Source organism: Panthera leo, chromosome Y (genome assembly GCF_018350215.1).
Source record: "Panthera leo isolate Ple1 chromosome Y, P.leo_Ple1_pat1.1, whole genome shotgun sequence".
NCBI classification, from domain to species: Eukaryota; Metazoa; Chordata; class Mammalia; order Carnivora; family Felidae; genus Panthera; species Panthera leo.
In genome coordinates this window covers 4978522-5050610 of record NC_056697.1, presented here as the reverse complement: position 1 = coordinate 5050610, position 72089 = coordinate 4978522, and the positions used below count along the sequence as shown (strand labels likewise).

Genomic DNA, 72089 nt, shown 5'->3' with positions numbered 1-72089 from the left:
GTTTAAGACATGAGTTACGGACATCAAGACGCTGGTCATGTTCTCTGCCAGGGTCAATGCAGAAAGAAATGTTGCACATCACTTTCTTACTGACTGCCAACGCATCACACATCTGTGTGCACCCAGCCACGAGTGGCTGCTCGTCTCCTAAGTACGTGGAGTCGGCCTTCACACACTTGAACTGGACGTAGCCTGTGGTGTGCCGTAACCAACAAAACATGGTGGACGGGATGCTCAGCGAGGTCTGGAGAGTAAACCTCAAGGGACCGTGCAGTTTCCACTAGGCACCCTGGGAAGGGAACTCTGACATGAGCTTCTATTGCGGGAGCCAATGGTAGATTGTAGAGAAAAACAGACCATATAAAATAAACACCCAGGCACCCCGTCCAACAGAGAGCGTCAAGTCCCCGTTAACGAATGAGGTTGTATCTTCCTACTCCTCAGCTCCTCTGTCCTCCTCCTGATGGCCTTCCGTCAGTGTAAAATACAATTTTCCCTTTTGATTTTAGCCCCAGCATTTGTATTTTTAGACGATGTGAAATGCACCTACATTTTAAAAAGGATTTGAAACGTACATATAAAAATACCAAGTTTTATGTTATATATCAGCACTGATTGGCACATTTCTTCCCACCTGGGGAATCTATACCTCATTGCAGACGCTCAGTTATGTTTTTTAGATTTCTACTTTATCAACTGTCTTTCTTATGAGTGATCCCCTTTGGAGTAAGTCACTGGTAGATGTAAAGAACAACAGAGTGCCTATCGCTCTCAACACTTGCTTGGGGTTCATCTTTCTTTCGATCTTGCATGAAGACCATCAAAGTAGGCTCTCTTAAACCTGACTTTGACCCAGAAGTTCTGAATTGGGGCTGATGCCAGTGGCTCCCTGGGAAATGATGTAGCTTCTGAGTCCTTGGGACAAGACATGCTTTGCACCACAAAAGGCACCAAAAAAATTGTGCTTCTGAAATACAGGGAAGTGCAGATGCTTCAAAAATGCTCTCCTACGGGCTTACTCCAAATGCATGGCTGCTGTTGTGCAACCCTCCCCTGCCCGCATACTTTCTTGCATCGGGCGAATCACAGAAGGCCAGCTTTGGGATCCAGTGGCATGACTGAGTCAAAGAAAACCCAGGAAGCCTCCATCTGTCTCTTTGACTTGACATTGGGTGTTAAATACAGAGCAGTGTGCCATGTACAATGGACAGATCTTCAACATCCTTTGTCTGTCTTCATATCGGTCCCACACATCTACCACTCCTTTACATATTGGCTAACCACAACAACATTTGAATGACTTGGTTCCTGTCTAAGCTTATATATATGTCAAAATAGGCATAGACTGAGTCACTGCAGTGAAGTGCCTTTGACTGAGGCAGGAGACAGAGACAGCATTGCTGGAGAATGCTGGTTCAAGGTCTGACTAACACGGCACAGGACATGTTCACCTGTAGAACTGCTATTCATTCAAACTAAAGTACAGTCATCTAGATAGAGGAAGGCACAATGGCCCACCTTCACATCCTGATCTCCCACTGTCTGCTGTACCTTCAGAACACACACATCCATTTACAAGACCCTGCCATATTTTGGGTCATCTACCCCTTTTCCCTTTTGATTCCAAATGATTTTCTCATCCTCTCACATCCTTTATATAAGCACATACTTTTTATCTAAATAAATATCTTTTTTCTATCACAAATGTCAACCTAGACTTCATGGGAAACTCTGTTTAATAAGAATATTTAAAGAAAATGACTTAGGCTCTAAAGGAGGCATTAAAAAAACATTTTAAGGGACACCTGGGTGGCTCAGTTGGATATGCATCTGATTTTGGCTCAGGTCATGATCTCACACTTCATGGGTTCGAGCTCCCCGTCGGGCTCTGTGCTGGCAGCTCAGAGCTTGGATCCTGCTTCCAATTCTGTGTATCCCTCTCTCTCTCTCTCTCTCTCTCTCTCTGCCCACCCCCAATCATACCCTGTCCCCCTCTCTCTCTCAAAAATAAATAAGCATTAAAAAAATATTAAACATTCCTGGAATAAGTAGGCAAGCTTACAAATTGACTACTTGGAAAGGAAATATTCATTTGGATAGGGGAGTTTGGGTATCTTTTTAAAATGCAATTAAAACATAACTGCTCTAAATGAACCATAAACAAAAACCACAGTAAAGAGCAAAAATTACAGACTAGCATTTCCTTACCCTCACATCTTGCATTTATCAGTCTGTGCTAACGGGGCATCTCGCATTATTTTAATGTCACAATCTAACATCCTAATCTCTTGGCTTAATTTCACTTTTCATGCTAACATCTAAAAATTTACAACTCATATCAATTCCAGAAGGCATCCTACTTTCTCCATAGCCTAAATTATTAATAAAAATGTCAAGGAAAGAAAACTAGCATCTACCCTTTCTGCAGCTTGACTATTCCTTAAGTCAATACATGCATACTATTGACCCTCAAGTCAGTTTCCCACAGGGTGTACTGTTTTGGAAGCTAATTTGCTCCTATCTGTAGGGAAGCACATGGTGTGGTGACCAAAGCTATTGTCTGGGAGACAAGGGACAGGGTTTTCAGTCCTGATGTTGCCATTGAGGCACCTTTCTTTATCTCTCCTTCACTCTTCAAGCAAAGGAAGGGATGCGGTCAGGACTTCCTATATCTCTTCCATTTCAGCATTCCATGCAAGCGTGTTCTTTTCAAGGTGAGAGACAGGGGGCCCACAACTAGAAATCTAGACAAGCATTTCCCACCCGGGTTGGCACGGCTCGGCAGCTGTCTCCTTTTCATCTGTCTTGATGGCTACATGGGATGAGCTGCTGAAAGAAGAGCCAGAATAAGGATGAGGCCAGAGCATCCACTGTTTGCACACGTTCAATGTTAAGCCCTCCTTGAATTACCTTTTGAAGAAGATAGAAAAGACACTGAGTACTGAGAGAGTCCTTACTCAATTCAGGTGTAAAAGAATCGATGCGGAGATCAAATAGAACTTCCTTGCATGTCCTCTGACCACTGTGATGATAAAATCCCACTGAAGGTAAGCAGTGTCACCCTCCTTGCAGCTGATGAGACAAAACAGGCTTTCAAAGGTTAGGGGACTTGACTAAGAGACTTGCCTCTCTTCAAGTGTCTCAGCTCCTCAGGTTGTACAATTCTCTCCCATATGGTGGGTCCTTCTGAAGGAACACACCTCCTGCAGTCTGCTGCTTCTCAAGATCAAGATTCCCAGAGCTTTCAATGTCACCACAGATAGGTAACTACTCCAATATACCATGGAGTCAACGTCTCCCAGCCTGCAGAGTGCAACCCGGTCATCGCCTCCTTCCCTCCAGATACTGTTCCCTGGGCATGAAGCCTGAGATGCTACTTCAGGTGTCTTTGTGTTCAATTTATATCTTCAACTTATGAAATAATAAGATACTTGAGTTTTGCTTTGATTTTTCTTTTTTTTAAATTCGGTGCCATGGATCCACAATCTGTTTTCTTTTAAAGTTCTCTTAGGGCTGCCAGAGGAAAGGCTGGGATATTCACATCATCAGCATTCATCTTGGAAAAGTAGATGCATAGTTCCAGTCTGTTGGTGTCTTTTGCATGACTTGGTATCTTTCCGATGAGTTGATGGTAGACGGCTTTGGAAATGTTCAAGCATAGCTTTTATCAGATAGCTAACAGTAAACATGAAATTCTCCACAGGGAGCTAGAAAAAAAAAATCTTTACAGAGAAACACAGTCCCGGTTTCTGATCCTAACTCCAATGGACACTGAGCTAAAATGTACTTTGGTCAGCAATGTTTGCGAGCATCTACCCCCCGGATGCCTATGCTTTGTCATGCACAAAGGCATGACCCTTCTTTTCTGAGATGAACTGGGTTCGGCACCGCTTCTGTGTCTGTCCAAGACTTGCTCCCCTCCTCTCTGCAGCCCCGGGACAACCTCTCCCCGGCATCACTGTGAGGCATCTGAGGTCCTAGTGGGTGAAAGACACTTCTCAATGGACTGCAAAGTTTTCTCCTTGGGTTGCAGGCCATCTTGTACTTGGTTTTAAGTATGTCTTTGACCCTTTCCTACTGGATCTTGTGACCTGGTAGTGATTCCAGCTGGCAGGAAGCTATTTAAATCCTGATTCAATTCACTAAGACACCTGTGATCCCCTAAACCTCAGCTCTTGTGAAAATTTTGAACATGCTTCAGATCCTTACACTTGACAAATTGCTACTCATATCAGGACTAAACATCCTGAAATCCAAGACTTCCCCTACTGGTGTGTTGGTCGACTCGTGAACAGCCTTTAGGCTAATCTTTCAGAGAACTATTCCTTCCTTTAATTTAGCTTATCTTTTCTTATCTTGCCTGACGATTTGCTGGGGAAGGAGATTTTAAGCTATATCCTGGAGTACAGGGACCTAACGAAGTCAAACAGAGCCCCCCCACCCCAAAACGGCCCTGGATAATTCCAATAAAAATGTGTCCATCTCTTCTGCCTGAGTAGATTCATGAGCTGGGAGAAGATAATACCAGTTAGATAGTATGGAAAAGTAAAAAGGGATGGTTTGGGGAGAAGGTAGGTGAAAAAGAGGGTCCAGAATATGAAACGGGGCAGAATGAAGGAAATAAAAGCATTCCTAAAGACCATTAATCGGATTCTTCTTAATATTCGTGGAGAGACCCAAATAAAGAATGGAATTCTATTTCATTGACTTTTTGTGCTCAGATTGCACTTCTATAAATAAGGCACCACGATGGCACACACCAAGTAAGCCACATGCTTGGTAGACGTGCACAGGGGCACACACATGCACGGAAGCAGACAGGAAGGAAACAGACGCTGGAACATGGGTGCCAGACTTAATCCTGGGAATCGCAGGACCTTGGCCAGCTTGGCCAGCTGTTTCAGCTCTCTGCTCTCTTCCTTCCCTAGCGAGAAAAGGAACAGGGCACAGAATGAATCTAACGTTACAAGTGCCGCCATGCTATGCCCTTATCAGATTTTCAGTTTCATTGGTAGCAGATAACATGGTACAGACGTCCAAAACACGCCAGAAGGTTAGGGGAATGGGCTAACAGTTTCTCAGGATCCATTTGTTCAGTCACGATAGAGAAGGATAAAAAGTATGCATAAAACACCAACCAAGTGGACGCTGTGTTAAGTTCCTGTTAGTTAATTCTAACGGATTGTTTTGGACCTCCTAGCCTGCTGTCCTCCAAATCTGCAGTCCTGCCTCAGGATCCATGTGGCAACGTCCCGGACTCCCACAAAGACAGCAAAGGGAAAAGTCACTTTGCAGAGCTCTTTACCAGCTACGGTTCTCATGTGGGATGAAAGTGAATAACAGAGTTCTACATACAGAGGTGCAGGATTTCTGTCAGTAATAAATATCAGAAAAAGGAGTGCAGAAAAAGGACCAGGGATTTATAGTTAGCCAGCGTTCATGGCAAGCCAAAAGCAATCACGTAAAATGGCAAGGAAATTGGAAGAAAGTGTTAGGCTATGGAAGTTGATTTAGGCAAAAACTCGGAGAGCAGAGAGAAGTGGTATGCACAGCAACCACGAGGTGTGGACTGGAGGTATGTTACACTGAGGGTAGCTGATTAAGGAACACCTTACATTAGGTGGAGTCCTGATAAAACCGCTTTGTTGTCAAGTATTCATCTCGGCACGTGCCCTTCCTGTTCAAAATCAAGGGACAGCCTTATAGAATACTACACAGGTTTGAAAAGGAAGGAGATTCTGACACTAGGTACAACATGGATGAACCCTGAGAACATTATTCTACATGAAATAAACCGGTCACCACATGACAAAAAGCGATATTAGCACCGTGAATTCGGCTTCTTCATTTTTGTGACAATCTACTCAGCAAAGAGCAGACGTTAGAAACAAAGATTTTATGCTTATAGAGTGAATTCCCTGGTGAATATACTTGACAAACCAAGTAGTCCAGATTAAAAGAAAATGTGTTGGGAAAAGATAATGCATTGGAGAAGCCCCTGGGTGGCTCAGTTGGTGAAGCGTCTGACTCTTGGTTTCAGCTCAGGTCATGATCTCATGGTTTCACGTGTTTGAGCCCCACACCGGGCTCTGCGCTGGCAGTACGGAGCCTGCTTGGGATTCTCTCTCCCTCCCTCTTTCTCTGCTCCTGTCTTTCTCAAATTAAGTAAATGCACTTGTGTGCTCTGTCTTTCTCAAATTAAATAAATGCACTTAAAAAAATCTAATAAAAAAAAAAAGTAAATGTGTTGGAGCCTGAAATAGTGGTTCAAAACAATAATAAGAAAATAAATAAATAAAACCTTCCTTTACTGTCTTTATTACCCACCCGTACCACTTTGTTGTATATATGGATACATAAAATCAAGATGGCCTTAGGGAATGGACTGAGTGGAATTTAAATAAGCAATTTCACAAGTACATTCTGCAAATGAAGGAAACTCGGGATATTAGAGTACTGAGAATTTCCGTGCAAAAGAAACAAACAGGAACCCTTCTTTTTCAACCACATTGTTCTTGACTCCTCTATTTTTCATCCATGTCATTTTCTCAAATTATTTACATGGAAGCTTCACACCGTTCTGAAAACTACCCTGTCGAATTCACTGAGCAAGGGCTGATTGTTGTAAATGGGAATTCGGACTCAAGGTCTTTGGAAGCTCTGTGGAAACCAGGGTAAAATCCCCAGGGTTTGTCCTGAACACCATGGAATATTTAGATTAGGAAACTAGAATGAATGAGTTCTCGGTGAAAATGAGCTGTGAAAGGCTATTTTGCAGCCACCTGAAAAGTCAGTGTTTGCTTTCTAATGGGAAACGGGGTGTTATCTCTCCTTAACCACCAGGGTATTCTTTGGCAATCGTTCCTAAGAAAACTACTTTGTACCATCTTCTTTCTCATTTCTGAGCTACCAGCAGCCTCATCGGCTAATACTGTACACAGTGAGGAGCATGATACAATGTCCCGTGGTAATGGAGAAGAATTTTACCTTTGTAAATATTTCTCGTGAAAACACAATGTGCTAAAATAATGCTAGAAAGTGATTTTAACCGATTATTTGTAACACAAATAATTTGTAACACAGGATGAAGCTAGTTGTGATTTTATATCAGGGTGATCAATCCCATTAGTGAATATCTAATTTTGCAACTGTATTTTGTCCTCCATTTCTATAAAATACATACACCCATGTACAGTTTTATCAATATTAAATTATATTAAATGAACAGTAGTTTTATTAGCTTAGCTGTCACAGAATGGTGGCTCGCATTTTCAAATGTATAATTTATATGTGGGTCATTTCCTGTGATGCTTTTTTTTAATTAAATTTTTTTTCTTTAAATTTTATTAGAGAGAGAGAGAGAGAGACAGAGACAGAGAGACATGAGTAGGGTAGACGGGCAGAGGGAGAGAGAGAGAGAGAATCTTAGGCATGCTCCCTGCTAAGACCTATGTTGAGGGGGCTCAATCCCACGACCTTGGGATCATGACCTGAGCTGAAATCAAGAGTCAGACTCAACTGACTGAGCAACCCAGGTGCCCCTCTGTGACACTCTTAACAGTGAGAGACAGTGGAGGGCAGTGTCTAAAAGGACCCACATGTGTGCCTGGTGTGAACGGTCTTCTCAGACTGTGAGGCCCAGGTATTTGCAAAAATAGTATGGGCAGTGTGAGCTGACTTCCCTGAGGTCAAATATCCAAGACTGGTGATTCAGGCAGTTTGTAAGAACCTGGGTTTTTAAACCATCAGGCCCGTTTCCAACCCAGTGAAGTGTTTCTGATGGAATATGGCAGTAATTCAGAGGACCTGATCTTATCTTCACCGGAATATAAACTTCCATGTGTACTGGGCAGGTGGACATACTTGTCCCGTGAAATCTGCAGTAAGAAGTAAATCCACAAGCAATGAGAGCACGTTCCCTTTGCATCCTGATGAATAAGTCAGTTCAATGGCCAACTGGAGCGGGTGATGGTTAGAAACTTGGGGGGAAGTAAAGGAGCAGTGGCAACACTAACCTAGACAGTTTTGTCTGATTCTGTCCATTTCCATTAATTGGAATAATACCTTACCACATAAACCCAGCACACTCAGGATGCACTCACTGGCCAGAAAAAATAAAAAGGGCACATTAGATCATTTGTAATCTAAACCTATCCCATTCCCTATCTAGTCCATCAAGAATTGGGAAACAGGTTCAATTTTATTGAGCCTCCCATTTCTTTTTAAAGTTTATTTTGAGAGAGACAGAGACAGCGTTGAGGGGGGGAAGGGCAGAGGGAGAGAGAATCCCAAGCAGGTTCCGTGCTGTCAGCACACAGCCAGACACGGGGTTCAAACTCACGAAACCGTGAGATCATGACCTGAGTCTAAACCTAGAGTCAGACACTTAACCGACTGAGCCACCCAGGCACCCCGAGTCTCCCGTTTTTTGAGCTAGAAATCCACATTTTATTATATTGAGAGCAGAAATAGTATATGACATGTAAGTGGAAATAGGCAAGAAAGAGCGCTCAACTTTCTAAAGGCAGTTAGCTGGCTGTGATGTTCACCTAGTGTCTCAACATCACAGGAGAATGTTTTACTGATTTACATTCTTAAAGCATCCCAAATTCCAAAAACATATCTGATTGATCATGTTGTCTGGGGATTGAGATCTCTTCTCTGTGCTACTAGAATAATCCAGAGATCTTTGCAGCTCAAGCATTTGTTAAAAATAGCCTAAACCAAAGAACACACTAAAGAGACACAAGGCTCATTTTTCCAAATGAGGTAAGAAACACGTACCTTTGAACCGGGAAGAAATCTGGTTCAAGCAACAAGAGTTATAGGGCACTTCGGTGGCTCAGTCGGTTGAGCATCTGACTTTGGCTCAGGTCGTGATCTCACAGCTTGTAAGTTCAGGCCCCAAATCAGGCTCATGCTGACAGCCCAGTGCCTGGAGCCTGCTTCAGATTCTGTGTCTCCCTCTCTCTCTGCCCCTCCCCCGCTCATGGTCTCTTTCTCTCTCTCTGTCTCCATCAAAAATAAATAAAACATTAAAAAAGAATAAAAAAAAAAAAAAGCAAGCGTTAAGGTCAGAAAAAGAGAAGGTCTGAGTCAGAGTATCAACTCTGAGTTCAGTATCCACCAAATAGAAAAATGCATAGATGGTATAATCCCCAAGTCAAATGCATCTCTGCAAGTCCTAAAGACACATGATGTAGGGCCTCCCAAAGGAAGGAAGTCCTAGGGCCACGCTGCTCGTGGGTCTGCAGCAGGGTACAAGATTCCAAATTTCTTTTTTTTTTTTTAATTTTTAACATTTATACATTTTTTGCGAGACAGAGCATGAGCGGGAGAGGGGCAGAGAGAGAGGGAGACGCACAATCCAAAGCAGGCTCCAGGCTCTGAGCTGTCAGCACGGGGCCCGATGCAGGGGCTCAAAGTCAGACTGTGAGATTTCAACTTTCTAAAAAACTCCTAGTTGATTCTTATGTAGGTTCAGTACATCACAGGTTGAAAAGGAAAGAGGAAATGGAGACAGGACACACCGCTAGATAAATTAATTCAGAATATCTGCCACCAAAGGTCAGGCATCATTATTTCTATCCATAACTCTATTGAGGTATAGCAGGCAAATAAAACTTGTGTATATTTAAGGTGAACAAAATGACATTTTTCTCTATGTTATACACTGAGATATTTACCACCATCATGCTAAAAAAAACCACACCCATCACCATGACCACAGAACTATTTGTTTTTCCTTTGAGAGAACAATTGAGAACTATTCTCTTAGCAAACATCAAGTATATGATACAGTGTTGCTAACTGCCTTTGCCAGGCTGCACATTAGATCCCCAGGACGTATCCATCCTGCAGGCGTCTGGATTTATAGCAAGATCATCAAGTGATTCTAATGTGCAGCCAAGATTGAGAAACCCTGGTCTAAATAGGTGCTCTCAATTGTTAATGTGCATGTGTGTCACCAGAAGATGTTGTTTAACTGCTGACTGCAGGTTCGGTGAGTGTCAGTCAGGCTCAGGAGTTTGCATTTCCAATAGGCTCAGGCCACACTGAGGCTGCCAGAGGGACACTTAGAGTCACAAGCCTCTGGGAAGAAACTATCTGGCCACACGTGGCATTTAAGGCCTTGTTGATATAGCACTCAGGGTCCTACTAAGCCTCATGCACAGAAGAGTTTTCTCTATCATTTCAAAGATGAAGAGATAGGAGGGGCACCTGGGTGGCTCTGTCAGCTAAGCCTCCGATCTCCGCTCAGGTGATGATCTCAGGGCTTGTGAGGTCGGGCTCTGCACTGACCTTCTCCCTCTTTCTGCCCCTCTCCCGCTCGTGCTGGCTCACTCTCTCCCAAAATCAGTAAATAAACTTAGAAAAAAGAGATGAACGCACAGGAGAAAAGAGTATACAGAAATATGGAAAAATAAACAAATGAATAATATGCACTTACAAAAAGATATCTCATATTTATTATACACAAAAAATACTTATATATTTAGTGTATATTTTACATAACTATATGTAATACTATTCTGAGAAATATATTTTATACAATTATTCTCTGTACATATAAAACATTATATAATATATATTTATAAAAATATGTAAGATAAAAATAAAAAGATGAGTAACTACATTAGTCATTTACAACATTTACTCATTTATTTGAACAAATAAATTAATCGTTGGGTTCGGGGTTTTCAAACCATCTTTTAATTCAAAAGATATAAGTAAAGAGTCATATTTTAAGATATGATTCAGAAAGCCTAATATTAGGTGAAGGAGGCCCTTCTAACTGCCACTCCCTGCCGCTAAATATCCCGGGCCTTGAGTTCTGGAAAGGTCCAAACATTTGTTAACATTTCTCTCCTCAGGAGACTCTTTTGTGAGAGGGAAATTTTAATTTTTTTTTATTTTTTTAATTTTTAAATTTTAAATTTTAAAAAATTTTTAAAATTTTTAATTTTTTTTTTCTAGCTGTGTGGGAGCATTTTTTTCTTTCCTACTGCAAAACGCACCCAGCAGTAGGTAAAGTTCCAGGAAAATCTAACTGTGGGAACGTGCATCCCACCTGGGGAGCTCAGGCAGGAACTCACATCTGTAAGCACAGGCAGGAATGCACATCCACCTGGCGAGCCCAAGCTTCCAGATAACAGGTCACACCGGTGACCTGGCAAACACCCCTGAACTTGCCGGTGCTTTCCAAGGGCTGTGTGCACACGCCCAGCCTGCAGGGCCTGCACACGTGTGCACAGAACCAGACCAGCAGGTTTCTAACTCTCCCTCCAGGTTCCTTTTCTCCCATGTAAAGGAACCATGTTAACACTGCTGCGAAGAAAATCGCAAGCCCAAACTGGCATCACTTGGGTGGAAGCCCCCAGTAAGTAAATCGAGACTTAATATCTAATTTAACTGCGGTCTGAAACCCCCAGAAATGTAATCTTGAAGCAGTGAACTTGGGATTCTCGAAGTCAGTACTAGGAATTGTGCCAACAAACTCCTCCGGATCCCCTGAGGAGGGCCACCTTGCCTAAAACAATGGGTTCTTTGTTGGTAATTTCCCTTTTTCCGGTTCCCTCTCTACCTTTAAAAACCTTAGCCCTTTGGACCTCCCCTCTACCTCCTAGATGGCACTCTGCTTCCCTACGTGCACCCAGAGCAGCTACATACTGAGGACCGCTGGCAACTATTTCAAGCCAATATTGGCTGTTCGTTTATTTCATAAGAAAATGAGGGACAACCACGCAGAAGTAGGGGGCAAAGAGTCTGACGCAATCTGCATTTTCTTATGTGCACACATGGTGTATTTGCAGCTATATCAACTGGGAGTAACGCCCCTCTCCCCAGCAGCACTGAGCATCAAAATCCCCCAGTAGCACTGAGCGTGGAAAAGTCCCTGTTTATATGAAAAAAAGGAAAGGGGCGCCTGAGTGGATCGGTCAGCTGAGCACCCACCTCTTGATTTCTGCTTAGGTCATGATCTCCTGGTTCGTGAGTTCGAGCACTGCGTCGGGCTCTATGCTGACATCGCAGAGCCTGCTCAGGATTCTCTTTCTACTCCTCTCTCTGGCCCTCCTACATGCTCTCTCTCTCTCTCTCTCTCTCAAGATAAACTTAAAAAAAAGGGGGGGTGGGAAGGACAATGCACTCATAATTCTGTGTAAATTGCTGATTCTCTGTGTTGGGAAATAGAAATTCTGAAGAAAACTAAGGATAGGAGGCATGGTAGTCTTTCACTTTAAATGGTTATAAGGTACAAGAGAAGATGAGATGGAATAATAATTTTATATAATGAAACATTCCACATTCTACACATAGTTTAAGATGTAAGTGGGATAGATGTACACGGAGCGGTATGCTTAGAAAATGTGGGAATTTATAGGTGGTAGGTTCCGGAACCAGCAGACTGGTGCTCCAATAGGTCACCCCTATAGAGCTTCAAAGTTTGGTAATCTAAGCAAATTAAGTTAACCTTTCTTAATAAGCCTCTTATGAGGGGTATTTGAAAGAATCTGCAGTGACTTCCGTGTCATAATTGGTTAATAAAATAAACTCCGAAAAATAATTATCAATACAATATTTGTAGACCAATGCACCAACCCTTTACTCTGAAAATTAGGGATTGAAAAGCTGCATTTCAGAGTATGCCTCTCTAGGAATTGTATTTCAGGGAGCCGGGTCACCCTAGGTAAGGAAGCAAAGAGATTCTTTGTGAACATGTACAAGGTATAAATGCATGAAAAATGACAGAGTTAACACAAATAAACTTCCTAATTATACATATATAATGGAAGGATCAGGGAATGGTAAGACCATTATTTAAAAGTTTAATGGTCAAAATGAATAAAGTAGGATTATTCACCCAAATTATTAAATATCCAAGAGTCCATGGTGATATAAATGAAATATTTGATACATAGGTGAGAATACTCAAATCTTCCATGCAGAAGAATTGCAAATAATTGATGTTGTGCTCCAGCCTTAAGTAGGCAGAGAATTACTCCCTACGTCCTTGGTGTCTACTTGCTTCTAAAAAGTACAGTATAGGTGGGCACCTGGGTGGCTCAGTTGGTTAAGTGTCCGACTTCGGCTCAGGTCATGATCTCATGGTTCGTGAGTACAAGCCCCGTGTCAGGCTCTGTCCTGACAGCTCAGAGCCTGGATCCTGCTCCAGATTCTGTGTCCTCCTGCCTTTGTCCCTCCTCTCCTCATGCTCTGTCTCTCAAAAATGGATAAACGTTAAAAAAAATTTTTTGTTAAACTACAGTATGGGTAGAGATAAAAGAAAAAAAAACATAGTATGTTTATAGTGGAGGAACTTGACAAACACAAATAGACAGGTGATGGGGGTGAACATCAACTGTGATAAATCCCATATACATCCTGGATATGTGATAAAAACAACAGTCTGTACCTAGGGTCTGTCTCCCTAAAATGTGTAACCCCAGTCTAATCATGAGAAAAACCTATATCAAATTCAAATTGACACGCATTCAACAAAACACTGCCCAGCACTCCTCAAAGCTGTCAAGACAATCAACAACAAGGAAAGCCCGAAAACCTGTCACAGCCAACACAATCCTAAGAAGACATAACAACTAAATATAGTGCAGAATTTGGACAGGATCCTGGAACAGAAAAAAGACATTAAGGAAAAACTACGGAAATCTGAATAACGTATGGAAATGTATCGATATTGGTTCATTAATTGTGAGAAATGTGCCATATTCTTGTAAGATGTTAATAATAGGGTAAATGGGATGTAGTGCATATGGGAACTCTCTGTGCTATCTTTGTAATTTTTTTCTGTAAACTTAAAAGTATTCTAAAATCTAAAAGCTCACTTTATTTTTTTCCAGCAGTGGAATGTTTTAGTTTTTTCATTTTTATTTATTTTTTTAAAGAATTATTTTTTTTAATATAATTTATTGTCAAGTTAGGTAACATACAGCATATACAGTGTGCTCTTGGCTTTGGGAGTAGATTCTTGCGGTTCATTGCTTATATACAACACCCAGTGCTGATCCCAACAGGTGCCCTCCTCAATGCCCATCACCCATTTTCCCTTCCCCTCCACTTCCCCCATCAACCCTCAGTTTGTTCTCTGTATTTAAGAGTCTCTTACGATTTGCCTCCCTCTCTGTTTGAAACTGTTTTTTCCCCTTCCCTTCCCCCATGGTCTTCTGTTAAGTTTCTCAAGTTCCATATAGGAGTGAAAACATATGGTAACTGTCTTTCTCTGACTGACTTATTTCACTTAGCATAATACCCTCCAGTTCCATCCACGTTGTTGCAAATGGCAAGATCTCATTCTAAAAGCTCACTTTTAAAAAAGCAAGGTTCCTGGGAACTAGATATACCTGTGTATCTGGCAAAATTATTGGTTACAGGGGGGAAGGTAAGTGTACAATGGAGGGATCAGGCTCCCACTGACTTCCTCCAGCGTTACTCTTACAATCTTGGTGGTGGAGAAGGAAGCATCATGGGCCACCAGATGGAATTGAACACCACCACTTAGGAAGATGTCATGACTACGCTAAAACTAAAGCCTGTAGTATTGCCCACAATTAGGAAATGTGGGAGACAGGGCAAGTTACCATACAAGAAGACAATCAGACGAATCCAAAGCACTCTGCTAACAATTTTTTTTCATACATGCCAAGTCAGTATCATGACAAAACGGTGAGGTTGGGATAACAGACGTAGACTTCCAGAAACAACCTTGAATACATTCTGGTTTGAACAAACCTTCCAGAAACCCTCTACATGGAGGCAACTGGGACAATTTAAATATGGCTTGGTGATATTCAGAAAACTATTTTACTGTTAGGTATGTAAAAAGTACTGTGATATGATGGAAGATACTCATTTCTTTTTAAAGATAGCTTTGTGTGGTTTTTGTTTTGTTTTCATTTGATTTTTGTTTTTAAAGATTTTATTTTTAAGCAATCTCTACACCCAGTGTGGGGTGTGTACTCACAAACCTGAGAACAAAAGTCACCCATTCCACTGACTGAGCCAGACAGGCACCCCTAAAAGATAGTTTTGCAATAAAATATAATGATATCTGTAATTTATGTCAAAAAACAAATTTAAAAGTCAAACATAATATGTCGAAAGGACTAAATTGGTGAAATCAAGAGGATGTACATATGGGTGTATGAGTCAGCTTTTGCTATGCACCAACATTCCCAATGCTGAGTGACTTAAGGAAATAATTGTTTATTCTCTCTCATATGTATGTGAGTCATCTGGTGGTCAGTAGGTCTAGGCTGGATACTTCTATTACACAGTCTTTGGAGGGGCCAGTAATCTCAGCCACTTTCTTCTCATGATTGTGTCAAAAGCTGAAGTGGACATACCTCATCACACAAAGAGACTGTAAGCCTCTCTTGCACCCCATTGGCCAAGACAAGTTACATGACCAAGCGCACAAGCAATGGAAAGGGGAAATCTATTTTGCCTCTAGTGGAAAACCTACCAAGTCATAGGGCAAAGAGTATGGATATCGGGGGGAGTGGTTTTACAGGCAACACTGCATGCAGGGTTTTTATTCAATAATGGAGCTTCATTAGATAATACTCTCATTTATTCTATATGCTTAGAAGTTTTCAGGAATCCAACCCCCTATTTTCCTAATAAGAAGATCTCAATAATGTTTTCTTGTATTTGCTACTGTCTCAGATTCTTTCCTAATTGTGCTTAACACGCAGCACACACTGAGTACAAGTTTGTGGAATGCATATACCGATCAAACTGATCACTCTTCTGCACGAGAGAGAAGTACATTCTGTCCTTTGTTTCCTTCACTCCATTTTCCAAAAAGACTGGTGAATAAATGTTCATTTATGAAGGCGAAATATGTACCTCCCAGACTGCCATTTATAAACTTCCTCTCAAACCCCAAACCCATGTTGTGATTTATCATTTAGATTAACCTATTCTACTATTGCCAAGAGCTCGGGGTGGAAAAGTGAATGAAAAGTTCTTTTCTCCAGATTTTTTGGTCCAAATTACTATAACAGTGGGTGCCATCAGCATCAATGTACATTTCACGACACTACGCATTTCAATCCCCACAAAAAGATGCAAATCCAAATGCGTGTTTCATGTCTGAGTTGCCTTGGACTTAAACAAGTTCAGTCTTCAAAAGGGGCAGTGGGTAAGTTGGCTAAGGATGGATAGTGTCCGAAGACATCCATCACCCCTTAGCTATCACATGACAATGAGTTTTGAAGAAATCACAACATTTTTAATAAACTGAGGGCAGTGGGAATCAGACTCAATCAGAGTGGCTATTTATTTAGTATTACATTTCCTTTGTTCCTGTTTTCTTTAGTTTTCCACAGAGCTCTTTTATTTCTTCCGATTTTCTCTCTTATTTTTTGTATTTGTGGTTGTTCTTCTTTGTTTTGTTTGCGGGGAGCTCCAAATGCTTGTATCACTCCTGCCATACACTGACATCACTCCTTTATACTTACACAGGAGTTGCAAAAAGAATGGGGTAGAGTATGAAATCAGTCATTGCTATTAATACATGTGAGACAGAACTGAAGGCGTTTGCAAACAAAACTTTAAAATAACCTAATTATGATGGAAACCTCTCTAATTATATCTGGTTGATGCTTAGAACTCTGTTCATTTTATATATATTACACAGAGTATTATAAAAAAATGTATTGTAGTAATCTCCCCAATCATTTGCTTAAGTTACGAACCAAAATGTTAATTGGAGTTGTGTTTTGTTGTTGTTGTTGTTTTACTTTCTTATTATGGACTTGGCAATCTGTGGCATTTCCTTTGAGTTGTATGCTTCCAGCATTCTGAGCAATTAAGACAAAAAAAAAGTATTCTAAGAACAGGCTCAAAGAAATGGAATGTTTTCAGAAATAGAAAATTGTTTTGTCTCACTGAAGAAAGATAGCTTATTTAGTCTCTGTAAGCTAGACTATGCTCACAGGAGTAAAACAGCCCTAGAGAAGAACTTGTGGTGGGTCAAAACATGGAGAATTTAGAAATGACAAGGGATCAATAAACTTCAGCACTGTGGAGAAAGGAGAGACATTGAGACGTGAATAACAACATGGAATGTTCCTTTGACAAAATAGTTTGCAAAACTTGTTGAGTGTGGACAGCCACGTGCAAAAACCGTGTGGGTAAGAGAAAGGGAATGAAGATGCCATCGTTGAGAGTGAGAACCTTACAATGTTGCTATCCATTGCTTTTCCAGAATGTTCCACATCTATGACCTTTGTGTAGCTGGACAGTGCCTGGAAGGGTAGGGGAAAAGGGCTCGCTCTGTCTAAATCATCAACATAGCCAAGGGAAGCTAATGTCCTTCACAGAGTTTAAGAGCAAATGATTGGGAGCCTGGGCCCAGACTCCATTTCATTATGGTGGAACAGAATGGCCTGGGGCTTTGCCAACTTCCAGGAATTGGTTTCCACAAAAGTATCAGCTTCCTTGCAAGGCTAACCATTTGACCTTTTAGCAAGTTCCAGCTCGAGGCCCAAGTCCTTCATCCGGAACACAGATATTATAACACATGGATTTTTACAGGAATTAAAGGAAACAATGAGGATTCCTGGTCATGCCCACCTTTGAGACAGTCCTATACTACATAGGATAGAAAGTGTTTGCACAAGCATCGGTAAAATATGGCGTATGTGTCATATCCATTACATCGCCCATGTGTTTTCACAAAATGTGGGAATATTTACAAATAAGATTTTATTAGGACACAGCCATATACTACACCCACTGCTTTACGGAGGGTTTATAGCGCTTTTGTGCCGTAACAGCAGAATCGAGTACTTGCGTCAACAGAAGCTGTAGGACGCACAGAGGCATCATAAGATATTTCAAATTTTTGAGGGAAAGGCAGAATCAGTTGATTCTATCAGACAGCGGCAAACAACTTGCTGGAGGTTGTTCCAAGTTGTAACGTTAAATCATGCTCTCTTCCTACCGATCTGATTCTGGGCATATGTGAAAAATCAAAGTGGAACAGGAAATGAGGGTGGGGGCGTGTAAGCAGATTCAATGTTTGTGAAGTTTTGCAGTGACTCACAGGCATACGCCTTAGTAAATGGATGTGGTCATTCAAGGATAAAATAAAAATAAGGTTTTTTAAATTTCATATATATAATTTTTTTAGTGTTGGGTAAAATGTTACTATATGTATTCTTTATGTATGTATGTATGTAAGTAATCTCCATACCCAACATGGGGCTTGAATTCATAATCCCAAGATCAAGAGTTGTATGCTCTACTGACTGAGCCAGCCAGGTGCCCTATGCAGCCTACTTAACACAAACTGTTCAATCTTTCTTTTGTCCAAGAGGTGTCATGAAGCAGCTGCTAAGACACTGTGGGCCCACACCCTCAAGATCACTGGGAACCTGGGTCAGACTGGGTGCTTACAAGGTGCATGTGACCTTGACTGAGGTGTGGTGATCTTGACTGACTCTGCATTCAACTTCAGACTTCCTTGCTTTTCTAGTGCCCAAGAAGACTGTTGCCTTGATGTGTAAGTACACAGATTTTAAAAAGTCACCTTTCTGGGGATACCTGGGTGGCTCAGTCAGTTAAAGGTCCCACTTTGGCTCAGGTCATGACCTAATGGTTCATGGGTTCAAGCCCCACGTCAGGCTCTGTGCTGACAGCTCAGAGCCTGGAGCCTGCTTCGGATTCTGTGTCTCTCTCTTTCTCTCTCTCTGCCCCTCCTTGACTCGTATTCTGTCTCTGTCTCAAAAATAAATTTAAAAATTACAAAAAAGAAAAAAAAAGATTGAGCCCTACATCAGGCTCTCTGCTTTCAGCACAGAGCTGGCCTGGGATCCTCTGTCCCGCCTCCCTCTTTGCTCCTCCCCAGCTTGCACTCTCTCTCAAAGATAAACATTTAAAATAAATAAAAAATAAAAATCACCATTCTGTTAAAGCTGCCTTGACCTTCAGAAACGACGCTAGTGAGTACAATTCCTGCCACCAGGGTTGGAAGCTGCCTCTCTGCATTGCCTTCTGACTCTTCCTATTGGCTGCTGGCAGCCCTCACTTTGATTTATCCATTAGGTGAAGCTGGAGATTTGGATCATGTTTCTTCTTTGAAGGCCACAGCTGCTAGTTTGAAACTTGGGGCTGTTGGTCACAAAATCATCTTCAGTGGACAAAATGAAGGGTTCACCTACCATGTAAGTCCATGACGGACAACGTGCAATTATCTTCCTTTGTTCCAAGCTGATGGATTGTTCACTGTTCTCCTCTGTTGACTATCATCTTAACCTCTTTAGTTCTCATTTTCAACACTGTTATTATGAGGCTGGTCTAAAGACCCCTTATAGACGAAACCTGACAAACACCCATATACTAATTACTTTTACTTTCTGCTGGCAAGATAATAAAGGCTATTTCCATTCGGAATGCATTTTGTGGTTCGGTGACTCTGGACTATTTACAGGTTTTGACTTTCGTATTTGAGAGATGAGAATAATACTAATAATTTAACTGACAAAAAAAAAATCCCGAACCAATACAGATTTCTCTATTTTTACATTCCTATGCGGAGGATGCTTTATCTCGAGTTTAGAGGATATGAAAAATAGTAACTTACCCAAGGCTATGCCTGTTTTGGAAAATAAATTCACATACAGATTAGGCGGGAAGGCAACGTTTCCTTCATCTAAGGTAACATCAGAGCGTTTGTTAAACGCAGAACCATTAGCAGGTTTGCGTTTTAAGCAGACTGCTTTTCAAGGCTCTGGGTTGAGATCTACGTGCACGTCCAGTTCCTGCTGTTCAGACTTTAACTTTGACGCCAAGGCAGCTGTGCAGACAAAATTCTGGAAGTTTGCTGAGAACTATCTTATGGATGAAATGAGCATTTCCCTGAAGTCCAGATGTTGCTCTAGCTCTGATCTTGGGATCCAAGTCTGGTCCTGAGCCTAGATGACCCCCATGGTGTCCTTGTTCTCACAGATGGTGCCTTTATATCCCCCTGGGCTTATGTCTATGGATGGTAACCTTTCCAGGGTCCAAACTCTTTTCTCCTAGGAATGACCTTCTTCCAGGAGACACCTGATCACATTCCCTTAAGAGAATGGATCACGACTTTGTTCTTGAGACCCTCATCAGTTCTGCTGTCATTTACCAAGTGCCCTCAGTGCCATCACCCACCTGTTGGGTCACCTTTCATATTCTCGGTTGGACAACCTTGAACCTCCCTATTCAGCTTCATCCATTTCGCATTGCTCTGTGACCCTGGTCTGGCTATCAAACAAACATCTAAGGAAACCCAATATGGTCTAGTATTTTCTGGAAGCTCTCCAACCTTCTGTAGTTAAAAACCATCCAACTTTTAATGTGGGGTGTGTCCCAGCCTCCCAGCCAATATCTGGACACCATCCAGGCAACTGGCCAGTTCTTAACTCTGATGATTGTGCCATCAAGTTCAGTGGGATCTACATTCTTACCACAGCCTTTTAATCCATTGGACCCTGGGTCACAGGGAAAAACTTTCATGATCAATGTGTAAGGGGACACTCAACAAAGGGATGATTTCAACGTCTACCTCATGGTTGGCAAAATTTCCTCATCTACTAAGTCCACTGAAGGGTGACATTTCTGGGCTGCTTCATGCTGTGAACCTAATCAATAATCCATATACTTTTGTGAAATTTAATCAAGGCGCTCCCTATGCTTATCCTTTCTCACCTGCTAGAGCACTTAATTTACATATTCCTTCAGGTCAAGAGGGAAAACTGGGGTCATTGTCACCCCGCTCCCCAAGAAGCTGATAATTAAAATAGTGAGCATGTTTTAGTTTTCTCATACGGTTTGCATTTAGACAGACACAGCTTGAGGCTTCTTCCTAAGACTACAAGTAATAGGTTTTAGTGAAAAAGATAAGCTTTCCCCATTCACTTGTTATTTTGGATTTGCGTTCTAACAAAATAGAAATGTACACAGTTGATTAAGTTAAACTGATAAGTGTGTTGTGGTAATTGCCTCAAAATGAATGTAGATAAGTAAAAAAAAGGAATAATATCCCACACTAAATGGGATGTTAAGCATGGACTCTTTGGTCTTCAATAAATCAGATATTTATCTGTGCCGGCAACAAATTAAAAAAAAAATGACATTTACTCTTCTCTCTCCATGGATGGAGATAGGGTTGCACATATTCCTTATTATCTACCTGTAAGACAGCATGTAAATATATGACTGCTTATGGTTTTCCACGAGTCACATGTATAATTACAATTAGATACTGTAAAGAACATATGGTTATCCATTAGGTCATTTGCCTGGAGAAAGGGTTCTCAGAAGTGGAGGGGCGATCTCCCCCACAGATGACATTTGGCAGTATCTAGAGATCAGCTGGTCTCACAGCTGAAGGGAAAGAGGCAACTGGGCTAACGTGAAGACCTCAGGGATGTTGCCAAACATCCCACAATACACTGGGAAACCCTCTCTACTCCCAACAAACATAATTACCTGGGCTCAAATATCTGAAGTGCAATGTTGCAGAAATCATGGTTTAAATACACTTAGATATTGTCTGGTGTTATATTCATTGTGAACCAGGTGTGGCACTTAGCATCTCCATTTCAATTGCCTCACTTAATTCTCACAATTGTCCTAGGAAGTTGTACCCATTATTGAGATGAGAAAATGGAGAAAGACAAGCCAAGGAACTTAGTGACTTTAACTAGAAAGAGGGACAGTCATGATTCAAAGCAAGATTGATCTGGTTTCTACATCACGCAGAAACTCCACATAGGATTTTCCTTCCTTTTGCAGATGAGACCAAGCTTAAAAGATCAGGAAAACAACATTGGAGTAGGTGCCAAGCTCCTCATACCTGAAAATTTAACTGAGAAGATTATCTGTTGACCTGGATCATGCCTAATACCAGAGTCAACATGTGAGACCATTCTTACTCCAAATCCAGGTCTCTTTATACAAAATATTATTTTATATGGCCAAAATACCATTGATAATATAAGTTACTGTCGCTGGCAGAATGATAGCCCTCAAAAATCCCAGTCGCGGAACCGGTGAGTATGTTACATTATGTGGCAGAGGGAAATTAAAATTGCACATGGAATTAAGGGTAGTAACCAAATGGCCTGGAGACAATGAGATTACCCTGACTTATCTGAGTGGGCCAAATGGAATCCCTTAGCACAAAAACCCTTTCCTTGTACTGGGACACCCTTATCATGCTTGCTATTATGGTATCAGAATCCACCTCTCCCTGCAGAAAACAAAAGCCCGTGTGTTTATTTTCTCCGTGTCTCAGACAGACAGCATTTGATTGACTATGTGACCAGACACCTACCATGAGGATGTTGAGTTTGTCAACGGTGATCCAGTATTAGGAATGTCAGAACATTCCTGCTAGCCATGAAAGTGGGGTCACAACATTCAGTTTCCAGGGGCCAATGGACCATGTGTCCATACTTCTTGGATGCAGGTAGAGCTACATCATCCATGCCCTGTGTTGAAGACAGTGCTGTCCACATCAGCCTTTATCGGTGCTCCTGTCTATACGACCTATCTCCCAAGGATTGCCGTTATTCCTACCTGCATTCTAAACATATTTCTCCAGTACTCCTGGCAATGATGTAAGCTTTTCAGTGTGTTTTCAATACACTGCTTTGCCACGCCATCAGCCTGCATTAGTTCCTGCTCCTTCAGCTACCGATGCCAAGCCAACAGAGATGGACACCAGCACGTCACCTAGGACACTGACTTGGTCAGAGGGACCATGACATGGGTAGAATCTGGACAGACATGTGTGGACTATAAGAAAGAAAAAGCAGAGACATCCACAGAGAAAAGTGAAGCAGAAGTGAAAAGAGAAGGGTTGGTAAAACTTCACGGGTCCCTTAAAACAAGTCAAGGGAATGAAAAGTACCCACTCTGCTCTTTCTGAGAGCTTACAGGTTTGAGGATTCCTCCTCGCATGAGCTGTATTGAGATTCCTGTTTTCAAATACCTATGTATCAGAAATGCACATATATCATACACCACAGACAGCTTTATGGATGCCATATGTCTATTACATATACTTATATATCATAGGTACATGCATATATAATATATACACACATAATAGGTGTATATATAAAGATACAGGGCATACATATATCTTATACATATGAATATATGCTACACATGTGGTGTACATACATGATCTACATATATATTTACACCTATGCCATATAATATATATCATAGAGTAAAACTTCGGCCAAAGAGTATCCTCAAGTGCCCACAGGTGTGCCTTAATAAACACTCCCACTATGTTCTGAAGCTGAACTAGTTCCTATGGGAGATGCCAACAACTGCCGTCTGGGCTTCCTTTTCTCAAAGCTCCATGACATACACATGGGAGAAACCTGGTCACAGAAACAAAATGAAGAAGGTACATTCATGAAGTCTATTTGAGACGCAATTTGATGGATAACAGGGTAACAGTCCAAGGTGCAAAACAAGACATGTGAATCACCTCCAATAGAAAAACAAAAGTTGGGGAGATCAGGGCAGGAAGAGGTTTGAACTTTCATTGAATTCTCAAGAAGAGACAGACTTGGATGCCATTTAGAACAGTGGGGGAGGAGCCAGGATTGCCCCAAGGAACACGTGGCATGCACTACACATGTTCAGAGGAAAACAAGTGGAAATAAGAAATATTCACCCTGTGGGGCGCCTGGGTGGCTCAGTCGGTTAAGCGGCCGACTTAGGCTCAGGTCATGATCTCACGGTCCGTGAGTTCGAGCCCCGCGTCGGGCTCTGTGCTGACAGCTCAGAGCCTGGAGCCTGTTTCAGATTCTGTGTCTCCCTCTCTCTGACCCTCCCCCATTCATGCTCTGTCTCTGTCTCAAAAATAAATAAACGTTAAAAAAAACTTTAAAAAAAATAATAAAAGAAATATTCACCCTGTAACTGGAAATCAATGGGATATTTTTTACCTCACTGTGCCAAGGATTAAAAATATACATATGATTTGTGCACATATGCTCTCTCTCTCTCAAAATAAATAAATAAACTTAAAATATACATGTGTATACATATGCTTTTCTTAGTTGAAAGGCCTTTCAAGAAAGCTTGGAATAGGGTTGCCTGGGTGGCTCAGTAGGTTAAGCACCCGACTTTGGCTCAGGTCGTGATCTCACAGCTCCTGAGTTCGAGCCCTGCGTCAGGCTCTGTGCTGACAGCTCAGAGCTTGGAGCCTGCTTCCAATTCTGTGTCTTCCTCTCTCTCTGCTCCTCTCCCACTTGCACTCTGTCTCTCATTTTCAAAAATAAATAAACATTAAAAAAAATGTAAATGCTTTTAAAAAAAGGAAAGAAAGATTGGAACAAATTATAGATTGCAAGAGTCACTTAAATTAATAAATGATAGGAAGTGAGAAGTGAGTGTAGGAAGCAACTGGATTAAATATTAAGAATACTTAAATAAATGCACCTTTGCTGTCCTAGTTTTGCTAAAGTTGGCACCTACAATTATAAGCCATGATTTCCTAGAAGGACATGTTTGTGAGCTCCACACCTTTGCAAATGTATGCAGTTAGAAAGTACTGATCTACTAGAAGGAACGAAACGTAATTTACAGTTTCGTTTTCTTCCCAGTGAACTGCCCAAGTCAGGGTTTCCCAAAACGTGGCATTTTGGCAATTGGATAATTGTTGTGGTCGGACTGTCCTTTGCGTTGTGTGAAGGTTTAGCTCCATCCATGGACACTACCTACCAGATGCCACTAATACCCTTCTCCAGTAGCAAGACCACTAATGTCTCCCTACATTGGCAGATGTCTCCTAGAGACAAAATTGTGTCTCCAGCTGAGAAATACCGCTCTAATGTCTATCTCGCTAGCCCCACTCCAGTACTTGTCAATCCTTAAGAAAGATCTTCACAGATTACCCCGTTTTAGCTCTCTTTCCTTCTGATCCAAGTGTCTAACCATAAACTTTATTTTTATGAACCCCTGTTACTTCAAACAACAAACATAATTATGGGAAATATAGCAAACTCTGATGGCCGGAAATGCAGTGAGTGACTCTAATTATTGCCAGCTATGGAGTTAGGAAACCATTTCATTCACACAATTTTCACAGTCTTAGAACTATATTCTCCATCCTCTCAAACAAAAGGAGTGATGGGACCCGTCAAACATGGTGCCAGTTCTGATATCAAGACATGCCCAGAGGAAGTATGACTGGGGGTGAAGATGCTAACATGGATCAGAGCCGACCTTGGCAATGCAAAAAAGCAGTTGGTTCTCAGGTTTGGGAAGGGAGCAGGCCAACAGGGTTACTGTCAATGCACAGGGGAGTTCTGGGAAAGGTTGGCCATTGGTCTCCATTGGAGCCTATAAGTTTGGGTTATCGGGTCCACGAGATCTCCTACTCAAAGGTGTCTGAGACTTGGCTCCCTTCCTTTGTTATCCGTTCTTGTCCTCAAGACTTGTAGTCTTCCCATTAATCCTGAAAGAGCAACCCTTTGCCACCTCCATGCTAAAACTTAGTGTGATCGTCAGGAGGAGAGGAGAGAGGGCTCTTCCTCCCCTTCAGTCTAACCAGCCAAAATGAAATTTAGCTGCCACCATCCTGTGCCACCATCCTGTGCCCAAATTGTAAAGCCGCAAGCTTTAGAAGCACCTGTCTTTCCACTGTGCCGTATCTGTTTTCAGAAAGACTGACATGCATTTTAAAAGAGGAATATATCTAAAACAGCAGCATGCCCATGCAAAAGCTCTAACAATTACCTCCATAATATTTTCTCAGGCAGGTATTTCCAAAGGCAATGCAAGATGTGAGACTTATTTTCGTAACCTATTTCCCAGTTTTTTCTTGAATCCAAAATTTATAGGATAATCTAAAGTATTAGGATTTGAAAAACAGCTGTGGTAATCTTTTCATTTTCTGTAGGCTTTCTTATTTTGAACTGCATTAAAAATAAATATGTTTTGTGGCCCGGAACTTCAAGTAGGTTTTAAAAGTCACTTAAGGATATACTTCAGTTATGTCTGGGATCAAACTTTGATGAACAGCCCACTCTGTCTATTCCCTTGGAATAACCCACTACTTCACGATGTTGGACTGTGGCCACTGAGTAAGAGTAAGAACAAATGTCAAGAATTGTGATCAGAAAGAAGTAAAAGGGCCCAGTCCCTGCTCTACGATGCCATGTTGGGAAATGAAGTGTCTTGATGAGTCTCAGGACAACGTAAATATCACTATATTCCAGGGAACAAGCAAAGAGAGTAGACGAAAAGTAACGATAACACCCCGATTGTAAAGCCTAAAAATTCAGCAAGCCAACAATTTCAGACATATAAACTTTAATTGACTTTTATGGGTAGTATGTTACGAATGTCTGTGTCTTTATCTCTTCCATGACACAGAAGATCAGCTGGTGATGTCACAGAAGACATAAAATGGTGAAAAGTGACCTTTGTGAGCTGTGTAAGATTGCCGTATGGTACTATGCATCCGTGAAAACCCATCTAGAGCATTGTGGATAGTCCACTGGCTACCTGTGGGGTCCTTACACTGACAATAATCTGAGAAATATTTTCTGAATAAGGCATAAACCTTATTCAGCGAACTTTCTGTATTTTGTTATTTGTATTGAAACAATATGAAATTATCCTCTTGTCAAAATTAGAGCTAGAAAAATCCCTAAAGAGTTGGTATTCTAAAAAAGATGGGGTAAAATTTGCAAATTTAATTGTGAAATGATTAGTCCGGAAATTAGTGAGATACAGTTATTTCACCAAGATAATTACCACATTGTTTAGGGCACATACTCTGGGCAAATAAAGTGCCTTAAGGAGAAGGAACCCAATAAACAAGTGCACCCATAAGTAAGGAAGATGTTTTTATAGATTGTGAAATTCTTTAAAAAGAAAATGAACAGAGTGAAGAGTTACAGAGTAATTGGTGTGGCTACTTTCAATAAAATAAGAAACAATGAGACAGCACTCAGAAATATCAATACTGATATTGATTATACCTCTACATCACAATATATATGAGGATTGGCGTGATTTATCCATTAGATCAAAAAGAAATCAACAAAGAACAATGAGAAAACTGGAAAAAATATATGCAGCAGTTGCTTTTGGATATTACACAGTGGCCAGGATAGAAATGTGATCCATGATAAAAGGAAACAATATGGTGAGTCTGACAATTGCCCCAATTATACCCAGACGAACATTCGAGGCTGTAAAAGCAGAGGAAGGCAATCTAGCTGAGTTGAGAAGACACAGACAAAATTCAGAGAGGCTGTGTTGGCAATGACTTCCAGGCAGAATTCCAGAAAGCATGGTGCTCTACAGGAAAAGTGTTCTAAACCTCGACCAGTAGGGCACCTGGCTGCCTCAGTCTGTAGAGCAGGAGACTCTTGATCTTGGGGGTCATGAGTTAGAGCCCCAAGTTGAGAAGAGTTTACTTAAAAAGAAAAAAGAAATTTTTAAAATTAAAAAAAAAAAAGAAAGCAAAACTCTTACCAGAGATGCATCTTATGGAAAACCCTTAGACAAGAATCTTAGACATAAAATATAGGTATCGATATTGGGGAATATAAGACGCTAGGAGATTTATTAAAAGAACTGATGTAGGTAACCAAAATTCTAAACGGCCTGACACAGTGTGTCAACCGACCCAGATATAAAGTCCTGGGTGGGAACATCCAAATGGCTAATAATAGGTCATGGGTGTCTCATTGATCAGGTCAGGGAGAGCCAGGATCTTGTTGCTTTGAAAGCAAATAGCAGAGCTCAGTCTTCCCTAAAACCTCATAGCTAACAGGCTCCCCAAACCCACCAAGGGCATCAGGCATCAGGTGGGCAATACACTACAATAAACTATTTATTGAAAGAGCTTGGTTCTTTCTTTTTTTGTTTAAATTGAATGCATTAATTAATTCATCATCAAAACACTATTTCATTCACAACATTCCCTTCTTGTTGAATAAAAATGTTAAAATACTGAATCAGTATTATAGTACAAAATACATCTAACATTTTCAAATAGGGTCCCTTCATTTAGTAACCATACAGTTTGAAGTGTTTCTAATATCTCGTCAACTTTTGTCTGAAAAATTTCGCTGGCTTCTTTGCTTGTTTTTCAATGATGACCATATTTTCAGTTACCTTAAATTATTTGAAAGCCATAAATACAAGAATAAATAAGTTTGTTTTTGCCTTGGACGTGAGATCTCCCACCAAGAATATTTGCCCTAGAACAGCACTGTCCAATATTAGTTGCTGTATTGAAGGAAATATTCTATAATATATGGTAACCAGTGATTTCATGAGGTTAGGGGACTGAATTTTAATTGTAATTCATTGTAACTAATTTCAATGGCTTCCAATGGTTAGTGGCTACCATATTGGATACTAAAGTTCTGGACAGGGAAGAAGAAAATCAGGGATGATTTTACTCTATTCCCATTCATCCTGGTGGGCAACTAGCAAAGTCAGAGGAGCTTTTGGTTTATCGCAAGTGGGAGCAGGTGCTAAGGAGCCAATGGCATCCAGTGAGAAGTCTTGGATGCTGGTCAACACATTATAATGCACAAGACAACCCCCTCCCTATCCCAACAAAGAATCATTCAGCCCCTGCATGAACAGTGTCAGGTTGAGAAACTGTGGTACACGAACACTAGTTGAAACCGAACTTGGGGACTTCAGCCTCTCCAAACACCTCCTTGCAGTTGGGGGACTGACAAGACCAAGAGGCTCACTTCCTGCCAGTATTTGTGAAACAGAAAGAAACTGCTATGCTCAATGAGGGTATATATCAAATCTGTGTCTTGGGATTTGTCAGGCAAGAATGCAAACAGCACTTCAGGCAGAATGTTTACTTACCCTTTCCCTTAGAGTATAAGCAACAGATAATAAAATGCATGCTTCTGAAAGTCTCCCGACGCATACCTACCCAATCGAGGTGCACTAATCATTTTACTAATGCTGCAGAGTCGTGCCACACGGGTCTTTTTGGCTTGCTTTAGGATTAAAAATACCCTAAATATGCTTTTTATGCTAGTTTGGAGAATTGGCTCAGAAGATGGAAATTATTGGGAAACCATCTGGGGCTCTGCAAGTAAGATCGACATTTCCTAGTGAGGTTTTTGGGTGATGAAAACTGTAGGGAAATGTGACTGGGCATGTTCACAAATATTTGTATTCCAGACCCATAGGAATCCTACAGGGGCAGGGCAAAGAGCACTAGGATTTCTTGGAGCAGCCATGCCAGACCTGTACATTGTTGTTATAACAGAGAGGGAAGCCAGATAGCCAAGAGGACCATTTTGCAAACCTTTAATTATGTCGATCTCTCCATCTCCATCTGGTTTCTGTTGTACAAGTTAGGGTGAGTTTTGCCACTGTGAAACATGCATGGCATACAAGCGTTCAAGAAAAGTGACCGAGAGAGGAAATGCCACAGGCAGAAGAACATGATAGCACAGAAGTTTGGGTCTCTGACAGAGGAATCTTGCATATACCAGATCAACAGTAAGACATGGAAAGGGCGTGCTGCTTTGTGCTTTGAGGATGCTCAGAAAAAAGATCTACACTGAAACTCAGTGGCCTGGGGACTAAAATAACTACAAACAAAACTTAAAACAGAAACAGAGATGGCTAAATGTTTCCAAAGGGAATACATTTTCGACAGTTAGCATGGATCACCAGATGAGGTTTTCCTGTTCAACGCTATGAATACGATTAGAGCACTCAAATGCACCATCAGAAATTCATTCCATTTCTTTTCTTTAAGTTTATTTTTTTATTTTCAAACAGAGAAAGTACACAAGTATGGAAACGGCACACACACACATACACACACACACACACACACACACACACACACACACACAGAATCCCAAGCAAACTCTGTATTGTCCTAGTCAGGGCTTTATGTCATGAATCATGAGTTCATGACATGAGCAGAAATCAAGAATCAGATGCTCAAGAGGCACCTGGGTGGCTCAGTTGGTTAAGCCTCCAACTTTGGCTCAGGTCATGATCTTGGATTCAAGCCCTGCGTCGGGCTCTGTGCTCAGAGCTCAGAGCCTGGAGCCTGCTTCAAATTCTGTGTCCCCTTCTCTCCCTCCCCCTCCCCTGCTTGGGCTCTATCTCTTTGCCTCTGTCTTTCTCTCTGTCTCAAAAATAAACATTAAAAAAACTAAAAAAAGAATCAGATGCCTAACCAACTGAGCCACCCAGAGGCCACATTCCATTTCTTAAGGTTGGATGTAAGCACTTTTAGCTATATAGACTCAGCTGTTGCTGAAAACCTCCTATAGAAAAATATAGCTCTTCTAATTCATTATGAAATTGTGCACAAAATTAACAAAAATTGACAAAACTAAAGCCTCAAGACTTACAGCAATTGCACAGTTCTAAAAGGTACCAGGGAAGATGCCTCTTCCCAGAATCAATGACCTGTTGATTCTGTAGTGGGAGGAATTACTGTACCCTAAGGAGTCTGGAAATTTCCAGGAGATAACAGAACCTGGAGAAGCCCATGGGAGGCAAAGTCTTTAAAGATCGAGAGGCAAATGAGGGATAAAAAGGAAAGTCTTTGGCTGAAGAGAGCTACTCATGCATTTTCTGTACTTTAAACTTTTTTATCATAAGGATCCATCAAACTTTATGAGGAACTATAGGGGATTTTATAAAGTAAGAGAGGAAAAGGCCCCAGGTGTAATTCTTCTTTTTTCCCCCCCTTCTTTTAAATCGAGGCTTATAAAGAATCATATGCTCTAATGGGTGAGATTAAAGGCCACAGGAACTGGACAATGTTTCAGGTCCTCTAAATCAGTACAACTCTTTAAGAAACCTATTTGGAATCATAAAAATGTAGAAAATCCTGTGTCGTGTGATCCAGTGTTCATATTTATATGAATCCATACTAAGCATCTCCAAACTGTTGTGTGAGGAACAGGCGTATTCATGTGGTGAAAATTACTAGCATGTGACAGATCCAGAAATACTGGATATGCTGTGTTAATTTCCTGGATTATGATTTATTCCATGTAGCCACTGGATAGTAGTTGCCTAGGTTTAGGTTAAGAAGGCACTGACCACTGTCTTTCTCATCTCTGCCCCTAGAGTAACCTCCATGCCTGGGGAGCATGCTGGAAAAATATGAAGAGTTCGTCCTAGAACTTGGCCTTTTCTGTGGTCTCCAGGGGGAGAAACTACATGATGGATTCTGGGGGTTTATTTTCTGTGCTTCCACGCAAAAGCCAGTAGCCACTGAATTAGAAAGAAGACAATACAATCCTTAGAGCTTAGATAAAAGGGCAGCAGATTGACTTCTCTTACAGATTCTTCTGCATAGTCTCCATTTTGTGCTGGAGCCCCAAGGGGCCACTCAGGCCACCTGCAAGTCTGAATGGATCTTGGACCTTCTCATGCCTACAGAAGCACAGGAGACACCAGCAAGATAAGTGGGAGAGGGTCCCCACAGTCTCCAACTCATTCAGAGCCTGGTATAGGAAAGGAAAGTCTTCCTGGCCCTCCACAGCCACCTGAGTTACCCAGAGAATGCCACAAATAGGGGTCAACACATCACCCACTGAAAGTAAGGAGAAAGGAAGTACGTTTCAATGAGGCGGACCATGCCAACCACAGGAATAAGGATGAGCCTCATATCTGGAGCTCATAGTTCCTACTCCAGTTAATGGGTAGGGGTGCCCTGGTGGCTCAGTCAGTTGGGCGACCAGTTCTCGGTATTGGCTCAGGTCACAATCTCATGGTTTGTGGCGTTGAGCCTTGCATCATGCTCCACGCTGACGGTGCGGAGCCTGCTTGGGATTCTCTCTCTGCTCTTCCCCTGCTCTCTCTGTTTCAACATAAATAAATAAACTGGAAAAAAAAATAATGGCCAACACAAAAGAAAACATTCACAAGTTATAAGAAAATATAATTAGGAATCCACATTGGATGCCTGGGTCTAAAATAACGAGTTCCTAAACAAACAAAAGAAAAGTAGACCTGGAAAGAGAAAGACACCATGGAAAAACTGACTAGTCATGTGGAAGAAATTCTCCTAACAGGAAAAAAGGAAATAAAAATCACTTGTGTTACCCATATTGCAAAGGCTACATAATTAGTATCATTAACTTTTTTAAACAACAGTGCCATATTTTATAGAAGGCACTTAACAACTGCACTATTGATGAACACCCAGAAGCTTTTATTCCGTCACTGCAGCAAGCTTCCTTGGACCTAACATCTTTGTTCATTTGTTCAAATGTCTGACAACTTTTAATTTGCATATTTGGTGTCAAGTTCATTAACCTTGAGGCAATGTGAAATATTTAAATCAGGATTTGAGACCTGATGTACGTAAGTAGGTTAGCTGTCTGATTGCATGTAATGATGACGATGGTCATGTTGATGACTAATAACATATATCGAGCTCTCTGGAGGCGTTACCTAATTCAGTCTGAAATCCATTTCAGATGGGACCACCATAAACTGAAGCTTGTTTGAAGCTCTTCAGAAAATACACATCACAGCTGTGTTTAAAATAAAAAGGAAATCCCCTGGTGTCCTCGTAGTTCTGAAAATATTTTGGAGGGTATTTAATTGTGCGTATTTGTGCCTATTAACTGATTTTCTACATTCAGCTTACTATGACAGTATGTATTCTGTTTTCTCTCTTATAGTTTCTTTAGCTCCCAAGACAGTGATTTGCTCCCCAAAACAAAGGCAAAACAATCGTAATGATATTCATCATCATAATAGGCTACGGGAATAGCAATGATCGTAAGAGCAAATACTTTTTAATAGAGGTCCTGAGCACAGCCCATAGATGTGTTCATTAGCCCTGCACATGGTTTGTAAAACATGGATCGTTTTGCGAGCATTTTTAAAACACTGAATTAACAGCCTGAATGTGCTATACCTTCTCTTGGAAGGTCTTCTAAAGATGTGGCAATATCTGGATATCTGGGGCCTGGAGGTCAGCAGTTGGAGGGGACAGTGGCTTCCTCGCAAAGGATTCACTTTCTAGTTCACCAAAATCTCCCTCAGTTCTGCTTTCTGGAGTCACACCTGTTGGCCTTTGAGATTCCATCTCCTGATTTAGGATGTGTCCACCATTCGCCTGAGGGCGTAATGTTCTTCATCTCACTGAATACACAACATCCTAGAAATGAATGCCTTTTAAAGAAACATTTTAAAAATGAGAAGACTGGAGCTTAAGGCTGTCGGACAGAACTCATTCCACAACCCCAAGGTGGCCCAGCCAGGGACAGAATATACATCTCTGACCACAGAGCTGAAACTCTTAGCCTCTACATTGCTTTGTCTTCCTTGAAAAATACTCACTTAACACTGAATGGGTTCATTTGCATTCGTGCCTCTGTATCTGTAAAGTTTCCTTTTCTGGAGCATGCTCTGTCTACTCCTTCCCCACGCTTGGACACCTCTCTCTTAGTGAGAAGAGTATGGCTGTGTGGCCCTGCCTGCCTGTCACTGTGACATCAGCTGTCTCCTTTCCACATCCAACCTGTCCTCCCCGACCTCCCCCATCCATTTGTTCCATTACTTCCTCACCGTCCACCCTTTCTCTTCCCACTCCATCCTTAGCTGTCCAACATGCAGAAGTTTTAATTTTTTTCCACTTGTAATAAGAAATAATCTGCATGCATCACTATGGCATAAGTTTAAGCCACCCATGCAAGATGATGGCTTGATTTACACCAATGATCATACTGAAGTAGGATCGGATAACATCCATCAACTTTTTCTGTTTCTAAAATATTTTTAGAGGTGCGCCTGGGTGGCTCAGTTGGTCAAGTCACTGACACTTGATGTCGGCTCAGGTCGTGATCTTAACGTTCCTGAGATCGAGCCCCGTGTCAGGCTCCATGCTGAACGTGCAGCCTGCTTGGGATTCTCTCTCTCTGCAGCTCTTCCCTTCCCATGCTCGCACTCTCAAAATAAATAAACATTTTTTAAAAAGAAATGTTGAGTAATTTTATTTTTTAAATATCTGTCATCCTTGATACTGTACCCCTGAATTCCAACTCATTCTCTGCTAATTCAATGTTCTGGGTCACATCTTCATCAGCAAAAACTTAGGAATTGTAAACTTTGTGTGATCAAGTCAAGTCTTAAACGTTATTCCCTTGAAGACTAAAAGACACTACATCCTTAACCTTAACTATCCTTTGGGGGTAAAGATTTCCCAAAAAGAACTAGTTATTTAAAAAAAAACAAACAAATCACTGGGATGCCTGGGTGGCTCAGTCCGTTAAGCGTCTGACTTAATTTCAGCTCAGGTCATGATCTCATGGTTCCTGGTATTAAGCCCTGTGTAGGGCTCTGTGCTGACTGTGTGGAACTTCTTTGGGATTTTCTCTCTCTCTCTGCCCCTCCCCTGCTTGTTCTCTCTCTATCACACAAAATAAATAAAAATAAGCTGTAAAAAAATTTGAAAAAATATTGTCACCAAATATGAGTTGTTTATCCTTTTATGCATGTCTCACTAACACACATTAATCTAAATGCCCATCACCATGGACTAGGGTCCCAGGCACCACTGGGTAGTAGACCACCAAGCTTCACTTCAAGAGTCCCAGAGCTTCAGAAGGACTGCCCCCCCTCGGAGGTGGCCCCTCCCACAGCTCAGGAAGTGGGCCTTCCTTCTAGCTTTACTCCCTGCTTGTGTTCAAGGGAGCAAATGTTTTTGTTATTATTCACACTGATGTGATTACAACTTAATGACAACATATGCGTGAAGGGGCTGTCTTGTGGTGATTTTTTTTTAATGTCTATTTATTTTTGAGAGAGAGAGACAGAGCTTGAGTGTGGGAGGGGCAGAGAGAGGGGGAGACACAGAATCCGAAGCAGGCTCCAGGCTCTGAGCTGTCAGCACAGAGCCCAACGCGGGGCTCGAACCCACAGACCGTGAGATCATGACCTGAACGGAGGTTGGACGCCCAACAGACTGAGCCACCCAGGCGCCCCTACATTTTTAAAATTTAAAAAAAAATTTTTTTTTAATGTTTATTTATTTTTGAGACAGAGAGAGACAGAGCATGAACGGGGGAGGGTCAGAGAGAGGGAGACACAGAATCTGAAACAGGCTCCAGGCTCCGAGCTGTCAGCACAGAGCCTGACACGGGGCTCAAACTCACAGACCGTGAGATCATGACCTGAGTCGAAGTCGGCCGCCCAACCGACTGAGCTACCCAGACGCCCCTACATTTTTAAATTTGAAGTTATTATTTCCTATGGCAAAAGAAAAAATCTATCTAAACCACTCTCCCTCCCCCAAACAAAAGTCCTCTGTAAGAAACTATTAGATACACCAAAGCAGATGTGGAAATATTCTGAGGCATGGACGGATCCATCTAGTTACTGAAGATCTTTGCGATGGCCCTGAAGGTGATTGGGTAGATAAGGCAAAGGTCTGGAGGAGTTTTTCTCCTACTCCTTCACTAGCTGGTCAAACCCTTTCTCCTAAGAGAGAACGAGGTGCTTTTGCTGATGCAGCTAAAGGAATGTAAGAAATTAGAGACCGAAATGCCCGTTCCCCAGCTCAGCCACTTCATCCATGACACGAATCTAAGTCCTTCCTTGCAAAAGTCCCTGAGGAGACAAAGCTTCCACACAGAATCTCTACTTATTGTGGAGTCCATCAACACAAAACAAGAACTACCGGGTCCTGTCACGTACCAGACACGATTATGGGTCTGTGGATGCCAGAGGGAACAAGACAGACACGATCCTGGGCTTCTTGAATTATGCAGGATGTAGAGAGACAAAAATAAACAGATGACTAAATATAAATTGTGTCCTGTTAGGCTGTGATAAGCACAAAAATAATAATAATAGAGCAGGATGAGAGATAAGCAGTATGGGGATAGTGGTATAAATACCACAACCACCTCCTTGTAGTTATTCTTAACCAAACCTTTCCCTCTCCCCTCTCCATATAAACACGTCCAGATGGGTTATCTTTTGGTTGGAGCTGTATGTTTCTTCTCATTACTAATGTGATCACGCAGGAAAAGCATCAAGCATACCTCGATCCTTACTATCGGCTCTCAAGAGCTGTTTTATCTCCATTGTAAATATTCTTCATGCTGCACACACTAGGTTATTTCTTCTCATGGTTATGGAGTTTTAGTCAAAGTGCCTGCAATTCACTTTTCTTTGCAAAGGACAGGACTCATTTATTTTTACTTGTTAAAACCTTCATTCTGTCAGCATGTGCTGGGAACCTGCCCCTCCATCCCAGTGGAGTGTGTCACAGAACCAAAGTCCCTAAAGCCTTATCCCTTCCTTTGGAGACCTCACCAGAGGTGGGAGACTGAGGTGTAAACAAGTAATTTAGACAAGTGTCAACTGTGCCACCTCTGATGCTTATACATAGATCTGGACAGTCCCATGTCTTCCTCCAGAATAACAGAGAGGCGTATTGTGTGGTCACCTAATCTCTCCACAAGAACCTGGGCAGAATTTTTTTTTTCTTTCAGAGGGGAGTCATTGAAACGTGTATTAGAATACTTTTGACTTTGGGGCGCCTGGGTGGCTCAGTCAGTTAAGTGTCCAACTTCAGCTCCGGTCATGATCTCATGGCTTGTGGGTTTGAGTCCCACATCAGGCTCTGTGCCGACAGCTCAGAGCCTGGAGCCTGCTTCAGATTCTGTATCTTCCTCTCTCTCTTCCCTTCCTTCCTTCACTCACTCTGACTCAAAAATATAAACATTAAAAAAAAAAAGAAGCAGACATTATGTTTTGCTACCTGAAGACCTAATTGGGAATTTGAATTATGATTAGGTTTCTCACTGACAGAAAGGGTTGGAAAAACACCTGAAGCCCAGGGACAAGGGCAACTCTGGAGACCTCACCTGATGAAGATCATGCATCTCCAAAGAGAATAGCCACAAACACAATGCAGGGTGCAGAAGTGCCAGCCCCTGAATCTGAATCCCAAATTTCAGTCTCTCGATCAACCTGATGAAGGTCCAATGTGAATTGGCCACAGATCAGTCAACTATCCAACTTGAATCAGTCTTAAATCAATCTACCTTGAGTCAGCCAACCTTGAATTAGTCTTAAATCAATCAACCTTGAGTCAACCAACCTTGAATCAGTCAATCTTGAATCAATCAACCTTGACTCCACCTTGAATCAACTCAACCTTGAAACAATCAGCTACCCAAAAGAGCAATGCTCGTGCAACTTGGGCATAACCACTGGGGCCAACCTCTCTCAGGTACCATTTCCAGAGAAGGGGGAGGAAGCTATACAATGAGATATTCACAGGCAGCTCACCCCCTGCTTTGGTAACATCACTGCATCTAGGACAACTTATGTGAGCAACAGTGAAAGTGGCATTGAGGGAAGGCAAAGAAAGGCTGGAGACATTTACTCAGAAGGCTGACTCAGTAACTGTCGTCAAGCAAATGAAGAGTCATTATGGAGAGAACTCTGGCCAACTCTTCCTAATCTTCATAGAGCAGGAATAAATGGATTTAAGTGCCAACAAGGGAAGGTTAGGTGTGAGATTAAAAAGGATGTCTTGACAGTAAAAGTTATTAAGCATTAACCAAAGATTCTTGGTCATAAAAGGCATTAAAAGAGATCCAAGCCTTCATTTTAAAAATCACTTAGGTTACCATTTCTTTTATAGAAAATTGATTGTTATAAAAAGGCGTTAGGATGGAAAAACAATTACCAGAAGAAACAAACAATTTTTACAATAACACTTGAGATTTGGGAATTAGGCAATTGCATGACATCCAAAGAATGAGAACTAATAGAAAAGACTGGTTGTAGGTCAAGGATTTTTTGGCCAAATACATACACTAGGAAGATAATGAAGGTCACTACTGTTTATCACTTTGTGTTCTGAGTGCTATATCCTGGGACTTCCCCTAGACAAGAACGTTGTTTTAATGAAGTGCCCTGGGTAATTATAATCATTTGAAGGACTTCCAACTCAGATCCACCCTATTCCAAAACTTTGTATTTATAGGAAGACCCTGGGTTTGTTCTTACCAGCTTGAAACACCAACAGCAACATATTGTATCACCAGGATTGTCACAGTTTACTAGACAGACATTTGTAATTCATTCCAACAAACTGTGGAAATTAAAGCACCCAGGCAAGGTGTACAGAATTGTAAACGTGGGAGATTCTGTATGGAAAAGTGAAAGAAAACTACAAAATGTCAGTTACACATTAGTAATGATGGATATGTAAATGCTTAAGAGGAAATATCCAAGTTTTTCCATGTATTATCATCTAACTTGTGTCTACAGCAGCACTGGGTATCCATATTTAATTATTTTCAATCGCCAGTCTTTACAGTCATTGCCTGTTAATTTCACTTTATTGAGTCAAAGTTCAGCTTCAACTCTTGAATCGAGCATTGGTTGGGAAACTGTGTGTTATTCCTTATAGCATGTACTTAGATCACAGTAGAGTAAATCAGGCAGATGAGGCAGTATGGGAATTGTTGAAATAAACCCATCAGTTGCCACACTGTGTTCTTTGCATCCAAGTCTGTATATGGTAATGCTTCCTTACATACCGCCCCCCCCCCCAAAAAAAGGCACATAGCACACATTCACCATTTTGAGTGTTTTGTTATTGCTGTTGCTATTGTTGAGCTATTAGGCAAATGTGGGAAAGCTCTTTTCTGTTATATCACTTGGACCAAGTAAAAGAAAGCATATATACAATGGAGTACTCAGGGATTAGTGAAAAGTTATCAACTGGAACAACACACACACACACACACACACACACAATGTATTCTTTCACTGAAAAACATCTATGCATTGATTACCTCCAGTGTACTAGGGACTTTACAAGTGAAAGCTACAAGCAAACAGACAATTAAAATATAATGTAAATCTCTTTCTAATTAAGGAAAGTTCAGCGTGATGTTAAAACTCAGACGTGTAGCACAGTGACCCAATTTGTGTATGTCATCTGTTCCCTGATGGCCTTGACTGCTACATGCAGTGTCTTCCCTAATTACCTACACCCAGAAAGTGGTTTTACCAGTGTACTTCTGGGGTCGCGTTATATTCAGACAAGCCTCCTGCTATGCTCTGCATGAAATGGAGTCTGAGAGGCAGCTTTTCCCAATATCCAAGATATTATTATTATTTCTTTACCATTTTTGTTGCTATTGACTTGTTTTACATTTTTACATCTCATTTTACCGAGAACTTTCGCTTAGGATCCAAGGGAAATCCTACCCTTGGGCCGTCCAGACCTCCAGTTCAGAGTTACAACAATGAGCAACCCTTCCCTTAGTGCAGGAAGCTGACTCCTACACACAAAGAGCTGTTGGGCCCATTCCCCTAAAGTCTGCCAAGAGCTAAATTGGGCCAGGGAGGCAGAATCACAGAGGATTTTGAGTGTTTTCTGGATGACCTAAATAAGCACAGTCCATTTTCAGGAACTGCCGCCCAAAGTCTTATCTTTGAAGCCCAGATAGAAAATTACTGATCTCACTTGCTTGGTCCACAGAGTCAGAAAATGATACGATTAGTATTTCAACCAGAAATGTGCAACCTACTATTCCACCAACAGAGACCTGCAACCTGATGCTAGATAACACCACCGCTCCTTGATGGAGCAAAGCAGTGGATAATGTGTGAGTGTCTGTGTGTGAGAGGGTGGCAAATGATAATGCAGGGTCTGGAACTAAATCTCATAAAATGCAGGGTCGACATTCTCCTTATTGTGCAGGCTCCATCAAATGCATCTTTCAGCTGAGTGTTAATTCAAAAGTTACACGACAGTAGCACTAGCCCTTGGTGGATGTGTTCACCGACCGGTTCAGTGCATTGACGGTCCTGCTCCTCCATCATAGGCACTGTCTTGTGACTCCCCCCAAAACAAATCCACCCTCCCAGGTAAGGATGAGGACTCACATCATTTATTTGAGAGGTGGTTCTTCTTAAGGAAGGTGTGGGTTGGTGAGACAGGAAAGAGAAAAGCCAATGAAGACTGTGTTAACAAGTGAGTACCCCTGTGGAGAGCAGGGACTCAATCCTCTAGGAGAAAATGTATCAAAGTTGTCCAAGGAAGGGGCCAAGAAGCTGGGACATTTTATATCAACTCCAACTGTTGCTGGTTGAGGATCACTAGCAAAGTACCAGCCCAGCGTGTCCAGGTTGCTCCTACCTGGGATCAGAGAATACCCACTAGGGTGATCTTTGGGGACAGTGTGAATATGGGCTGAGTGAATCCAGCATGTTAAATTCCACACTGATGTCCCATTGTACAGTTAGAGCTCACATAGACCAGCAGAAGGTCCAATATTATCAATATCCCATCCAAGAAGCCCATCTAAGACTTTGTCCACAACTGTTAGGAGATCTTACACAATCAAATGGTATCTTCCCCAACCTGGACATTCTTGGACACATGGCTCCTATTGGTAGCCATGGAGCATCAGGTTGGACATTCCTTCCCCTGGGATTAAGCATTTTACTTAAACCGGTGTGACTTTCTTCTGTTACATCTTTCAGTGGATAACAGCTTTTCGTGTCCCTCAAAATTGCCTCTTACCAGTGAGTCTGGGTTGGATGGCTAGGTGGGCACAGGTGCCACCTTGGGAACCCACTGACCCATGTACGTCCACTTAGCCATCTTCACTCAACCTGAGATTGTAATGTTTAACTTACATTAAGTCTGCCGACAAGGCAGAACAGCGTTAAGACTGAAAGGGAAGAGACAGGAGTGTGAAACATGTAAACCCACCTGAAAACAATATTAAACATCCCTGAACCCTTCTGTCATAGTAAAAAAAAAAAGTATTCTGTTACACTTTCCCTGTCCCTGTGCAACTCTTTCCAGATAAATGTCAATACATGGAAATTGTATCAAATCTCCAGAATGGAAGTCCATACCTATTTGGCACTTTCCCAATTCTAGAGCCAAAAGAAACAAATAAAAACACAAACAGCTTTGGGTAGTGCCTAAGTGATAGGTCCATAGCTTTGGAATATATCTGTAAATGAAAGGCACACTTCCAACCAAAACCCTTCACAGTCCCCAGACCTGTGCGTCTAAAATCAAGGGAAAGGAAAGCTACCTTCTTCACATTAGCTTTTCTGCCTGTGAAAATAACATCTTATTTGTTTTGTTATAGGTGTCATACTGATGATGGTCCAAGGTCTTCGGACTCCCTGAATTTTTGGCAAAATCACCCCTCACTCAGGGTGAACTTCCGTGGGAGGACTTCTGAAATAGGTAGTTAAGTAAGTAGATTGCTACTTTAATATAACCAAAAGTTAACTCTGATTGCTGAGGGTGTCTTCACAGGAAATAATGGTCCCTGGTTATGTCTGCAGGGCCTGTCAAAAGACAGACTTTTCAGGCATACTTAAGAGACAGACAGAGCTAAATGCATATAACATGATTCAATTCACACATCTGCTCTTTCTTATCACCTACATCATTGCATGTGACCTGTTTTGGGCACGTTGATAATGGAACTTTCCCAAGATCGAGAGAAGAATTTCCATTTTAGAAGCGCCAAGGAACGTAGTAAAATTCAGCAATAGCAATTCCAAACTTGAGAAGTTCATCAATATTTATGCAGTTGGATTACAGTCATTTACAGATGATGCAATCAGCATGGGAAGCTATCTTGTGTGAGTTAATTTTCAAGATTAAATGTATGCAGTAGTCATGTTTGGGTATTTAAATGTCTGTTACCTGGGTCTAAATGCCAGACTTACAGTCACCTCGAAAAGTGCATGTTGAAATAATCAGCTTTCATTGATGTCATCATATATTCTTACGCTAAGTGGTAAGTTAATTGAAAGTGTGTGCAGTTAAGATATTTCACAATTTGGTGATGTATGGCAAAATATAACTTCAAAATGCATTTTGCTTAAGCAATGTTGAACATATCATTTGGAGAGTTTCAGAAACCTTGACATTTATTTTTTTTTTTATTAGTTTTATTTTTGAGAGGCAGAGAGAGACAGAGTGCGAGCGGAGTAGGGGCAGAGAGAGAGGAAAACACAGAATCTGAAGCAGGCTCCAGGCTCTGAGCTCATAGCTCAGACGTGGGACTTGAACCCACGAACCGTGAGGCCATGACCCGAGCTGAAATCGGACACTCAACCGACTGAGCCACCCAGGCGCCCCAAACCTTGACATTTAAATTCAAGTGCTCACTTTGGTATTCGAACATGTGCGATCTAGATTGGTATGGATTTACACAAGTGTAGTATAATAGTAAACTGGACTTGGTAGCTCGCCCAGTACTTTTTAAACATGAAATTCAAGTAAATGAAGAACGTATTTCCACTTTAATTATTCATGTGTAAGAGTGGAGCAGAAACACTTGCTCCCGTAGAGCCAGGCACAAAGTCTAGCATACAATGGGAAATCAATGCATGCTCATTAAGTAGATAAGAGGGACTCGAGGGCAATGTGTAAACAAATTTCATGGTCAGAGGCAATTGTTTGAAAAAGTTATACCAGCCTTCCCCATCAGGACTTGGGGGGACAATATCCGTAGCTTGAAGTGATCCATCATGGGCCTGCCAATATTATTCCATTATTTGTGATGAGAAATGAGAAGATTTTGTTGAAATTGTCATCAGGAAGTCTTGGTGATGGTTGAGAAGCATTCCACAGCAGTGCTAGAAGACAGCAGATTTCTACAGATGGCAGAGTGAATGTCCTGTGAATGTTAAGTAGGGGCGCCTGGGTGGCTCAGATGGCTAAGCGTCCGACTTTGGCTCGGGTCATGATCTCATGGTTCATGGGTTTAAGCCCCGTGATGGGCTCTGTGCTGTCAGCTCAGAGCCCGGAGCCTGCTTCAGATTGTGTGTCTCCCTCTCTCTTTGAGCCCCTCTCCTGCTCACGGTCTATCTCTGTCTCTCTGTCTCTCAAAAATAAATAAACATTAAAAAAGATTTTAAAAAGTGAATGCTAAACTTTATCACTTTGGGTTTGTTGGAAATCCACATATATCACAAGACAGTTGAACATTTTCCCAAAAAATATGCAACGGCAATGTATTCATGAAAATGGTCATACTTTTTTTTTTTTTTAAGGCAGAATGAGATTATCATTAAGTAAACCCAAATGGTTTGTTTTATGAAAAAAAAAAAAATCATTACCCTAACAAATCACCTGTCTGCTCTTTGGTGTTACTGAATACGTTTAGTTATCCAAAATCAATATAAGGTATATGCCTACATTATTTCATATGTGGTTTATCTTCTCAAAACTTGTTCTTTAATATGAGTAAATAACTCCCATGTACTTTCCCTCAAGGACACAAACAAAAATGTCCTCTCAATGTAAATACATGAGACAATGTAGATGTTTCTTGATGCTTTGTCCAGATGTGTGAGAAACTCGGAGTGCTGAATGCAGGATTGTCAGGGTACCCTTTCAAGTTAGGTATTAGGTATGATCGAGAATGGGCAACCCCCTTTCAAGTTAGGTATTGGGTGTGATCCAGAAGGGCATCTCTTCAAAGTAGGTACAGAGTACGATCCACATAGGGCAAAGTACTGAGTATGATCCAGAATGGGTAACCTGTCAAGTTCAACACTGATTATGATCCAGAATGGGCATCTCTTCAAGGTACGTGCTGGCTTCAGTACAGAATAGGCACCTCTTCAGGGTAGGTTCTGGGTACGATCCAGAATGGGCATCGCTTCAGGTTAGACACCCAATCCAAGTAGATACTCAGTACAATCCAGAATGGACATCTCTTCAAGGGAGGCACTATCTACAATCGAGAAGGGGAACCACTTCATGATAGGTACTGAGTACATCCAGAATAAGCACCTGTTCAACGTTCGTACTAGGTATGATCCAAAATGGGCACTTCATCAAGTTTGATACTGGGATTGACTCAGAATGGGCTTGGGCAACTGTGACTCATTGCCCCCTGCCTGTTTTCATTTAGCCCACAAACTAAGAATGGGTTTTGCATTTTTAAATCATCAGGGAACAAATTAAAAGAAGGGCAATATCTCATGGCATGTGAAAATTATATGAAATTCAACATTTAGTGTCTACACATCAAGTTTTATTGAACATAGCCTTGCCTGTTTGGGTAAGTGTTGCCTGAAGCTAATTCCACTCTACAACAGCAAAACCGAGTAATTACAATGGGGATCCACAAGGCCCCCAGAGCCAAAAGTATTTACTTTCTGGTCCCAAACAGAAAACATTTGCTGCTGTCGACGTCTGGCCTAGCACTTTCGAATACATGAAGGTTAGATTAAGTTTAAAAAACTGTAAAGTGATCTTATTTTACTGTAAAACTATAAAGTGATCTCTTTAATATTTTATAGTACAAATATTTGAAAATGCTCAATAATAAATGATTTGGATAGAGAAAATCCCAAACCACTAAGAACTGACTAAGAAGGCCAAAGCCAAGAAGTTAAAATAAAAGTGAATACATACATTAAAAAAATAAGTTGGGGAATCTATAATTATATACAAACTTGACCCTGAGCTCCAGGCACACTGGCTAAAAATGAGAAGAAACTTTTCTTCAGTCTCTCTCTCTCTCTCAGGCCTGAGAGTAATTTCTTAAGTGTCTTTCTACCACCACTTGTTATTACAAAAAATACTACTGGTAAGCTTCATGAAATAGGTCTTTGATTAGTAAGAAATTGTATACAGAGAAAGAGTCCCAAAGCTTGGGATCATGGCCAAAGCAGAGGGTGGCACCTATTTAAACTAAATCTGGATTCTTCGTGTTTAAAGCTCCCAGGACCCAGATGGCGTCTGTTTCTCCTTGGAAACATGTTGGAGGGAGATTACTCACATATAATGTTTTAAACCTTGAGGCCTGATTTACTCTAGAAAATGTTTGTATCATGAAGGAGGGTCTCCATCCCAGGGTGCTGCTATTTTCCATGCAGGACTTCCAGCATGCAAATTTATGATACTAAAATAACGTATAGAGAAAGGCTGTGGAAATGAGGAGTAAGGAGTGGTAAGCATCCATCGTCACTGGGAGGTGAGGTTTTCACTTGAATGACCTAAAGGAACACACTGAGGACCTCAAGCCAACACTGTTCTTTGGAACATTTTAAAATCAGAACCTCAGGAAATCCCTGAGAATTTCATTTCAACTCAGGAGTTCTCTTGAATACGTTATTTTGTTGGTAAACAAGGACACTATGTCAGCAAAGTTAAAGGAGTTAATGGAATCTGTATTTTGGCCTCTTTTTGCACAAAATAGATGGACCTCTTTCTGTCCCAAAGGAAGAGTCACCCATATTTTGTCCTTAAGTATGCACAATGGTAATATCTTTCCAGAGGCAAAATGTCATGACAAGGCTGGGCGTAGGACACCTGTCCGAATAGCAAACTTGAATTCCTCGTAACAAGATGCAACAAATGGGAAAGAATATGACCTCAATTCTTGCAAACAAATAATTGCCTATTCTAAGTGAACTCAGAGTTTCATTGCTAATCAGCAGAGACAATGACTTTGTCCAAATGGGCCCTCATTGAAAGTTCTCCTGTCATTCTGGAGAAGACCTGGCGACTTGTGAGTTGAACAAAACACAGAGAGATTAAAATATCCAATAAATATGTGATTTAAATGGGGGCCCTAATGAGACCTCCCGACCATTCAGTTACAGAGGATTTCAGTACGTGATGACCAAAACCCTGCTTGGAGATCACATTCTTACCCTGAAGATCAGAAGTCTTCATTTCACTATGAAACAGCAGACATGCTGGGAAGTGACGCTTGCCCATCTGATCTGAATTTGTGTGCATTCTTTTCTGAAAGTCACCTTGGGGGGCTTCTCACAGGAAGAGGATGATATCCATAAGACACTAGCCACCAAAGCACATTGCAGCAGGACAGGAAATTCGGGAGAACAAGTACACACTAGTGGCCTCAACTGGAAAGCATGTAGCAGGCTCAACCAGAAGCTATGTCTGAACCGCAGACTTGAAGTCAACCTTATTTGTCCCCTGACTCCACATGGACAAAGCCACCTGATTCGGTCCAGTGACATGGTTCAGGTCTGTGCAGTGTCCAGTATGTCCCTCCACAACAACATCTAGGGACACTCACTAATTTTATTATGGAACAGGTGCTTTCAGGAAAGGCATGTAATTTGTATGAACACTGCATTAACATTATAGTATACCAAATTTATTTATTTTTTAAATGTTTATTTAATGTTTAGAGAGATAGACAGAGCGTGAGTGGGAAAGGGGCAAAGACGGAAGGAGACAAAGAATCCGAAGCAGGCTCCAGGATCTGAGCTGTTAGCACGAGACTGATGTGGGGCTTGAGTCCACAAACCGTGAGATCATGACGTGAGCCCACGTTGAATGCTTAACCGACTGAGCCACCCAGGTGCCCCTATACTGTAGCAAATTTATACAAGACATGATGTTCTTGAAATTTTGTACGTCTATCAACTGATACTTGTCAATGTATTCAAGAAAACCGATAAATATCGTAATGCTACGACTAACTCAATCCATTTCAGTATTTTGAACTGTAACATGGACATATTATGTGTCATAATTCAGTAAGAAACTATCAATAATTTGTCCAGATAAAGTACGAATGACACCATAATTTCTAAGGGTTAGTGGCCAAATTAATCCTTATATATATCCTTTCAAAAGTATCTTCTTAAAAGCAGGTTAATTTTTAGTCTTCCCAAGGACTGGAAAGAACTCACAATATTACACACCTACCTTATGATTGGTTACAAGCTATACATATGATATTTTTTAAGAAAAAAAGTCAGAGTTTCCCTAGAGAACGTTTAGTGAACTTTGAATTCAACACTCATTCATGATAGTGACCATTACTGAAACAGGAAAAGAAGTAACCATCTTACCCAATCAACTACTACAAACGTAGAGTTCATAGCAAATGCAAGACAGAAATCATTCCTGTTGTACTATGCACATACTATGTACTATGTACTATGTACTATGCACATACTATGTACTATGTACTATGCACATAGTACATACTATGTAATAACAAAATAAATGCATGCATAAATTGAAAGGATAAGGACTGGAAAGAAAACAAATGAATGGCTTGGAGATGCAATGATCGCTACGTGGAAACCCCCAAATAATCAGCATACCAATTATTGAACAAATGGTAGAATTTACCAGGTTGGGCTACGATAAGATCAATATAAAAGTTTATTGCATTTAAAGTTATCATAAATGACTTAGAATAAATATTTCCGAAAATTATGGTTTATCATCCAATGTCTGGTACCTTGTAAAGTTCAACATGCTAGAAGTTTATAGAGAAACACCTTACAGTAGACTTAGGTAAATTCTTTGGTCAGGTACAATTGTTTTGCCATGGACAATTAATCATTGGAAAGAATGAATAGACTCATCCAGAAACACACCGATACATGTATGGAAAAAGGATATTAATAGAGGTAGCAATGCACTAACTTGGGGACTCATCAATTAATATGACAGGATAATTGGTGATCAATAGAAAAACTAAAGCACATGGACTACTTTTCATGTCTTTATTTTTTTTAAGTTTTATTAACTTATTGAGAGAGAGTGCACATGGGACAGGGTTAGAGACAGAAGGAGAGCAAATCCCAAGCAGGGTCCGCTCAGCACAGAGCCTGACCTGGGGCTCGATGCCACAATCACAAGATTATGACCTCAGCGGTATGAAGAGTTGGATGTTTAATGGATTGAGCCACTACCCACATACGCCTGGACTTTTCCTCTCATGTCTTTTTTTTTTTAAGAGCTATATTTTCATAGTGAAAGCCATGACTTATTTGTGAACTATATCTCTGTGGTTTTTAAAACAATGTTTATTTTTGAGAAACACAGAGAGAGACAGAAGGTGAGTAGGGGAGGCACAGAGAGAGAGAGAGAGTCAGAGACGCAGAATCTAAAGCAGGCTCCAGGCTCTGAGCTGTCAAGACAGAGCCCGACGCGGGGCTCAAACTCACCAACCATGAATCGTGACCCGAGCTGAAGTCGAATGCTTATCTGACTGAGCCACCCAGGCACCCCTCATTTTATATCTTAAACAAACCTCATTACTGATAGATGAAGGACATGAAAAAGAAACCTGTTACAGGATTTTATGAGAAAATATACTGTAATGTTTCTCGGGGTAGGGAAAATATATTTTGGACCTACTCCATCAAGAAATACCCAACATTCTATTAGATAGGTTGTTCTGCCTGTGATATTTATTGGGTTCCCTTCAGCTTTAAAAAGCTCATGTGTGCATATGATTGAAACAATCTCATTCGATACATAAAAGCATGTTCCATTAAGAGCAAATGCCTTACTCATTCTTCCAAATTTTCCAAGTTTCAGGCTTACAAGTTTCTAACTTAGTGAAAATGCTCCCTGGATACTGCTGAGCAATTTTGTAAATTGAGTTTGTGAACTTGACCCTGAGTTCCTCCAAAGAATTGGGTTTTGATGAATGAACAATCAGACTAAGGTATCTGCATCAATCCTCTGTTCATATACAATTATTAAAACTTAAAATTGCACATGGCCCTTATGACTCCCCCTCTAATTGGGATGTGGTCAAAATGGACTATTCCCCCAGCATGGATCTGGGAAAATAAAGGGCTTCTGTTTGTAACTATGATGTGGAGAATGGAATAGGTTCCCCTAGCAATTAAACCATTAGGGGAATAAAAAACAGCTCTGAAATCATCCTATGTGTCAGTTAAATATGTGCGGAAGAATCTCAAAAGAACATTTTTGTATACAAGCTATGCCATTTTTAAAAGACACCGTAGGAAAGAGATCTGTGTGCAAGGCCCACTGATACACACAGATAAATGACTGTTGCCCAGGTTCTGTAATTGTGATACTGTAAACTAGCCAGATCTCTCCTAAGACCCATAGGAGCAAGACATTTCATTTTTGAAAACTCTCTAGCAAAAATATGTTTTTAATAATACAACCCTAAGTGTTCACTCTCATGGTCCGCACTGCGGTGTTTCTATCATGAAGACCGCATGGGAGCTATACCGCCCGGAGCCAGTTGCAAGAACATAGGTGCATTGGTAAACTTAGCCAAGGAAAGCCTTAGAACTCATTCTCCAGTCTAGAAAGAATTATTCCTGTACATGTCTTTAGGGACGCCCTTCTTCTGCCCCTAGAAACACAATATATAAGTAAACTTTGACTTCTCTTCAACCTTTCACCAAAATGACCTACATGCCAAGGTTACTGTGTGGGCTTTATTGAAAAAGCAACTTGTTAATTCGTATTTTACCTAGTTGCTTAATTAACAGAGAATGAGATTAAGCATCTGCCTACATTCCATTGTCTCTTCCCCACTTGAAAATGTTTTCATTCTATACTCAGATGTGCAAAGAAATGTTATGACATCCTGATTTATTGAAAAGTAGATCTAATCCTCCCCACCTCATTAAGAGAGGGAGATGATCACACACAGTCAACCTATCAAATCTGAGCAGGACAGTCCCTTCCATTCATGTTCTTACATGGCTTGGTCTTTTGGATAAGGGCTCAGTCTACCATGGCCCCACTAAGAAACGCTTATCTCCAAGATGACATCTGTGTCCATTGGCAAACCACCGTGACTTCATGGTTCTCAGGAGAAGGAAGACTGGGTACACATTGCTTCCCTGAATGCTCACACAGAAACCCGTGTGGTCTGGATCCTGGACTTGGTCGTATCTGTGTCATCTATCCTGCTGGGAAGGTGTGCCATGCACCCCTGGTCCCCAAGCCTGTACACAGAAGCCTTCACTCCCTCTCTGCAGCCTCTGTTGACCCTGTGCCCTTCTCAGCACCTCTGTACCTCCCCATTACACTTACATAAACTTCTACATTCCCTACATGTCACACAAAAGTTCAGGTGAGCCATACCCCACTCCTCCAACCTATGAAGTCACAACTCTCAGGCAATATCTCTGTATCCTTCCCAAACCATGAGAGACCACAAGCCATTGTGACAATTGGCTTTCTTTGAGAGCACTGTCATGGCCCCAGTAGACACCAGGGAGAGAGGCTCTAGCATTCCAGGACATTTTCAGTTGGGAAAAATGAGGTTTCTAATCACTACACACTGTAGGCTTCTCAATTCATTACCTGTGTCTATCTCATATCCCCCTTCAAGAAGGTGCCAAGAAGCCAGCCCAGTCTTAAGAAGTGCTATGGCATGAATGTTTGTGACCAGCCAAAACCCACCTCTAAATACTTTTCCCTACTGGGTTGGTATTTGGAGGTGGGGCCTCTGGCAGGTGTTTAGGTCATAAGGGTAGAGCCCTCAAAATGGAATTAGTTCCCTTATAAAATAGACCCCAGAGAGATCTCCCACCCCTTTGGCAATGTGAAGACATAGCAAGAAGACAGCCATCTATGAACTAGGAAATGGGTTCTCACAAGACACTGAATCTACCTGTGCCTTGATCTTGGGCTTGCGGCCTCCACAACCACAAGAAATGAATTTCTGTTGCTTATTAAGCCACCGAGTCCATGGTATCTGTTATAGCAGCCCAAAAAGTATGACACAGGGGCAGAAGTTTTCAAGACACCACTGAAGAAGCCAGATTTGGCCAGAGATTGCTATTGACAATTCTTATTCAAGTCTTCTGAGAACCAAATTAATGAAAACAAAAATATTGTGCTAGTTAGTCACATTTTACTTAGCAAAGAACATCACTGGGTAGAAGAATATTCACTGGGTTTCCAGACAATTTCATCTCATGCCTTCTGCACTCTTTTCTTTAATATTTAATGATGGAGCCACCCCCAAGCAATATGTACCAGCCAGGTACTAAAATGATACTGCATGCTGTTCCTCACACCTGCAGATAAAACCCTTCCTACGATGACATTCAAACAGGCCTGCATTATACCTGAGTGGAGGTCAAAGTATTTCATGCAGGACCAAGCTTGGGAACTGATCATTTATCCATTTTCAGGCCCCTGGGAGTCCTCTATTCTGACCCACTGCAAAATTTCAATTCTGGGACTGCTGGGCAAAAATGTTTTGTCTGGACGCACAGAGGGATCACTAGAAGAATTACAGCCCACTGTCCAACTAAGTCCAATATTATAATCTGATAAAATGAAAGAGGAAGTTGCCTGGTGGAAAGTAGGGGATCCTTCACAGGGCTGTGAGCAGGGCTCGGCACAGTGAGGTCTGTGGCTGCCGGCCAGATGAACTGTCCACATAATAGTATCTGAGCGGTTTAAACGCTACAACCTGCCATGGGCATCGTATCTTCCTAATTAGAGATAACTCCTCTGAGCAGGACCGTGTTGGCAGACATAAAAGACGATGTGGAGCCCAGCCATCTCACTCGGATTTGAAATGAGGCTCTGGATCCCCCATTGTCTTTGGGCGAATGCAGGGCACCAAAGCAACTGCTTTCTTGCAAAATGTGTAGGGCGACAGAAGGGAAAGAGAAGTGGGACCTGCCCACAGAGAGACACATGTGGGCATCCAGGTACAGCTGGCAATGGGGAATGGAGACAGGGAAGCAACTACATACACCCAGGGGGCCGGGGCAGGGCCAACAGGGATGGAAATGGACATGCTGTCTGCAGGAAAAGGTGCACAGGTATCATGGAGCCCACACCACAGAACAAGGAAGAGGCAGGGCAGGGACTCTGTCATTTGCTAGGTGTTTTACTAGGTGACAGATTAACCTCTTGCGGGCCCAGTTTCCTCATGGACAAAGTGAGGACCCTCATACCTAACTATCAGCATCGCCTGTAGGGTCAGACACAAATCCTCACCACAAATACTGTCCTAGGTAGAAGCAACCTCTTTTTAAGGACACTATTGCGCAGAGAGGGGACAAGATGGTGGAAAGGCATGGGCATTTTTTTGCATCTCGTGCCTCTGAAATGCAGCCAGATCAACACTACACCATCCTGCACACCTAGAAAACTGATTGGAGGATTAAGACAACAATCTGCACAACCTGAAGAAGAGAATTGAGCAGGTACGTGGTGTGGAGAGGTGAACTGGGAGAGACAGAAGCCGAGGAGGGCAGGGAGAGGTTTTTGCTTGCAGAGACAGGACAGAGATGCAGTGGGGGGGGGGGGGAGAGTACAGAGAGCATATATGAAAAGACCCAATGCTAATAGAATCCCCAATGGGTAAAAACTCAGAGCTTTCTCCCCTAAGGTCAGGAACAAGACAGGGATGTCTGCTCTCGCCACTGTTATTCAACATAGTATTGGAAGTCTTAGCCTCAGCAATGAGACAACACAAAGAAATAAAAGGCATCCAAATTGGCCAGGAGTAAGTCAAACTTTCACTCTTCACAGATGACATGATATTCTATATGGAAAACCCAAAGATTCTACTAAAAAACTGCTAGAACTGATCCATGAATTCAGCAAAGTTTCAGGATATAAAATCAATGCATAGAAATTGATTCCATTCCTATACACCAATAATGAAGCAACAGAAAGAGAGATCAAGGATTGATCCCATTTACAATTGCACTAAAACCCATAAAGTACCTAGGAAAAAATCTAACCAAAGAGGTGACAAATCTATACACTGAAATCTATAGAAAGCTTGTGAAAGAAATTGAAGAAGACACAAAAAAATGGGAAAAGATTCCATGCTCCTGGATAGGAGGAACAAATATTGTTAAAATGTCAATACTACCCAAAGCAATCTACATATCCCTATCAAAATAACACCAGCATTCTTCACAGAGCTAGAACAAACAATCCTAAAATTTGTATGGAACCAGAAAAGACACCAAATAGCCAAAGCAATCTTGAAAAAGAAAACCAAAGCAGGAGGCATTAAAATCCTGGACTTTAACATGTATTACAAAGCTATAATCATCAAGACAGTATGGTACTGGGACCAAAACAGACACTCAGCTCAATGGAACAGAATAGAGAACATAGTATTGGAAATGGACCCACAAACATATGGCCAACACATCTTTGACAAAGCAGGAAAGAATATCCAATGGAATGAAGACAGTCTCTACAGGAAGTAGTGCTGGGAACACTGGACAGCGACACGCAGAAGAATGAACCTGGACCACTTTCCTACACTGTACACAAAAATAAACTCAAAATGGATGAAAGACCTAAATGTAAGACAGGTAGCCATCAAAATCCTCAAGGAGAAAGCAGGCAAAAACCTCTTTGATCTTGCCCGTGGCAACTTCTTACTCGACACGTCTCCAGAGGCAAGGGAAACAAAAGCAAAAATGAACTACTGGGACCTCATCAAAATAAAAAGCTTCTGCACAGCAAAGGAAACAGTCAGCAAAACTAAAAGGCAACCGACAGAATGGGAGAAGATATTTGCAAATGACATATCAGATAAAGGGTTAGTATCCAAAATCTATAGAGAACTTATCAAACTCAAGACCCAAAAAACAAATAATCCAGTGAAGAAATGGGCCAAAGACATGAATAGACACTTCTCCAAAGAAGATATCCAGATGGCCAACTAACACATGAAAAAATATTCAACATCACTCATCATCAGGGAAATACAAATCAAAACCACAATGAGATACCACCTCACACCTGTCAGAAAGGCTAACATTAACAACTCAGGCAACAACAGGTGTTGGTGAGGATGCGGAGAAAGAGGATCTCTTTTGCATCGTTGGTGGGAATGCAAGCTGGTGCAGCCACTCTGGAAAACAGTATGGAGGTTCTTCAAAAAACTAAAAATAGAACTACCCTATGACCCAGCGATTGCACTACTAGGCATTTATCCACGGGATACAGGTGTGCTGTTTTGAAGGGACACAGGCACCCCCATGTTTATAGCAGCACTATCAACAATAGCCAAAGTATGGAAAGAGCCCAAATGTCCATCGACAGATGAATGGATAAAGAAGATGTGGTATATACATACAATGGAGTATTACTCGGCAATCAAAAAGAATGAAATCTTGCCATTTGCAACTACGTGGATGGAACTGGAGGATATTATGTTAAGCAAAATTAGAGAAAAACAAATATCATATGAATTCACTCATATGAGGCATTTAAGATACAAAACACAAACATATGGGAAGAGAAGCAAAAATAATATAAAAACAAGGAGGGGGATAAAACATAAGAAACTCTTCAATATGGAGAACAGAGGGTTACTGGAGGGGGTGTGGGAGGGGAATGGGTTAAATGGGTAAGGGGCTTAAGGAATCTACTCCTGAAATCATTGTTGCACCATATGCTAACATGGATGTAAATGATAAAAAATAAATAAATTTTAGAAAGCATTTGCCTCAAAAAAAAAGATAGTACTGCCTGTTTAGTATAAACATGAGAGACTATTAATTTCTTTGTTTCTTTTTTAAATAATAGGTTTCTTTCGTGCATTAGTTAATAGCATATAGTCATCCAGGGTGTAGGAACCTATTCTTGGTCTGATTAGTAGTGGACACTATCAGTAAATTCACTTAATACATTAAAAAACAACTTACGGGGTTGATTTCCAGCTTTGTAACTTACTACCTGCCTGACACGCTATAAATTATTTAAGCTCTCAGACTGTGTACTGCCTCAGCTCCATATAGTAAGTGCCTCACGGGGTCTTGTAAAAATTCAAAAATTGCACATGTAAAAAGATATGCGTGTATGGTATGCGTGTATACCCAGTGAATACATATTCTTACATATACATACATATACACTCATACACGTTTATGTGTCCATAACAATAAATATCATTTCACTGCCATTTCTTTGGTCAAAATCTCAGCAAGTAAGACTCTTTTATGCTCTATTTGTCACAGAAAGTGGCCTTCTATTGGTTATCATTTGTGGTGCAGTTTTGTTGTTTTTGTTTAGAAAACATTTTCCAGGGTCACCTGGCTGGCTCAGTCAAAAGACCATGAGATTCTTCATCTTGGGGCCATCCGTTCCAGCCCCATGTTGGGTGTAGAGATTAATTCAATAAACAAATGAATAATTAAGTAAGCTGGAAAGGAAAGGGAAGAAAAGGAAAGGAAAAGAAAAAGGAAAGGAAACGAAAAATAATTCTCCATAGGAGCTCTGTGGACACTGACCCTTGACATAAGCTCCTATCACACCAGGTTATACAATTGTTTCAATTGTCCAATTGTTTCAATCCTAAAGGGTTCCACTGCACTTTCCATGTCCGGTTTGCAGGCTCATGTAAGTTTCAGGCCTTCTAAAGGTACAGCAGACAACAACATATAGTATGTGTATCCATCATTTGAACAATACATCTGCTGTCACTGCTATATTCCAAGTTTGAGTTACATCCCATCAATGAAGATACATGCATGTGTGTCCATGGGTTAACATGCTTATTTTCTTATTCACCTTCTGTGTTTTGGACATACCCATACCTGATGTTATACTTGTATAGTCATCTCTGTTTTCTTTGTGTGTGTGTGTGTGTGTGTGTGTGTGTGTGTGTGTGTGTGTGTGTGTGATTTGAGCTACAACACGTCATTTGCGTTTCTCGTTGCCTTTTGAACTCGACTCACTGTTTAGGGTTAACATGAACAGGGAAGGTATTTCTAAAGCTGATACTGTCCCAGTGTTTCAATTAGTGTACTTTTAAAACCACATTAAGACCACCTGTCATGGCCCACATGGTAAGGGTGTCACAGTACAATTCACTTCAATGTTTGTCTGTCCAGGACAGTGTACTCAAGAAATATGACTGAAGTGACACTGTGGTTCTAATGAAGATCACACCTCAGAGAGAGCACTTCCTAAAGTAATGGCCCCTTTCAGCTACATAAATGTCAAGGCAAGGCAGGGGGCCTTCAGTTGGTTACAAGTTTACACTTCTGTGAGCTTTTTCTGTACCAGACGCTGATTTAGGTAGCAAAACTCGGTGCATTGGATAGACACTGACAGTCTGCTGACACTCTGGCATAACCATTTCTCTCTTTTTCTTAGATTCAGAATTTTTGCTCAGTGCTCTCACCAAAAAAAGGTCATTTAAAAAGCATGTGGGGAGCCTGGGTGGCTCAGTCGGTTAGGCGTCCAACTTCAGCCCAGGTCATGATCTCACGGTTCGTGGGTTCGAGCCCCGCGTTGGTCTCTGTGCTGACAGCTCAGAGCCTGGAGCCTGTTTTGGGTTCTGTGTCTCCCTCTCTCTCTGTTCCTCCCCTGCTCTCACTCTGTCTCTCTTTCTCTCTCAAAAATAAAGATTAAAAATAATTTTAATAAAAAAAATAAAATAAATAAAAAGCATGTTCTACATCTCAGTAGGTGAAATGTTTGATTATTGGGTCATGTTTTCTTTCTTTCTTTCTCTCTTTCTTTTTTCTTTCTTTCTTTCTTTCTTTCTTTCTTTCTTTCTTTCTTTCTTTTTCTTTCTTTCGTACTATTTTGCTTTAGCTTTCTTTGGCAGGAATTACCTTTACGATATTGCATCTCAAAGTTTCAACTTGAAGCAGGAACAATGACTTCAACTGTGGGCCTACTGTAGGTGCAGATTAACAGCTCCCACTCCAAACAATGATAGTCTGAAACCTAACAAGATCACCACGTGATTTTTACATACCTTAAAGTTTGAGAAGCACACAAGCGAGGCATGGCAAGGACAGCTCCGTTTGCAACTTTAGTCCAATGGTTTTAAAATTTGGATACCCGTTGGGGCACCTGGGTAGCTCAGTTGGTTAAGCATCTGAGTTTTCATTTTGGCTCAGGCTATGATCTCGTGGTTTGTGGGATGGAGACCCACATCTCGCCGTTGGGATTCTCACTCTCCACATCCTCTATCCCCCTCCCCTACTCATGTGCACATGCTCTTTCTCTCTCTCAAAATCAATAAACATAAATAAATAAAATAAAAATGGGAAACACATTACAAACTGCATTAAGAGATTTAATAAGAGATTTTGTCACACTGTTCTAGGGAGGCGTTGGGATTTTTTTTTTAAATGCCCATTGTTTAGGCTAATGTGCAACTGCTAACATTAAGAACTGTTTTAATTAGGGGGCGGCTGGATGGCTCAGTTAAGTGTCCGACTTCGGCTCAGGTCATGATCTCACAGTTCGTGGGCTCAAGCCCTGACTCAGACTCTGTGCTGACAGCAACAAGCCTGAAGCCTGCTTCAGATTCTGTGTCTCCCTCTCTCTCTGCCCCTCCCCTGCTCATGCTCTGTCTTTCTCAAAAATAAACATTAAAAAATTAAAAAAAGAACTGTTTTAATTAGTATTGAGAAGAAAATAAAAGAAATCCCTATGATTTGCAAAAAGAAAATATAAAAATTGGTTTGTATGTATATATGTAACCACACTCAAAATTTTTTTACAAAGAACCAAGGATCTGATCTTGGGTGATTAGAATTAAAAATGCAAGCAGTGTAGGGGTGCCTGGTTGGCAAAACGTGTGTGACTCTTGATCTCCGGGTTGTGAGTTCAGGCCCCATGTTGGGTGTAGAGATCACTTAAAAATAAAATCTTTCAAAAATCATTTAAAAATGGAAATAGTATAAAAAACAACATTGATTCGGTGGATTTGAAAATCTATGCAAAGAGGGGTATCTGGGTGGCTCAGTCAGTTGAGCAACTAACTCTTGATTTGTGCTCATTATGATCTCATGGTCATGGGATCAAGCCCTGTGTAGGGCGCCTCTTGAGTGTGGTGCCTGCTTGGGATTCTCTCTCCCTCCCTCCCTCTGCCCCTTGCCCATTTGCGCTCACACATGCTTTCTCTCTCTCTCTCAAAATAAATAAATGATACTTAAAATAAAATCTTTGCAAAGAGAACAGGGACAATATTGTGACAAGTGAAACTTTTAAATACTATGAATGTTTACTCCTAAGTGCCATACAAGCATCTCAAACTTAGTATCTAAGGATGCGGACTCCTACGCACATCAAGATCTGAAGGATTTTAGATTTTTCCCTCTTTGCAACTCAATGAGGTGCCTGCCACCATTTCATGGATGTTGGCAGAATACTTGAGATCTTGGGTCAGAGGTGAAGGAAAGATTATTATTCACAACACATCAAGGAGCTGGAGCACTTACCCTGTTTTCATCATTTCCACCTGCCCCAATGTCTTTAGGGGTGAAGCAAATGTGCTAAGATGGGTGTGTACATGTGTTGTGGGTTAGGTTACAGGACAGCAATCCTGAGCTGGAGGAAAATGAATGGTTTATAACAGGAAGTAGACACTGAAAACCACTGTGGTGCTGGTATCTCCCCAGGAAGACATTATTTTTTCTTTGGTTAGAGAGACCATGAGCGGGGGAGAGGGAAAGAGGGAGAGAGGGAAACCCAACCAGGCCTGTGCTCAAAGAGAAGCCCATCGCAGGGCTTGATCACATGACCCTGAGATGCTGACCTGAGCCGAAATTCAGTTGGTCGCTCAACAAACTGAGCTACGCAGGCACCCCACCGGGAACACATTTCTAAGGGAATAAAAAACAGCATACAGAAGTTGTGGACAATTTGGTTTGCTAGAGTTCTAAGTAATTCCAATAGGTTAGGTCATCTAAATGTAATAACAGAAAAAAAATTTAGAGAAAAACTTTGTACTTTTCCATTAGGGCTTCTAACAAAAGAATTTGATCTTTGTGTGTATCTAATCAAGCCAGATTTTCAAACAGTAATTCAAAGATCAGTGGGTATTCTTCCATCAATTTCATTAAACCATCTTTATAAATTGAAGTTTAATAAGTACGCCTTAATATATTAATAAATAGTAAAATATTAATGCTTATGAATCATAATAAAACACTAACGCTTAAAATCTGTAAAAAAGAAGGCACTGACCACACAATTATCTTCTCACATATGAACTTGTTGATGACATAATTGGAAACAATGAGAATGACACCTGCTATCCATTAAGTGAGAATAATTTGCCAGGCACTCCACTAAGTCTTGTGTTAACGTCCCTTCAATAAAACCTTTGTGCCCCACTGTTCTAACCATCTAATTTCATGCCTCAAGAGGTAGAGACTTAGAGAGCCTGCCGAGTTGAAAAAGTCACATTAACTGCATCAAGCTTCTGAAGGCAGGCACACCCAAGTTATCCGCATCCAAACTTGTGCTCATGAGAACATAAATAAGCAATAGGTAAAACGTGGCTCAGACACATCTGATGCTATAGACAAAGTACTTGTTTCTGGAAACACATCCAATACTATCGACAAAGAACTTGTTTCCTATTTCTTGCACCTGGGTATGCTTGAAACAATTACATTGAAACCATTATATCTTTCCTGTAGATTGAAAACTACTTAAAACAAGATGATACCTGAATTTGTGCCATCTAAGCCTTACAGACAGTCACACTCTATCTAAGGTCTCCTGTATCCTAGAAACACATGTACATTCTCGTGGGTTGACTAACTTTATGAAAACAAAAATCTAAAAATGTGCACAATCTTTTTTTTTTTAACTTTTTATTTATTTTTGAGACAGGGAGAGACAGAGCATGAACAGGGGAGGGTCGGAGAGAGGGAGACACAGAATCCGAAACAGGCTCCAGGCTCTGAGCCGTCAGCACAGAGCCCAACGCGGGGCCCGAACTCACGGACCGCGAGATCATGACCTGAGCCGAAGTCGGACGCTTAACCGACTGAGCCACCCAGGCGCCCCCACAATCTCTTTTTTAAACAACAAAGCTTCTTCTCTGTATTTCATTCACATTTCCCTCCTTATACAGCCACACATTTTACAGCCACATGTTTTCATGGCTGTATGATCTTTCTATCAGTTTACAAAACATTTTTTACTCATTTATTCACTAGCACGGAGTTGGTTTTAACTCTCCTTTTTCATTCTTTTGGGTTATTTCCAAATATGTGTTCATTTAAAATATTTAAACAAATATGTGTTTACTTTAAAACAGTATTAGACAGTAAAGTACTTATCCATTTTTATGCCCATTTTAAATGTTTTCATCACATGGCCATTCAGAAATTTTGAAGCAACAATGTGTGACTATAGAATTTTCATTATCAACTTAATGGCATAGTGTTACTATCATTATTTTATCCCCCACCCCACTCCACATTGATTAAAGTAGAATCATTTTTTGGCTGGGTATAACTGGTCATGAGGAGCATCGCCCTCACAGGCGAACTCAAAATCTGCTGATGCACTGTTCAGCAACAGCTGGTGGCAAAGGAAAATCTGTAAAGCAGGGCTGAGAAGAAAAGAAAGAAAGAAAGAGGAGAAAGCTCTGCAGAACAAAAACAGGAGGCAATCCTCCCTCATCGGCCATTTTCCTCACACTGCTCTGTTCAGCTCCTTTCCTTCCTGTCTTCCAACAAGAACCCACACAAACTCTTGAGTCTTTTCCAGTTACATAAACTCTCTAGGGGAAATCTGATTTACTCTCCGCTAGGAATGGATTCTGCCCCAATTCCGACACTCGAACCACGTATCTTCTCCCACCTGACCTGCTGACCAAAGCAGGGACTGCCCAATTGGCGGGACTTGGGAGTTATGGAGAATTCTCAGACAAGAGAGGAACGTGCTTTGAAGACCCGATATTCATGGATAGGGCCCGGGGGGTCTGGGAAAAATGCCTGACACTCTGCATTCCTAACAAGCTGCCACGGGATTATCCCTGTGTGGAGACAAGACTTTGAGCCACGAAGGAATAGGCCTCTGATTCTCCAAGTCGGCTGCATATTGGAATCACCCAGGGAGGTTTAACATAGCACTTAAAAAATCTTGAAATTGAGAATTCCAGTTCTTCTCAACATGGGCACATTTTCCCTCCCTGGGGTCTAGAGACATTTTCAGTTATCACAACGCAGACGAGGGTTGGTTGGTTACCTGTATGGAAAAGGTAGAGGCCAGAGATGCTGTGTAATACGTTGCACAGCACAGGACAAGTCCCCTGAGAAAGCACTGTCCAGCCCCAATGTCAATGGTTGCAACGTTGTGAAACCTTTGGGGAACTCCTACTCCAGATCATGTCTGCTACATGTGCTATTTATTGTCACAAAATTAATTCTGAACGACTTCACTGATGGATGACTGGCTAACGTCTGATGAAACATGTTAACCAAGCAACTGGTGTGAATAGTTGCCTTTTTGAAACTGGGAAATGGATTCTGTGTTTAGCTCTATTGTCAAAGACAGTAGGACGGGAGAGCAGATGTCGGCCCGTGTTGGCGAATTTTGGAGTGTTGGCCCTTGAAATCGTTCGTTAATTGAAACCATGAATCCTGCAGGGCAGATTTTTGAGAATAATTCACTGTGCTGTGATGCTTTTAAAAATCAAATTCCTTAAGAAAGAGCTTCTGTGTGTTTTATCACATTATTCTTTGCATGGTGCACTGTAGCTAAGTACTTTATAAACAGAGTGTTTTATGACCAACTTGAAAAGTAAACTATCCTACATCCACAGGACGAAATTGGAGGGTGGCTCGTACCGTTGAATCAAAGAGATAAACTTGGCAGTCTTCAGAAACCAGAGGCACATGCTTCTCAGAGAACCACTCGGGAGGGGCATTTTATGAATTTTATTTCATGCAGTAGCTTATCTTGTATTTTCTGTATTTCCTTTGGAGCTCTGCAAAAACTCTTCACAGAAGGGAAAAAACAAGAAGAAAACTCTCAGTTGGCATTTTTACTGCAGCACAGAAACCAGATATATGTATCAAACAAATGAAGAGAAAGCAAATTTGTCACCAGAACTCCAGAAGCGAAGAACCCAAAGACTGGAAAATAATAATTATCAGGAAGTTTTATGGAATTTCAAAAAAAAAAATGGCATTAATGAAACAGGCTTCAGTGCTGATTCAAACTGTTTACTCATAATTCCACCTGAGTAAAAATGTATATGAAGAAGCCAATAGCCATCATTTATTTTCTATCAACTTAAAAAAAATTTTAATGTTTATTTATTTTTGAGAGAGAGAGAGATACAGAGTGTGAGCGTGGGAGGGCCAGAGAGAGGGAGACACGGAATGGGAAGCAGGCTCCAGGCTCTGAGCTGTCAGCACAGAGTCCGATGTGGGGCTCGAACCACAAACCGTGTGAACATGACCTGAGCCGAAGTTGGATGCCAAACCGACTGAGCCACCCAGGCGCCCCTGACCATCAACTTTTGATGAGTCTGTGTATATATTTGTATGTGTGTGTGCGTGAGTGTATGACACATACCTCACAGGATGGAATTATGAACTCAGATCTCAGGGGGAGGATTTGTGACCTATCAAATAGTTCAAGATTATTCTACATACACAAAAATCCAGCTGTTTTACTCTGCCACCTTACTATATGAAAAAGAGAAAGACAAAGAAAAGAAATAAGAGTAAGTCAAGAATAGAGGGTATCGTGAACAGTCTATCATTCCCAACTGTTGAATTGATCAACCAATAGTCAGCACTGATCGGTACATATTGGAAAGCGTTAGGTCAGTACAAAGACTGAGACTCCAAACGAGCATATTTAAATACTTCTAGAAATAGTCTGTCTATAAAACAGATTCAGGGGTGCCCTATTGGCTCAGTTGGTTGAGTGTCTGGCTTCGGCTCAGGTCATGATCTCGCGGTCCATGAGTTCAAGCACCCTGACACTCTGCACTGACAGCTGGGAGCCTGGAGCCTGCTTCAGATTCTGTCTCTGCCTCTCTCTGCCCCTCCTCTGCTCGCACTCTATCTCTCTCTGTCTCAAAAATAAACATTTAAAAAATAACAAAAACAGATTCAGACCTTCAAGTACTTCTATTGTTTTCTTCTGCCAAGAAATAAGTTATAGTCTAGTCTTGCCACATTTAAAAATGTTGCCAGTGCACTAGAATGGGGCCTCAGATTTTCCATAAGACCTCGAAGCTGTTCCTCCAAGCAAGGGGTGCCCCAGTCGCCAAGACCAAATTAAAGAACCCCTTAGCCAAACCTAACACGAGGAGCATCGCGGTGGTGGCTGGTGCTAACATTCCACTTTTGCAATTAGACACATCAGCGAAGGACCTGATGCCACATGGTTTGGATAGAGCAGCACTTTTGGCTTTGAAGCATCAGACCAATGCCCCAAAGGAAGCCGCTGATAGGGTCATCTTTGGCACAGTTACATGGGAACTGAAAACCGGCAGTGTGGCTGGAGAGGCTGGGCTCCGAGCTGGCTTCTCAGACAAGACTCCTGCTCCCACGGTCACCATGCTTTTCATCTCTGCCAACCAACCATAACTGCAGGTATTGGATTGATTGCTTCTGGGCAGTGTGATGTGGTCATGAAGTTACTGCCTGACGTCCCTGTTCACCACTCAAGGAAAGTAAGGAAAATGATGCTTGGTCTCAATAAGGCCAAGATTCTGGGTCAGTTTGAATTTCCGATCATCCAAGCTCCCCGCACTGGTGGAGTTCTGCACTGCTGAGACCATGGACCACTCTGCAGATGGGCTGGCCACCGCTTCTGCAGTTTCCTGACTGGACCAGGGTGAGGACGTGCTGTACTTGCACAGCCTGGCCAAGAAGGCATGGGATGAAGGACTCCTAGCTGATGTTGTCCCCTTCAGACTACCGGGAAAAGATACAGTTCTCAAAGATCAGGGCATTCAGCTACAAATTCTTCTTTCCTGACTGGTGGTGCTTCAGAGACGCTGATGATGGCAGAGGAAAAATCTCTGGCCAGATGTTATAAACCGAAGGCATATTTGAGAGATTTTGTGCATGTGCCTCAGGATGCAAAGGATCCACTTTTACTTGGGTCAACATATGCTCCATAAGCTCCGGAAAAGGCAGCATTAAGAATGTATGGTACTGATGTCTTTGAGTCTCAGGAAGCCTTCTCAGGTCAGCTGGTGGCTGATTTTAAAGCCACAGGTTGGCTTTTGCAAAATACTTGGGAAGAAACACCAAGGTTGGATTACCTCCTCTGGTGAAGATTAACAACTGGGATGGAGGGCTGTCCCTGGCACACTCATTTGGAACCACCGGCTGCTGGTTGGTCATGGCAGCTGCCGACAGATTATGGAAGGATGGAGACCAGTATTGCTTACTGGCTGCCTGTATAACTGGAGGGCAGGGTCATGCTTTGCTAGTGGGAGCTTATCCAAATTAATAGAGACAGAGGAGGTGATCTGGAGTTTCTGTGCAACAGTTGCACTAGGCGATGCCATTTCGAAGCATCACCAAATGCTATCTGCAGTTCCTAGCTCCTCGTAGGAAAATACAATTTGTGGCCACTTGTTAAATTCTTTGGAGTTAAGCCTTGCTAGTGTTCCAAGTCTCCCAGTAATCTTGGCTCACTGTTCTTTGAGGGATTTCTTAGTCACCAGATTCTGATACAGTGATACACTTAAAATTTTAGTTTTAGGGGTGTCTGGGTGCCAAAGGCTTAAAGTTAAGCCACCAACTCTTGGTTTGGGCTCAGGTGATGATCTCACAGTACGTGAGTTTGATCCCCACATTGGGCTCTGCACTGGCAGCTGTGGAGCCTGCTGGGGATCTTCCCTCTCCCTCTCCATCTGCTGCTCCCCTGCTCAGTCTGTCTCTCTCAAAATAAATAAGTAAACATTAAAAGAAATAAAAATAAAATTTTACTTTTATGTTTATTTTAAAGAGAGTGGGGGAGAGGGTCAGAAAGAGAATCTTCAATAGGTTGCAAGCTCAGTGCGGAGCCCTATGGGGGCTTGATCTCAGAACTGTGAGATCATGACCAGAGCCCAAATTAAGAGTTGGAGGCTCAACTGTCTGAGTTTGCCACGTGCCCCTACACAGTGACACGTTAATGCAATTGTTTTTGGTTTTTCCGTTTTCATTAAAGACTAAATGAGTGGTTGCAATTTCGGGAAGAGGTTACCTGAAATTTAGAACCATCCTTGTAACATTTGAAAGTTATAAATTATAAACATTTGAAAATTATTCCTATTTGTGATGTAAAGATAAGGGTTTCCTGTAAAATAGAAACCAATGTGCCTAAAGAAACTTACTTACAAAAAGATAATTCAGAGCTTAAATGTCACTAAAAACCTACAGTCAATATTTAGACATATAAGTACCATGTAAACCTTAATCAAGTGAAAAAGCATTGAAGAAAATGAAAGAAATTATATACTGTGTTTCATTTTTTCTTATATAAAAAAGTTTAGGGTATTGGTAAATTCCCGAAGTCTATGATGGGGATTTGTGAGTCATTAATATTTACTGAGATGCTGTGAAAACTTTTTAAAAAGTTTTTCAAGGTTTTTATTTATTTACTTTGAGAGAGAAAGAGAAAGAGAGAGGGAGAGGGAGAGGGAGAGGGAGAGAGAGAGAGGGAATCCCAAGCAGATTCCATGTTGTCAGTGCAGAGCCTGATGTGAGGCTTGAACTCATGAACTGCAAGACCATGACCTGAACCAAAAACGAAGAGTTGGACTGAGCAATGTGGGTGCCCCAAAAGCGATACTCTTGATGAATAGCAAGATGCCTTTCTCAGGGGAGGTTATCAATAAAAGTGAACGCATGATTCACGTTTCAAGAGAGTGTTCTGAAGGTCTAGGTTGTAGTTGAAGGGTGACAGATTCGACGTAGGAGAGGGACCCATTAGCCTAGAATACCTTTGCTCCATTGACTAGGTGAGCACATATTTACCTTCCACTCTTCAGTTCACCTTCAGATTTTCATTAGCCACAATTTCTGCAGCTACCTCCTCACTACTCAGCAGCTGGAGGAACATGCCTGGATCCATGCCAATGTGTGATAAAAAATAATTAATGCTTACTTATTTAATTGGAGAGTGAGAGAGTACGTAAGCACGTGCACCAGTTGGGGGAAAGGCAGAGAGACAGAGAGAGGGAGAGAGAGAATCCCAAGCAGGCTCCACGCTGTCAGCATGGAGCCTGACGCAGGGCTCAATCCCAAAACCATGAGATCATGACCTGAGCCGAAATCAAGAGTTGGATGCTTAATCGACTGAGCCCCGCAGGTATTCTGTGTTGGAAACCTTTTCACATTCACTGCACATTTCACAGGAACACACTGAAATAAGGTAGAATCTGTAGAGAAAGAAAGTGAGACATGAATGTTCTTTGCGGGAGGACCACACAGCCAAGATTGGAATCAGGATCTGAAGCCAAAATGGAGGGTCTTCTGTCTCTTCCAGGAGAGGGCTGCCCAGACTCATTCGGAAGCACATTTTGAGCGGAAACCTGGAATGCTCTCCGGAGCGTTTCAGCCAATGTACTGATAGTGCAGATTGACTAAATAAGAGGTAACAGCCAATATGGATGGAGGAGGTCACCGAGACAATTGGATGAGTTAAACCACAGCCAACTCCCAAATGCGACACTGTCCTTGTGCCCACATTTGGATTTGTGATTCTCCTCAGCCATCTGACTGCATTCCCTCTGGGGTACAGCTTTGCAGTGGGGACTTTTCTAATGATAGGGAGCTAACCAGGATGTCCTGCTGGGTGTGGGAAAGACCCACTGTATTAACATCATTTTACCAGTGTGTCCAATGTTGAGGAATGTCACCAGCATTGAACAGGCAGGAAAAGATGTGTGGAGAATCTGAGTGAGTCACACACAATGCCAGACACAGAATCATAGCCTCATGAGATTCAGGAAAGGAGGGGAAGGATTCTGGAGGAAACAAGGGATTCCCAAACATGGATTGGCTCCTGGGCTTTGGCCACCCCTTGTTAATGATGAGCATTGATCCTGCCATCCTGCCATGTGGTAGTGGGACCTCTCAGCAGTGAGAAATGTGACAATGCATTCTGGAAATGGACAGTGACGAACTCTGTAAATCAAATCACCCTGGTGCATATTTTTATACTGTGTGCTTTTCTGACACTAATAATACAGGTCCTACTCATAGGCACACATTTTGGACCTCTGTAACTTTAGAGGTTTTTTCTATTCATAATTACCAAATATTTATTTATTATTTAATACTACACAATATGTCACATTAATAAAATATGTGTGTGTATATTCTGGACACTATTTTAGTGACTTTTATCTTAAAAGGATCCTTTTATTTTTATTTAGTTATTTATTTTTACATTTATTGATTGTTGGCAGACAGAGAGAGACTGAGCATGAGCAGGGGAGGGGCAGAGGGAGACACGGAATCAGAAGCAGGCTCCAGGCTCCCAGCTGTCAGCACAGAGCCCGACGCGGGGCTCGAACCCACCAACCATGAGATCAAGACCTGAGCCAAAGTCAGACGCTTAACCGACTGAGCCACCCAGGCGCCCCTTAAAAGGATCCTTTTAATAAATATAATTGATTGCTTCTCATGTGTTTCAAAGGACTTTCAAGCCTTGATTGATCGACAATTAACTGTGTAAGGCTAAACAGATGTCCTTTATTGAAACATGAGACATAACTCCTTTAAACTTTGAATTTTCAAGCCTGTAGAGTTCACTGTCATGCGTTAAACTGCTTTCTTTAGACTGATCAGGCTAAAGATGAGCCAGGATGTTTGAGTAACTTAGGTGTAAAAGGACAAGGAGACATTAGCATGTGGGCTCAATTCCAGGTCAGCATCGGTACATTCTCAAGAGTCCATAGATCCAAATATTGGTTTTCAGCTGCAGCCCCAACAAGAGAAGATGCATGGCAGGAGGTGGGGACTGGGATTCATCATTATTCTGAGGGCGTGGCTGTTCTCGGGGCATGGCTATTGTCCGGACATGGCAACAGAGCTGTGTGCACTGGAAAATTCTGCAGCCTTAAGACTGAATCTGAGGTCACTTGCCTTGCAAATACAGGGCAACATCACATGCGGCAAGAACAGGCAGGAAGTAAAATCGAGTGGTAAAGACCCAAGAACCCAAGCCTTGTCAGCCCTATGAATCAGTGATGGCTGGTGTTGGCCTTGGCCAGCCACAAGGAAGTAGGTACAGGGAGGACTGAAAAGGAGCAAATGGAGAGATCCCAGGGAGGATGCCAGCCCTTTCCCTCAGTGTAGACACAGGCTTGATGTGCACACAAGACATTTTCTGTAGGTATTATTTCCCCTGAAGCTGTGAGGCTGACCCTGACATTCAGAAGATCACAACACAAACCTGACACTGAATAGATGTGAAGGAAGTTGTCATATACCATTTGTTGGAGGGGAATATAAACAACACGTTAATGCAGCAGGCTGACGTTCCGACTTTGCATGGATGTCCTCACATGAGATGCCAGTCTTCTGCGCTCGTCAGAACCAGCATCTGTTGCATTTCTCCCATCAGTACAACTGCATGTTCCAAAAGAAGCATTTGTGCAGAATGTGACTTTGCTGCCAACTTCCCCAGATGTATACGGAGAAGAAATACTCAAAGAGCAGCCACGATTCAGCACAGATCGCAGCTATCTGTAGGTCACTCCGTGTTTCACTTCCTCTTTCATTAAGTTTACTAAAAAGTCAAAACCTGTGTATTTCCCAAAGGAGGGATTCATGCATACACACCAAAGGCAAAACAAAGAACCAGTGTTGTTGTGAAAAAACTAAACTACGTGACTCTGTGATATAACTTATTTTCACTAATATGGATAAATGCTGCTACACTTTAAGGGACTTTCACTATCCTAAAGCCAAGGTTTGACTTAATGCCTTCCTCTGGCCATCACTGTATGAGTTAATAATCACGGCCACCAGGCATCTGCTGTCAGTGGGAGGAAGTGAGTGCCAGGAATTAAGTAGGTGTTTGTTCAAAACACGAAATCATAAGGTTTAAGTTAAATTGAGAGCACAGCAAGGGATTGGTTTTCCTGACTGTGACAGAAATGAACACCTCATGCCATCATCCACTAATAATGTACCATAGTAAAATGTTATTACAACTAAGACTCCTTTTCATGAGCAACCTGTTGATGTTTTCAGAAAACAAACAGACAAATTCCCATTGTTATTTTTTTCCTTCATATCCCCCATAGGTGTAATAAAAATCTCAAAAAGAATTTGAAATACCACTGCTATGAAAGATGATAACAGTAGCAAGAGGGAAAAAAATCTATTCTAAAAATTTATCGCAATTTTTATTAGCACTTGGGGAATGGGAAGGAGAAAAAAGAGCAGGTGAATGTCTCAAATGCACACGTCACTTTTTCATCGGAGAGTATTCCTTTCCTTCCACATTGGCATCAGTATTCCGAAGTTTAGACCAGGACCTGTAGTCCCTACACAACAATACAAATTCATTAAGTATAGTATATATGATTTGAAGCATTCTTCCCCTGATTGCTGAGGCCTCAGTAATTATTTTTTAAAATTAAAAAAATTTTTTTACATTTATTTATTTCTGAGAAACAGAGTGAGACAAAGCGTGAGCGGGGGAGGGGCAGAGAGAGAAGGAGACATTGAATCTGAAGCAGGCTCCAGGCTCTGAGCAAGAGGTGAGCACAGAGACTGATGCGGGGCTTGAACCCACAAACTGTGAGATCATGACCTGAGCCAAAGTCGGACGCTCAACCGACTGACCCACCCAGGCGCCCTGAGGCCTCAGTAATTATTAAGTAATGCTCAATATCTGACAGGGTACCACACTTGAAAGACCAGTTTCTTCTTTGAGATACCTGACCTCCTGACCCACCACAACAGGCAGTGGTTGGGGTCACCAGCAGCCTCAAGCTTCAGAACTCCTTACTTCAAGGTTTCTAGGGAAGAACACGGCCCGAATTACTATGTGTGTTTCAAAGAAAAAAAAAAAAGATTTAACAACGCAGTCCCTAAGCTCACTTTTAGCCATCCAGTTGAAACAGGATTTCAGTAGGTTTATGATGTCCCTTATCCCTACTCTTAGAAAAGCTACAGAGAATAAAGAAAACTGTTGGTGATCTAATCAAGGAAAAGGCTGAATTTAATCACGCGTTGCACAAAAGTAACGGTTACTTCAAAATCTTGCAAACGCAAGCTTCCCACAGCATGAGAACTCTTCTGCTATACGTTAAGATGCATTGCCTGTGTAAAAACAACAAAACAAAGCAAAAACAAAAACAGAAAAGTAACACTCTTTATAGGGAACATACACACTTTTCATGTAAACTGCCAATGAATCCATATGGCTGGCTATTTAAGAAGGATACCTTGTGAATTTTCGACACCCTCAGATCTGGTGGATAATTTTATATTGTATCTTCTGTGTTTATGCTGTGAAAGCAGGTACAGCATAAAGTGAACAGTTCACATTCTCATCCATTAAGTCCAGAGAGTGAAATGGATCTGGAAACAGGTTTCCATTTCTAAAGAAACAATGGCTTGGCTTAACTGAGCTTGATCAAGTAACCAAATTCAAATTCGCAATATTCTATGAAAAGTAAGTTCCATAGCACTGTTAGAATCTTTTTACATGATTAGGTTTAAACATCCTATCATTTCAAACATCTTCTCACATCTTAAAATACTGGAATTAATGCCCAAAGAAATCAAGAGAAATAGAAAGAAGAAAAATAAAATGAAAAAAAAAAAAAAAAAAGCCTAAACAGAAATAGGTATAACAAACATTATACCAAAGGAAATTTAAAATATTGGTGTAGGTAGAATTCAATATCGTGCATATACACATATCAGTATATACAATTGTGGGGAATAAGCTTAGGAATTCCCTGAGCTTGCACCAATGGGTTAACAAGGCATAAAGAATTAGAAAGCACAGGATGCTCACACACAAGTCTGGGTAAAAAGATGAGGTAAACAAGATTAGGTAAACAAAGGCCCCCAGTATACTACAAAGGTATAGAAATAAGACATCTCAGGATGAAAACATCAGAAATGAGGTAAACAAGATTAGGTATTCAGGACAGAAACACCCAGGCGTCCCTAACTAAGACCAACTTAGTACAATAGCAGAAAGCTGCTTTCACAGGAAGGAAGGACCCAAATAGGTAAATAGGTAAAGCAGGGCAGAAGTTGTCCTAAGTGGAGCTAATTAGCAAAAGAAAGGTGCCTTGTTGACCCTGAGGTAGGATGCTCTGTCTTTCTTGTTCCCTAGGCTAGTTTAGGTAAACAGACTTGGTGCCTCATGTCTGCTGTAAACAACCTTCCACCTAGCAACCCAAATCCCTAACACTACATATCTTAAAAACCCCATTTTCCCAAGGCCCATGAGTTAATGTTCACAGTTTCATTGTCTCTTTGTGCATGCTCATCATGCTTGTAAGCCTTCTTATCTTAATAAAAACGGAGCAAGGAACCTTACTCAGGACTCTTGCCTCTTCCCGGACATTGGCCTCTATCTCATTTCAATCCTGCGTCCGCTCTCTTGCTGGACAAGAGAGAACTCCAGACCCAGAGTCTGTGATATATAATCATATCATATACATGTTCAAACATGATACATATTATTGTGTATATAATATACATGATCTAGATACAAATATCTGTATGCATATACAAAACATACATAACATGTGTAATATATGTGCTATTTTATACATGCATGCAATATATACATACATATATATATAGCAGAGGTTCTATCATGTATGGAGCATTATTTCACTTATGACAGAGCATGTACTAAAGAAAACAATTCAAAGTTTCTCAATTTAATGAATCTCCTTTTAATTAGATCCCACCTTTACGAAAACCAAGGTGGTGTCATTATAATTCTTGGCTAGAAACGGCATTGGTATCACCTGGAAATGTGGGGCAGTGTAAAGATAAACAAATAAAAGAAGTCCCTATCTCAAGGGTACTTCCCATACCTGAAATCCACAATTTCCCTCTGCGGCCCCCCGAGTTACCTTCTGATCCCACTGGTGACAGAACATGTACAGAAAAAAATTCAGACATAAACTCACACTACTGACTAGGAGATTATGCGACATCGGTGTGGGATGGCTTTGCTCAATGACTCTTGCTTATTCATTGAGAACTTCTTGAACTGTAATTTCCCCCTAAGACTGGCTGAAATCAAAAAGGTTTCCCTTCAGCACACCCATATTAATAACAATGCTATCGCTCATTATTGACATCTCATTTATTAAGAAAGGCAAAGGGAAGCACCATGGGGAAAAATTCTCAAAATTTGTCTCATCATTCCAGAAGGGGAAAAAAAAAAATCTCATTAACTACATGATTAAATGTGCACAATCTACTAAAAAGGGTTCCACAATAAAAGTGTTCTGAAATATGGACCTTTAAATACAGAATAATCATTATTCTGTGATAGGGATCTCAAATTCTCTTGTGTGCAAGAATGTCTAAAGAATGATATCACAACTATGCAACAA

At 41.3% G+C, this 72089-nt stretch overlaps 1 pseudogene; it reads left to right on the top strand.

Moving 5' to 3' along the window:
- Positions 1 to 43564: 43564 nt before the first annotated feature.
- LOC122212680 lies at positions 43565 to 63997 on the top strand (annotated as a pseudogene).
- The last annotated feature ends 8092 nt before the right edge of the window (positions 63998 to 72089 follow it).